The 72,089-nt window shown below is 43.0% G+C and overlaps 4 protein-coding genes across 5 annotated transcripts in view; 1 reads left to right on the top strand and 3 right to left on the bottom strand.

The window, feature by feature from the left end:
• LOC139765011 (probable palmitoyltransferase ZDHHC24) overlaps positions 1–14,340 on the bottom strand; it is a 23,656-nt gene extending 9,316 nt beyond the window's left edge. The window contains exons 1-5 of the mRNA XM_071692071.1: positions 14,136–14,340; positions 12,943–13,056; positions 12,474–12,623; positions 7,631–7,862; positions 1,170–1,405 (exon numbers count right to left, since the gene is read on the bottom strand). Coding sequence (XP_071548172.1) covers positions 1,170–1,405; positions 7,631–7,862; positions 12,474–12,623; positions 12,943–13,050 — 726 coding nt within the window. The 5' untranslated portion in view covers positions 13,051–13,056; positions 14,136–14,340. The remainder of the gene's footprint in view (positions 1–1,169; positions 1,406–7,630; positions 7,863–12,473; positions 12,624–12,942; positions 13,057–14,135) is intronic.
• Positions 14,341–15,185: 845 nt separating this feature from the next.
• On the top strand, positions 15,186–23,980 carry LOC139765010 (glutathione peroxidase 7-like). Its single transcript, XM_071692070.1, has 4 exons — positions 15,186–15,575; positions 16,768–16,852; positions 17,061–17,240; positions 19,927–23,980. Exons 1-4 carry the CDS (start codon positions 15,444–15,446, stop codon positions 20,142–20,144), a joined length of 615 nt encoding a protein of 204 aa, XP_071548171.1. The 5' UTR covers positions 15,186–15,443; the 3' UTR covers positions 20,145–23,980.
• A 7,118-nt stretch (positions 23,981–31,098) lies between these two features.
• On the bottom strand, positions 31,099–38,925 carry LOC139765009 (uncharacterized). The gene is made up of 2 exons (XM_071692068.1): positions 38,388–38,925; positions 31,099–34,595 (listed from the first exon to the last, which is right to left on the bottom strand). The coding sequence occupies exon 2, from the start codon at positions 34,535–34,537 to the stop codon at positions 32,948–32,950; it is 1,590 nt and encodes a 529-aa protein (XP_071548169.1). The 5' UTR covers positions 34,538–34,595; positions 38,388–38,925; the 3' UTR covers positions 31,099–32,947.
• A 208-nt stretch (positions 38,926–39,133) lies between these two features.
• Positions 39,134–57,796, bottom strand: LOC139765008 (probable diacyglycerol O-acyltransferase tgs1). 2 transcript variants are annotated; one of them, XM_071692067.1, is made up of 8 exons: positions 56,459–57,796; positions 55,340–55,474; positions 53,353–53,461; positions 51,532–51,659; positions 49,726–49,879; positions 48,579–48,723; positions 46,220–46,383; positions 45,547–45,756 (listed from the first exon to the last, which is right to left on the bottom strand). In XM_071692067.1, the coding sequence occupies exons 1-8, from the start codon at positions 57,373–57,375 to the stop codon at positions 45,682–45,684; spliced, it is 1,827 nt and encodes a 608-aa protein (XP_071548168.1). In that variant the 5' UTR covers positions 57,376–57,796; the 3' UTR covers positions 45,547–45,681. The 2 variants fall into 2 exon arrangements, with proteins under 2 accessions (XP_071548167.1, XP_071548168.1); XM_071692066.1 differs by lacking the exon at positions 51,532–51,659 and having other exon boundaries at positions 39,134–45,756.
• Between the last annotated feature and the right edge of the window lie 14,293 nt (positions 57,797–72,089).

Below are 72,089 nucleotides of genomic sequence, written 5' to 3'. Positions count from 1 at the left end.
AGAAAACAAGGTCCTCTAAATATAATACTTTTTTCTTCAAATGAAAGTTTGATTTGGTCAGGGAAAAGGTTGTCCCTATCCAATAAGGGATGCCCAGTTCCCCTATGCCTCTACATGTGGCAATGGTTAAGGTGTGAGATTACCAGATTAATATATTAGATGATTCTAACCCACCCACTGTGCTTGGGGGATGATCTACAAGTTGCCCCCAGTGTTTCTAACCCTATGGAAAAAACTCTAGGAAACAGAAAAAATTCCTTTCCCCTCACACTGAACTACAGGAGCTTCTTGTCTACTAAAATGCCAGTCAAGGTTTCAAACATATACAGCTGAAGGCTTGACTGAGTCACTCAACTGTGATTGGTAGAGAATAAGGGCTTGTGCATTCCCTGTGCAGGGCCTATGCCCTAAAAACCTCTAATGTAAAGAAAGGAAAACAACCTATCCAGGTTACAATCAAGAGTAGAAGGGTAGGAGGGGATGGTCATCCCTATAAAAAACGGTAACATGTACCATATGTACAGTGATGAATTTATAACAGTACAATATATTTCAAAATATACACTGTACATATATAGACTATACCCTAAGGAAATCACAGAAGGATGCTTATTTTTGTCAGGATGGAAGCCAGAAGAAAGATGGTAGACGATATGACCCAATCATGTATTCAGACAATTATAAGGCAAACAGTATGACCAGAGGGTTTGCTGGGAGAACAATGGTGTCATCACTGGATGGATGTTGCTCATTTTCAGGGTAAACCTGGTTCATGATGAAGGTTTCAATTACTGAAAGGTGGTTAGCTGGTGGGGTGAGATTAAAGGGGTTAGGGGGTTTCTATCCCTCTGGGATCTTAAAGAATCTTTCACAACTAGCAGCAATGACCAACTCTTAAGTATAAATGTTTAACAGTTCCTGAGGAAGTGCAAACTTTGCCTTCTAAAAAGATACATGCAGCGCCTGCTAGAAAAGACATGAGAGGACAGAAAAATCTAAAGTCCACTAACAGATGGAAAGAAATAGACATCATAATGGACCATCCTTGAGATGCCAATGGCCATGAGGTAGAAATACCTGAGCTAAATTACTTGGCAGTCATAATAAAACAACTGTATAAAGCAGTTTTACAAAGGTGATGAAAAACTACTGACATAAACTACACTTACCTTTATATTAAGATCTCTTCCATAATCATACTTTTGGCCTTTGCGACTATTGTTTTCATGGGTGGTCATATTAGATACAAGAAGTCCTGTGTAGTAATAAATAAGAACAGACATGAAGAGAAAGCCAATGACATTTATGGAAAACAGGAAAGCATACAAGGTGTCCAATGATGGTTCCCACAACAGCCACACACCAGGCAATATGAGACGCACCAGAGCCCACAGGTTGAATCCACCTGCAAAGTAATCAATTAAATTTTTGAAATAAAGCATGTAGTACTGGAAATAGATTTTCAATAAAAATCTGAACAACTCATACGTCTAGCGTTGCCTTCCTTCCTTATGTTAATTATCATACAAGAAAAATGATTAAATTCCTGAATTTTACAAGCTTCAATGTATTTGTTCACACCTACATTTTCGTCTAATTTCCTTCAACAACTGATCTAACTTTGAATTTCTTGTATGTATTTCTCATTACAATTTTGTTTAAACTTTTGACTCTTTTCATCATATGCTAATTACAGTAGTATCAAAATGACATTAATACCTTAAACTCTTTGTCTGTATCTACTTAAATTTTTTTAAAATCACCTATTAAACCCATATAGCTGAAAAGCGACATGTTATTATGGATGGTATGCTTCGGCTATTACTTTATGTTCTGTCAAAGTACCACACATGTAAATCCTTTTTCAAACCAGAAATATTGCCTCCTTATCAAGTGCAAACTTGACTGAGCTTCATCATGTTTTCCTACTGTTAGTACAAAACTTTCTTGTAATCTATTAAGATTTTCAGTACCCACATCCCTCTTATTGTACCCTGAAGAATCTAAAAAAAAAATGAAGTTTCAAAATATACATTCATTTTCTTGATCCACCCTCTACATTGTAAAATAATGAATACAGATGTAATATTCCTAAGTGGTTATAAATATAGTATTTCATCAGAAAGGGGAAGGGTGTTGGCAGGGAGTGATACATGATCCTGCAGGGAGGGGTCAAATTTTACAAGGGCCTTTACACAGTGTTGTGAAGAATCTATCTGTAATAATAGTTTATCATTACAAACTTGCGTTACAAAAGAAAACTAAATCACCTATAAGAATAATATTTTTTCAGTTTTGTTAGGGACGTAATTTATGAAGAACTAGCTTGAAAATTCTGTTCACAACTGATATACAAGCAAGTTAACTTTACCAAGATTCACAACTAAGTCATTTCCAAGATTTATTCACATTAAAATCTATAATTACAAGTCTGATATATTTTGAGATGCAGTATTACCAAAACTTCTGGACACTGGCTTGATGAACAAACAATTTATAAATTGAGTGCCTATCTTTACTAGGCTTTAACATAATTCCATCTAATAAGCACTTAGTATAATTCATTTTGTATCAATACTAATGACCTTTCTTTGAATACAAATATTTGCAGGACCAGAGAAATGGTTTCATTCGGGGATGAACAAAATGTGAACATAAGGAAGAGCGATAAAAAGTGAGAAAAGAGCTCCAAATATAATCAATGTATAGCAAATGATGATAGAAATGAAAGCACTATACACCCTAATGTCTCTTGTCTGGCAACCCTGGGGATAAAGAGTTGCTGAACAACAAATGATGTCACATTATGGGTATTCAAAATGACAAGGGAACTTGATGGCAGATCAAATAAATTATAACTTAACCTTTGGAGTTGCTATTTCCTAGCTTTTCAATAACCTTGCTGGTACTGATCTTGTCACTGTTTGTGGGCATTGCTATGTCAAATACATTTCTGCCTTTCACTGGGTCTGTGGATGGTATGGGAGTGACTTGAGGATGGTTTTCATTTTCCCAATACATATATCGTAAGTTTAAACAATGCAACTGTAGTTTCTTAGGCAAGGATTAGCTTTAGCTACATGATGAATTTACTTAGGAAAAGATAAAAAAATATCATATCAACAAAATTGTTACCCTTATTAGAGAGGTATTAGACATCAAGTAATCATGAAAAAATAGAGAACTCACAAAAGAATGCAGGTCACTGATGCTATGGAAAAAGTGTGTGGTAAAAGCAGGAAATATAAGCAAAGAGAGAGACAACAACAATCAGCAAAATTCAATCAGATTTAACAAAGATATTTGAGTATGAGGTGACATTTACCTAAGTAAGAAAAGTCCAGGGCACTTATCTTAATTCTGTTTGAACTTTTTGTCATTAAAATATTTTTGTTCATACTTTATCACGTCGAAATATGATTTTCTAGATTCAAGCTAATCATGAATGGCTCTTTTGATAACCAAACATAGCTGGCATCATATTACGGTAAAGAAATTCAATAGTAGAGCTGAAAATCTGCAAACATCTGATGCACACTTGATCCACGGTGAGACACCAGAAAAAGATACCATGTACGACCTTATCATAGATGAGTGTTTTCTATTAATTCTTTTCAAGTAATGACATTAACTATCTGTCTATCATAAGGTTTCGTAATGATATTAACTATCTGTCTATCATAAGTTTTCTCCATCATTCTTAAAATAATCAAATGGATCCATTGCCAATTCATCCTATTGTATACAATATTTGGTGTTCCATCTTCATACATGACAGCTACAGACTGAGTGTGAATAAATGTCACCTTTCTTGTCTGTTTCCTGGTGCTACCTCACTGAAGCGAGGGGTAGCGATGGTGTTTCCTATGTGGCAGGGTAGTGACAGGAATGGAAGAAGGCAAGCAAGTATAAATATGTACACGTGTACATATGTATAAATCTGTATATGTGTGTGTATGGGCATTTATGTATATATATGAGTATATGAGTGGATGGGCCATTCTTCGTCTGTTTCCTGGCACTACCTCACTGATGCAGGAAACGGTGATTAGGTATAATAATGGTAATATACAAAGGTATATACATAAACGCCCAAACACGCACATATACATACCTATGCATCTCAACGCATACATACATATACATACACAGACAAATACATATATACACATGTACATATTCATACTTGCTGCCCTCATCCATTCTCAGTGCCACCCCGCCACACATGAAATGGCACCCCCCTCCCCAAGCGTGCGAGGTAGCGCTAGGAAAAGACAACACAGGCCACATTCACTCACACTCAATCTCTAGCTGTCCAGTGTAATGCACCGAAATCACAGCTCCCTTTCCATATCCAGGCCCCACAAAACTTTCCATGGTTTACCCCAAACACTTCACATGCCCTGGTTCAATCCACTGACGGCACGTCGACCCTGGTATACCACATTCTTCCAATTTGCTCTATTCCTTGCATGCCTTTCACCCTCCTGTATGTTCAGGCCCCCATCACTCTAAACCTTTTTCACTCCATCCTTCCACCTCCAGTTCGGTCTTCCACTTCTCATTCTCTCCACCTCTGACACTTATAACCTCTTTGTCAAGCTTTCCTTACTCATTCTCTCCACATGGCCAAACCATTTCAACACACCCTCTTCTGCTCTCTCAGCCACACTCTTTATATTACCAAGCATATCTCTTACCCTTTCATTACTTACTCGATCAAACCACCTCACATCGCATATTGTCCATAAACATTTTATTTCCAACACATCCACCCTCCTCTGCACAACCCTATCTACAGCCCATGCCTCAAACCATATAACATTGTTTGAACCACTATTTCTTCAAATATACCTATCTTTGCTCTACGAGATAACATTCTCACCTTCCACACATTCTTCAACGCTCCCAGAACCTTCGCCTCTCCCCCACCCTGTGACTCACTTCTGCTTCCATCCGCTGCTAAATCCACTCCCAAATATCTAAAACACTTCAATTCCTCCAGTTTTTCTCCATTCAAACTTACCTCCCAATTAACTTATGCCTCAACCCTTTTTTTTTCTTTCATACTATTCGCCATTTCCCGTGATAGTGAGGTAGCATTAAGAACAGAGGACTGGGCCTTTGAGGGAATATCCTCACCTGGCCCCCTTCTCTGTTCCTTCTTTTGGAAAATTAAAAAAAAAAAAAAACGAGAGGGGAGGATTTCCAGCCCCCGCTCCCTTCCCTTTTAGTCGCCTTCTATGACACACAGAGAATACGTGGGAAGTATTCTTTCTCCCCTATCCCCAGGGATAAACCCTACCGAACCTAATACCCTTGCTCTTATTCACATTTACTCTCATCCGAATCAGCCACCAGTGCTGTATCATCAGCGAACAACAACGACTCACTTCCCAAGCCCTCTCATCCAGAACAGACTACATACTTGCCCCTCTCTCCAAAACTCTTGCATTCACCTCCCTAAACAAATTAAACAACCATGGAGACACCAAACACCCCTGCCGCAAACCGACATTCAGTGGAAACCAATCACTTTCCTCCCTTCCCACTCATACATATGCCTTACATCCTTAGTAAAAACTTTTCACTGCTTCTAGCAACTTACCTCCCACACCACATGCTCTTAAAAACCTTCCACAAAGCATCTCTATCAACCCTATGCCTTTTCCAGATCCATACATACAAATCTGTCTGTTTTTCCAAGTATTTCTCACCTACATCTTTCAAAGCAAACACCTGATCCACACAACCTCTACCACTTCTGAAACCACACCGCTCTTCCCTAATCTGATGCTCTGTACATGCCTACCATCTCAATCAATACCGTCCTATGTAATTTCCCAGGAATGGTCAACAAACTTATGCCTCTGTAATTTGAACACTCACCTTTATCCCCTTTGCCTTTGTACAGTGGCGCTATGCATGCATTCTGCCAATCCTCAGGGAGGTATACCACATCATTCCAATCCACTCTATAAGATCTTTGCCCACCTCTCACCCTCCTGTATGTTCAGTCTCCGATAGCTCAAAATCTTTTTATTCCATCCTTCCACCTCCAATTTAGTCTCCCGGTTCTTCACGATTTTGTCTCATGGTCTAAACTAATGTTTTTACAAGGTATGGAAACTATTGGATCATCTGCTAATCTGTCAATCTCTGAAAAGTAATCTGAATATACATTTATTCATAACTGCTGCGGGAACCTTTTCTGAGAGAGTCCTGTAGCCCTAAGGCTACTTTCCTTCCAGTAACAGGGAATGACATACTCCTTTGCTGTGAGAAGTTCTCTGACAAGACTGTACTCCTCATCTTGCAGCCTTCCCAAAGGTGACTTTTCACTTGCAATGTAACTCCATTCATGTGGATTCTGGTAGCACCAATGCAGTTAAATACAATGTGGGTTTACTTGAGACAATAATGCTGGAGATGGGGCAACAATGACATAATTCTTCAAATAAGTTGGCAGTAAATCTGACAAGAGTAACGGAAATTTCAATATTGGAAACAGCATTGGAAGACAAATAAATTACAAGAAACAGTATGATCTATGATGATATCATTCATCAGATGTAGCAATGCTATAGAAATCTGAGTCCATAACAGCAGCATAGCTAGTTGAGTGCAAGCAGTGGAGCTGTATTATTTAAAAAATAGATATAATGTTATGGAGAAGTCAGAGAATGGAGTATGAGGATGTACAGTGTACTAGTAAATAAAATGTACTGTAAAGAGATTGGGTGCTAAAGCAAGGATGAATCTTGATTTGGTATGGATATGTGGAGTGAATGTGAAAAGAAAAAAAAAATGATGGAAAAGAGTCTGCCTGAATGGAGTGAGAAAATATATATAAAGGAGGAGGAAATTGTACGGTGAGAAAAGAGAAGTTTACATGTTAAAGGAGGTGATTCAGTGGAGGAATGTGGAAATGTGAACTGGCTGTGGTTTGAAGAGATTTTTTTATATTGGCTACAATGGAGTACATCAGAGAGTAGTATTGTATGTATAAAACTTATACAAAAAAAGGGCCTTAAATCTGAGAATAGAATATATTGGAACTACTGGAGCATGTATTTTCCGGATTCAGTAGCTCCTCATATATAACATATACTCGAAAAATCCATGCCATGATCAAATGTTATCTTCTTTGACATCAACTATATCACACAGGACTGAGAAAAACAGGTTTCTTATGGTGTATCATCTGATCTTTACTATAAATTCTTGAAAACCAAGGGCAACTGACAAATTTTCAATGCAAATTAAGATACCCAAGGCATATGTTTGACCATCTTAAAATCAAATGTTTATGTGTAAATCTTGGACAATAAAAGAAATATCAAATTACTTGATAGTCCTTAATCACTGGTGTTCTCAGTGATTACAGCACACAACAGAGATTACTGATTTCAATCGCAATTCTGTAATGTTTGTCCTCTTTAAAGGTTTTCTACTTTTCTATGTTTGCACTGTCTTTCTTATTTTCTCCTAAATATTCTGTAAATAGATTTCTTCAGTTCCCATTCTTCCCAATCCTTCCTCTTTTGATTTAACTGTCATAAGAATTCACTTGCATTTCAAGCGTTATGCTATTCATTACACCAAGAAAATATTTTGCATTTCAACTCACCTACATATGGCCAAATGAAGCAGGCATTCAGACAGGAGCAATAGAGTGTTGATCCCCACATCAGGAAAAGGAATATATAAAAATATCTATGGTTTCCAAGTCCAACACAACAACCAGTGAAAACACAATGATGTTCTTTCTTCAAAATACACACATCGCAGGTATTACAGTGGCGAGACCGAGGTGGTGCAGTGCTTTCACATTTAGCACAGACATGCCAACCTGGAGGGATCTGGTAAAATTTCATCAATAAGACTCTGAATCTTAAGCTTGAATGTGTAACAAAAAAATCACAAAGTTAACTACTTTTAATAAATGAGGTACTGTAAATCTATGACAAAACTCAAAATACAAGAACAGCCTAATAAAAGTTAAGGTTATATCAAAAACATACATACATACATACATACATATACACACAAAACACACACACACATATACATATCATATTTCATTGATTACACTTGATTGCCATTTCCTGCATCCATGAAGTAGTGCCAAGAAACAGAACTTTCTGGTGAGTTTTTTATTAAGATATTCTTTATAGTATTCTTAGTGCTGAAGGCTACATTTACATTAAAGGATCTTCTGCACATGCCATCACTGCTTCTCTAAATACATCCCATTCCTCACCCACTCCCTGCACATCATTTGCTCTCCCCCTTTGCTATTCTACCTCAATCCCTCCTAGTATTTCCTCATACAAGTCTCCTTTTCAAGCTCATTTACTCTCACCACTATTTTCTCTCCATTTTCTTTTCTCTTTTGAAAACCTCTACAAATCTTCACAAATGGTGATCGGACATCCCATCTGTTGCCCCTATTAACACAATAACATCCAAAAGTCTCTCTTTTACACACCTATCAATTAACAAGTAATCTAATAGTGCCCTTTGACCATCTCTCCTACTCACGTACGTATACTTATGTATATCTCTCTTTCTATATACCAGGTGTTCCCAATCACCAGTCTTTTTCCAGCACACAAATCCACTTGCTCTTCACTATTTCCATTCACAACACTGAATACCCCATGTACACCAATCATACCCTCAACTGTCACATTACTCACCTTCACATTTAAATCATTCATCACTAATACCCAGTCTCATGCACCAAAGCTGCTGACACACTCACTCAGCTGCTCCCAAAACACTTGCCTCTCATGATCTTTCTTCTCATAACCAGGTGCATAAGCACCAATAATCACCCCTCTCTCTCCATCCACTTTCAGTTTTGCCCATATCAATCTAGAATTTACTTTCTTACACTCTATCACACACTCCAACAACTTCTGCTTCAGGAGTATTGCCACTTCTTCCTTAGCTCTTGACCTTTCACCAAACTCTGACTTTACTCCCAAGACTATTCCAAACCACTCTTCCCCTTTACCCTTGAGCTTCATTACACTCAAAACCAAAACATCCAGGATTCTTTCCTCAAACATTCTACCTATCTCTCCTTTCTTCTCATCTTGGTTACATCCACACACATTTAGACACTCCTTCTTGTGTTTCCCTTTTTAGAAATTGAAATACAAGAAAAAAAAAAAGGCGGGGTGGGGGGTTGCAGCCCCCTGCTCCTGCCCTCTCAGTTGCCTTCTATGACAAGCAGGGAATATGTGGGAAGTATTCTTCCCTCCTTATCCCCAGGGATATATATATATATATATATATATATATATATATATATATATATATATATATATATATATATATATATATATATATATTTTTTTTTTTTCATACTATTTGCTATTTCCCGCGATAGCGAGGTAGCGTTAAGAACAGAGGACTGGGCCTTTGAGGGAATATCCTCACCTGGACCTCTTCTCTGTTCCTTCTTTTGGAAAATTAAAAAAAAAAAAAAAAAACGAGAGGGGAGGATTTCCAGCCCCCCGCTCCCTTCCCTTTTAGTCGCCTTCTACGACACGCAGGGAATACGTGGGAAGTATTCTTTCTCCCCTATCCCCAGGAAATATATATATATATATATATATTTTTTTTTTTTATACTTTGTCGCTGTCTCCCGCGTTTGCGAGGTAGCGCAAGGAAACAGACGAAAGAAATGGCCCAACCCCCCCCATACACATGTATATACATACGTCCACACACGCAAATATACATACCTACACAGCTTTCCATGGTTTACCCCAGACGCTTCACATGCCCTGCTTCAATCCACTGACAGCACGTCAACCCCGGTATACCACATCGCTCCAATTCACTCTATTCCTTGCCCTCCTTTCACCCTCCTGCATGTTCAGGCCCCGATCACACAAAATCTTTTTCACTCCATCTTTCCACCTCCAATTTGGTCTCCCTCTTCTCCTTGTTCCCTCCACCTCCGACACATATATCCTCTTGGTCAATCTTTCCTCACTCATCCTCTCCATGTGCCCAAACCACTTCAAAACACCCTCTTCTGCTCTCTCAACCACGCTCTTTTTATTTCCACACATCTCTCTTACCCTTACGTTACTCACTCGATCAAACCACCTCACACCACACATTGTCCTCAAACATCTCATTTCCAGCACATCCATCCTCCTGCGCACAACTCTATCCATAGCCCACGCCTCACAACCATACAACATTGTTGGAACCACTATTCCTTCAAACATACCCATTTTTGCTTTCTGAGATAATGTTCTCGACTTCCACAGATTCTTCAAGGCCCCCAGGATTTTCGCCCCCTCCCCCACCCTATGATCCACTTCCGCTTCCATGGTTCCATCCGCTGCCAGATCCACTCCCAGATATCTAAAACACTTCACTTCCTCCAGTTTTTCTCCATTCAAACTCACCTCCCAATTGACTTGACCCTCAACCTTACTGTACCTAATAACCTTGCTCTTATTCACATTTACTCTTAACTTTCTTCTTCCACACACTTTTCCAAACTCAGTCACCAGCTTCTGCAGTTTCTCACATGAATCAGCCACCAGCGCTGTATCATCAGCGAACAACAACTGACTCACTTCCCAAGCTCTCTCATCCCCAACAGACTTCATACTTGCCCCTCTTTCCAAAACTCTTGCATTTACCTCCCTAACAACCCCATCCATAAACAAATTAAACAACCATGGAGACATCACACACCCCTGCCGCAAACCTACATTCACTGAGAACCAATCACTTTCCTCTCTTCCTACACGTACACATGCCTTACATCCTCGATAAAAACTTTTCACTGCTTCTAACAACTTTCCTCCCACACCATATATTATTAATACCTTCCACAGAGCATCTCTATCAACTCTATCATATGCCTTCTCCAGATCCATAAATGCTACATACAAATCCATTTGCTTTTCTAAGTATTTCTCACATACATTCTTCAAAGCAAACACCTGATCCACACATCCTCTACCACTTCTGAAACCACACTGCTCTTCCCCAATCTGATGCTCTGTACATGCCTTCACCCTCTCAATCAATACCCTCCCATATAATTTACCAGGAATACTCAACAAACTTATACCTCTGTAATTTGAGCACTCACTCTTATCCCCTTTGCCTTTGTACAATGGCACTATGCACGCATTCCGCCAATCCTCAGGCACCTCACCATGAGTCATACATACATTAAATAACCTTACCAACCAGTCAACAATACAGTCACCCCCTTTTTTAATAATATATATATATATATATATATATATATATATATATATATATATATATATATATATATATATTGGGAGGTGAGTTTGAATGGAGAAAAACTGGAGGAAGTCAAGTGTTTTAGATATCTGGGAGTGGATCTGGCAGCGGATGGAACCATGGAAGCGGAAGTGGATCATAGGGTGGGGGAGGGGGCGAAAATTCTGGGGGCCTTGAAGAATGTGTGGAAGTCGAGAACATTATCTCAGGAAAGCAAAAATGGGTATGTTTGAAGGAATAGTGGTTCCAACAATGTTGTATGGTTGCGAGGCGTGGGCTATGGATAGAGTTGTGCGCAGGAGGATGGATGTGCTGGAAATGAGATGTTTGAGGACAATGTGTGGTGTGAGGTGGTTTGATCGAGTGAGTAACGTAAGGGTAAGAGAGATGTGTGGAAATAAAAAGAGCGTGGTTGAGAGAGCAGAAGAGGGTGTTTTGAAGTGGTTTGGGCACATGGAGAGAATGAGTGAGGAAAGATTGACCAAGAGGATATATGTGTCGGAGGTGGAGGGAACGAGGAGAAGAGGGAGACCAAATTGGAGGTGGAAAGATGGAGTGAAAAAGATTTTGTGTGATCGGGGCCTGAACATGTAGGAGGGTGAAAGGAGGGCAAGGAATAGAGTGAATTGGAGCGATGTGGTATACCGGGGTTGACGTGCTGTCAGTGGATTGAATCAAGGCATGTGAAGCGTCTGGGGTAAACCATGGAAAGCTGTGTAGGTATGTATGTTTGCGTGTGTGGACGTATGTATATACATGTGTATGGGGGGGGTTGGGCCATTTCTTTCGTCTGTTTCCTTGCGCTACCTCGCAAACGCGGGAGACAGCGACAAAGTATAAAAAAAAAAAAAAAAATATATATATATATATATATATATATATATATATATATATATATATATATATATATATTCACTTATTCATTCATCATACTTTGTTGCTGTCTCCCGTGTTAGCGAAGTAGCACAAGGAAACAGATGAAAGAATGGCCCAACCCACCCACATACACGTATATACATAAACGTCCACACATGCATATATACATACCTATACATTTCAACGTATTCATACATTCTGAGGTTCAGTGGCAAAACTACATTTATTTACCAAGGAAAGGAATCTTTTAATATTATTCAAATGAGTTTGCAAGAGCAGCAGTAAATCAATTATTTACAAACCTGTGATGGAAGTAATAATCCTTGTGTTGATGTATCCACAATGATAACTGCCAAAAAATTGCCGATGATATTGATGACAATGTATGTACCAACTATAGTATGTAGTACATTCAAAGTTTGGTTGTATACTGTAGGTGCCACAACATATACCTAGAAAAAGAATATGAATTTACTGCTTTGTATGAAACTTTCCCAATCATACTCCTCATTAGACTACGTGCAAGTCCATATTTTCAACTCAAGTGGAAATATGATACTTAATAATCAATATGATCCCTAAACCATGATCCCTTTATCTTGATTTTAGTATTCTTTGTTCAGCAAAATAATTTTTCTTTATTTCATCTTCCTCCATCTGTCTTATCATCCTCTTTCAGTTCAAGAAAAGGAAACATATATTGTGCATTCTGTAACGACATAGTGTTATCAATAATGAAAAATTCTGAAAATAACTAGATTTGAAACAAACCTCAAACCAGTACACAGCAGGGATGGCAAATGACATAAATACCATGGCACTTAAGTCTGCAAAAGTGCGAGGCATCAGTCTCTTCCTGAATCGTATGCTATACCCCATTTTCACCTATAAAGAAAAAAAAGAATATGTCACACTGATTTCATTTACATATATACGTTCTTAACCAACTAACAAGCAATAAGAATGGCATGAAAATGAGGCCAGTATTTCACATTATTAAGTCTCAACATTACATATTCATATGAGTAACAGTAACACACCATTCTTGAAGACATCAATCCTAAGATGTTTGGATCCAGCATATGTTTCAACTTATATTTTTCATAATCATGAAGTTAACATCTTTCAACATATCTTATATATAACTTTTATGTTACTGTAGCTCTTTCTTATCAAATGTTTATATGAAGGGTTCAGATATGAATTATAGGATCTGAGAAAAACTCTTTTTGGCTAAGATAAACCATACACACCTTAATAATAGTGAGCTTTGGAGACATTAATCTTTTAAGACTTGTCATCCACACAAGCAAAACATCTAAATTAAAGAAAAAGATACTCCCAGTTATCAGTAGTCCATAATATAAAGCACCATATAACTAAAACATGAATTTGAAAGAACCTCTTACATTCAGGAAATTTAAGCCATGAAAGAGGTATTTTGGAGCATTATCTTTTGCAAAAATAAACATAACAGAAGGGAGGGTAATAATGATCGAGAATAACAAGAAGCAAAAGTAAGTGTTACATTGGAAGTATACCAAGACGTTGTTGTCATCCTTCTGTAGTTTGGTTCAATGCTGTGAAAGGAAGTAAACACTAGGTAAACAAACCTTCCAACAAATGACTTCAAACTATATCGCAAACACCGTACATTTAAGTTCCTAATGGAATCGAGGTAAGGATTTTATGGCATAAGTCAACTTCTGTAAGTTTTTGTTACTTTTACTACATGTTTTTCCCATGATAACAATATTACTGTAGAATAAAGTGGGATAAAGAAAATATGGCTCCCGATCTAAATCATTTCTACTAAGTATGGGGAGGTCATTGATATGGGTTTCTTCTCCTTGAGATATTTCTTTGGTGTTCTTGCTATGGAATTTACTTAAGAACCGTCATCTCCCTACAGTTATTACCAAAAATACATTCGCAGCCTTTAATTCTGGTAACTGACTACTTACGATGATAGATAGGCCAGTGTCTATCGTCCTTCTGAGGATTCAACGAAGTATTCTACCTAATTCACGTTGATATGTATATCTAACGATAACCAGAGATATATTATCCAGTGTACTGGTGGTATGCAACAACATTAATGTTTGAACAACCCATCTTGACAGCCAATCAAGTAGCAGACATTACACATCTCTGGAGGGAAACGGCCCCAATATATTTACATTGAATGAGGCCTTAAAAAAATTAAAGATATGATATTTTTCTTTAATCAAAAACCTGCATTAATATAATGGGTATGAAATGATAAGAACCATACTTATCTTTAATACACGACAGTATTTTATATTTATTAGGTTTCGATCCCTATGGATAAACAAAACGTGGATGAATTCAGACCCAAAATTCCGATTCATGTTATGTATGACTACCTTCGTTAACTCTCTATTTAACGTCATCTGGATATAAAATAATTGAAATGTCAAAATGCCAAATTCAAAAGGAAACACGTGTAACTCAGAGAATTACTTAGATTAATACTAAAGATGCTAAGCATGCATTTTGTATCAGGTAATTCTACTCGCGTACTCAAAATGATTTCTGTAAAAACCTATAGTGATCTTTCATTTATATCCAATATATTTCAGGTTTCTATTGGGATGAAATTGTTCTCCTTCATTTTACGTATATTCATGAATTTTCAAGAATACCTATGAAAAATTCTTCATAAAACATGATATATGAAGTGTTAGTACATAGGCTGAACTGATTATTTACATAGATATTTTTATTTACATTAGCCGGAGGAACAGCTGTTTTCTGTCACGTCATCAGTCTGAGAACCATACTACATTAATTTACGCTATTTTCATAAACAATCAGCATTAGATAATTGAGTAAGCTTGATGCTTGTAGTTAGGTAGTTAGTTATGAATTATTTGTACGATGTAACATAAAACTATGAAGTACCAGTGAAACAATTCCTTAGAAAAAGAATACATGGCCATTATGAGGTCCTGTGGCAGGAAGGTTGAAGACGACCCCATCTGGTAGTGCAGTCAACCCTCCCTCGTCCGTATCTCTTGTCAGTCTTAATAGACAGTGTTTATATATTCGTCAAAGTTACCTTGTTCATAATAGACAATAAATTTTTAAAAATTAAAACGAAAAATTCCAGGTTTTGACATTTATATAAACTCAGAATAAATCTTTTAATAAAATGGTAGTAAAAAAGAATCCATATCCAGAGCTCAAGATTCGGACAAGCAGACAGCAGTAAACAAAGTTCGAATCAGTAGAGACAAACAAGAAAAGTCATGTATATGATAGGAACCTTAAGTGTGTTTCTAATTTTGAGTTTGCATTGCTGTAGAGGCCAAGACTTCTACAGTTTTACAGTAAATGACCACCTGGGAAAAGAAGTGTCTTTAGAAGATTATCGTGGGAAGGTAAGACTTATCATGTACATACATACCATATAAAACTTAACAGGACGTTATCAAACCTAAAAATTAAATGAAACAGGTGAAATTAGGTAATTAGCGATCCAGTATGCTACTAACTGTAACAAACCAATTAACTATGATTCTTGTCCATCCATTGATACAAATCAACACATTCGAAGAAAACTGAGGCAAATGTTCATAGTTCAACCATAAATTGAATGCCAGACGCCTTGGCTTTTACTTACACTTCAGCCCTTACCGTCATCTCTGCCCCACCTGGATTTTCGGCTCTTACTGACAGTTCCTCCCTTAATATATCCTAAAACCTCGACCCCTGCTCCTGTTTTCCGTCATACATTAATACCTTTGCTCCTCGTGTCTCTATTACTGTTGAAGATGTATACACAGTTTCATATTGACATTAATTGTGGTATATACTGTGAATATGAAATTGTCTGTCACTGACAGTCTCGGCCCACCCTTACAATGACGATTGATAACTTATTTGATAATTTACTGAGCTTTATTAGTTAGTATATAAATAACCACAGGAATATAAATGCTTATTGAATCATCTTAGTATCATTCTTGGCCCACCCTTATTTCCAACTTCTGATATATTTGCGTTTAATCCTAATAGTTTTACTGCATTAAAAGAAATGCAAAAAATTTAAATGACTGCCAGATGATGTTGATAAATGTTCCTTGGTAATTGATTATAGAAAGAACTTGCATATTATGAAAATAAATATGAGTACTGCTCATATGTCTGTAATTCGCAAGTTCTATCCTGTATCAATTATCAGCAATCCTTGTCCAAAGATAATGATATTGATAATAGGGTGAGCGGTTCATTCACTGATAGACAGTGGCAGGGTGGGCATTTCATTCACTGACACACAGTATCTATGAAACACAGGGAATACATGGGAAGTTAGTTGTCATCCATTTTTCACGCCCATACCATGTTGACAGACATCTATTTTCTCGTAATGATATCTTCACGCTACACATCTTCGTTATTTATCTATTGTGTTATTTCATCAGTCATTATTTATCTCCCATTATTTCATCTATATTGTTGCATATGTATGTTGGAGGGCCTAATCATATATCATTTAAGACACAAAATAGGTCGTCAGTTAATGAAATGAAAGCAGTAAAATCATTGTTAATGCAAAATCAACACTTCCAGGCTACACTTGTGGTTAATGTGGCTAGTCAGTGTGGCTACACAGAGAGTACATACCGAGCTCTCAAGAAACTGCATGATATTCTCAGTAAGTGGAAACAGAACTGTACTTTTCCAATGGTAATACTTCAAGTTTATTTCAACAGGATTGTTGTTTTTATACTTGGCAGTATATGAGACATTTGATCAGCATTGCTATCACAGTAATTTAGAAATTTCCTTGATAAGTATTCTACTTGTTCTTGTATGTTTATGCATGCAAGAGATACTGTTCTATGAACTCTTTTCTTTTTCAGGCTATGGGAATTATTTTTCTGTCCTTGCATTCCCCTGCAATCAGTTTGGTGATCAAGAACCCCTTGATATACCAGAGATCATTGAATTTGTTACCACAGAGTATGATGTAGAGTTTCCAGTTTTCAATAAGATCCCGGTAATTGGGGAACATGCTGATCCAGCCTTCAAGTATCTTATTGGTATGTATTGCATTTTCCTTGTTTTATTGTCATATGTTTACATAGGAGGGAACATCTTTACCAGGTTTCATGTAGTCATTTCAAAGCTTCTGTAGTAGTAATAGCACAATCAGATTCATACCATTTTGGGTTGGATTAAAGAAAATACAGAATAAGATATATTATCTTGATGGTACACTAATTTTGGCTGCTGTCAACAGTAATGAAGAAAACTTTTTTCTATGTAAGCTGAGACAGCATGGACAGCTGAGGCCCTAATCAAAGCCATCCCATTAATGTGATGTATATTTTATATTATTTTTTATTATACTTTGTCACTGTCTCCTGTGTTAGCGAGGTAGTGCAAGGAAACAAGACAAAAGAATGTCCTAACTCACCTACACACACATGTATATACATACACGCACATATACATACCTATACATTTCAACATATACATACATATACATACGCAGACAATACATATAAACACATGTACATATTCATACTTGCTGCCTTCATCCAGTGCCATTGCCACCCCACCACATATGAAATGGCACCCCCTGCATGCGCGAGTTAGTGCTAGGAAAAGACAACAAAGGCCACATTCATTCACTCAGTCTTGAGCTGTCACATGTAATGAACTGAAACCACAGCTTCCTATTCACATCCAGGTCCCACAGACTTTTCATGGTTTACCCCAGACGTTTCACATGCCCTGGTTCAGTCCATTGAAAGCACGTTGATACTGGCATACCACATCGTTCCAATTCACTCTATTCCTTGCATGCCTCTCACCCTCCTGTATTTTCAGGATCCTATTGCTCAAAATCTTTTGCACTCCATCCTTCCACCTCCAATTTGGTCTCCAACTTCTCCTTGTTCCCTTCACCTCTGACACATATTGTCAACCTTTCCTCACTCATTCTCTCCATATGTCCAAACCATTTCATCACACCCTCTTCTGCTCTCTCAACCACACTCTTTTTATCCACACATCTCACTTACCCTTTTATTACTTACTCGATCAAACCACCTCACTCCACATATTGTCCTCAAACATTTCAGTTCCAGCACATCCACCCTCCTCCGTACATCCCTAGCTATAGCCCATGCCTCGCAACCATATAATATTTTTTGAACTACTGTTCCTTCAAATATACCCATTTTTACTCTCCACAATAACATTCTCTTCTTCCATACCTTCATCGCTCCTAAAACCTTCGCCTCCTCCCTCACCCTGTGACTCATTTCCACTTCCATGGTTCCATTTGCTGCTAAGGCCACTCTCAGAATATGAAAACACTCCATCTCCTCCAGTTTTTCTTGGTTCAAACTTACATCCCCAATCAACTTGTCCTTCAACCCTACTGAACACCTTGCTCTTATTCACATTAACTCTCAACTTTCTCCTTTCACACACTTTTCCAAACTCAGTCACCAACTTTTGAAGTTTCTCACACAAATCAGCCACCAGAGCTGTATCATTGGCGAATAACAACTGACTCCCTCACTAGGCCCTCTCATCTCCAAAAGACTGAATACTTGCCCCTCTCTCCAAAACTTTTGCATTTACCTCCCTAAACACCCCGTCCATAAACAAATTAAACAACCATGGGGACATCGCACATCCATCGCAGACTGAACTTCACTGGGAACCAAACCTCTCTTCCTGTTCATACACATGCCTTACATCCTTGGTAAAAACTTTTCACTGCTTCTAGCATCTTACCTCCCACACCATATATTAGACCTTCCACAAAGCATCTCTGTCAACCCTGTCATATGCCTTCTCCAGATCCATAAATGCTACATACTAATCCATCTGTTTTTCTAAGTATTTCCCACACACATTCTTCAAAGCAGACACCTGATCCACACTCCCTCTACCACTTCTGAAACCACACTGCTCTTCTCCAATTTTACAGTCTGTACCTGCTTTCACCCTCTCAGTCAATACCCTCTCATATAATTTCCCAGGAATACTCAACAAACTTATGCCTCTGTAGTTTGAACACTCTTTTTTATCCCCTTTGCCTTGTACAGTGGCACTATGCATGCATTCTGCCAATCCTCAAGCACTTTCAATGCTTGAAAAACATGAATCCACCCTGCACCCTTCAATAAACTTTTGTCAACCACTATCACTCCAACCTTACTCAGTATGGTTGTATTGCTGTATTTTTGCCTCTATGGTTACTATTGTTTTAGATGAAGCTGATGTTTATGATGTGATATCAGTGACCCAAAAGGGTATGATAATGACTGCAAATGCCTCAGTTGTTTCTAGGATTGTTTAGCTCATACTGTAGAAGACATTTGTTGGGAGTGATGAATGTATTGTTAGAATAGAGAATATACTGCTCACACATATATTTGTAATTTACTTTACTGTAATAAATGTGCATGATTACTGATATTCTTCAAAACCTTTGTATAACAACGTCCTTCCTTTTTGATATTAACAATTTTATTCATATCATTTATCTTCTGCCCATGTTTCCCACCATGTAATCTCTGAATACATCATAAAAGTCTTCCTTTTTATTTCTTTTTGTTCATCAATAAATAAATAACTACCCATATGCAAAGCTTTCTTCCTTACATCTCTAATAAGATCTTTGTGCTTTAAGATGTATTATTAGATGCATATTTCTTTCGTCATATTTTTTCATAATATGTTGTAAAATACACAATATTTCAACAGAGGAATCGTCAGTGGTACCAGATTGGAACTTCTACAAGTACCTTGTAGATCATACAGGTCATGTTATTAAAGCATGGGCAACTCGCACATCTATAGAAGAAATTTTTGATGATGTCCAGGCAGCTGTAGAGAAAGCTAAGAAAGCAGCCAAGTCAGATAAGAGTACGGTTGAAGACTCATCTGTTAAAGATTCAGAAGCTAGGAGAGATGAATTGTAAAGCATATGCCTTAACATGTGGTTGCTATAGTTTTAAGTTCTGAAAAAATTAGTCATGCGATGAGTGCTTATTGCTTACCTTGTGGTAACAGTGCTGAATGACTGGGAGTTAAACAATATGAGATAGTCAAGTACAAGCTCAGTGCAGTGTATCATACTTTCATATACCTTCCTGTCCAAGCACAGTTCCTGAATAGGTGCTTAGTATCTTCATCGTGGATATTGCATCTTGGACATGAATGGTCCCATGATACACTGAATCACTCTTTGTAATGTTGGAGAGAGAGATTTGCTTTCCAAAATGCAAATAAGAATGTGTAATTCGTACTTGCTGTCTGGGAAGTGTACTTTCATAAGGGTGCATGCCTGGTGGAGTGGATTTTAAGACTGGGCTGTTGGGGGACTTGGTGGGACCACAGGTCATAAAGTGTGGTGATGTGGGAGTGTCTTTGTCGAGAGAGCGAGGGGCAACTGAGAAGTAAGTGTTCAATGTCTTCATTGTGGTAGCTGCATCATGGGCATGAAGGTTTTTGAGATGTGTTGAATCACTGTTTGTACAGTCATAGGGATATGTGATATCCACAGCATAAGAAAGTGTAACTTGAGTGTGTCTGTGAAGCTGTATGTCTGATGGGGTTGCATTTAACACTTGAGTTGGGAAGGCAATTATTTAGTGTTTTTCAAATAATTTCAAAGTATATGTTGTGCCAGTGTAGCATGTGTTTTGAGGGTGGCGGAATCTGTGATTATAGGTTGCTAAAGTGTGAGGCAGTTGAAGCTTTTATATCTATTTGGGGGTTGAAGATAGGTATGAAGTGGTTTGGATGAGAGAGGTCTGGTGCTGTTGAAAGGAACTGAGTGCCGAGCTGGGTGACATGTTATAGTATTGTGGGGATCTTTGTTTCATTGTGAAGTTGTTGAGTGTTTGTGGTTGTTTGGCAGCCAGGGATTGTTCTGTGTACTCTATTTTGTGTGGTTTGCAGCTTTTACATATTTACATATATATATATATATATTGCAGCTATTTTAGATTTCAGGAATTCAGATTTTCAATTCATACTTTGCATGCAAGGTAAATAGGTCAGTGAATAATATTTTCTTAACATTCATTTCTATACTGGTTTTTATAAGAATATTGCTGGTTTAATAATAATTACCAACAATTCCACTTCCTATTACACATATAACTGAGAGAAAAAGCTGATCTTTAAAGAATATCCCACTCATGTATACATTTAGTTTTATAAGCTGTTTAGAAGATGCAGCCTGTATTTTTTTAAGATTACCATTCCATTATCTATGAGTCAAAGTGAACAGCAGTACATACATATAGTGGTAATGAAATTAATGGCATACAGAATCATCTATTTAAGTGAACACGTACAGTACATTATTATTTGTAAATTATTTCGTACAATGCACAAAATAGTTTGCAAATGCATATGAATCTTTGATATCAAACTGTCTCAAATTTGTCAGTAAATGGAGCAACTGGAAGAGATTCCACTTGCTTAGTGGAAGAAACTGTAGGGAAATGTACTTAGTGGTGAACTTGGGTAGAGGAGAGAATGCTAAGGACCTATTCAGTCACTCCTCCACCAGTAAGGATGATTTTTTACTTGTACACAGTTTTGCTTTAAAAAAGATGAAAAAAATCTGTAGAAATGTTTGTCATATGTCTTCCTTTATACAAAATGAAGCTCAGGTTGTATTAGAGTTTGGTAGGGGCTGCTACACATGGAGAAATATCAAGAATCTTACCATATCTTGCTTTTAAAGTTTCACCTTGTATACACTGTTTTGCTATGAAAAACTAAGTCCTTCACCATGTTTGTTATTGTGTTTTACCTCAAATAATAAAAGTGTACACTAGCATAAGTGCCTCTTAGGAAATTTCATACAAAAACAAAATGATATTAATTCAATTCTGTGCAGGAAGGTTTTTCCTGTTACAGTTATGTTTTATGAGAATTCCTGAGGTCTTTCATTTGGCTTATTAATTTTTCCCCAATGCAGTGCAAACAACTAATGATGCAAGTGTCTGGTAGGGGCTGTTGCATAAGCATATTTGTTACTGGATAAAAATTGTATCAAGCGAGTCTTGTTTCCACGTAATACAAGATATATATGAACATTAGGTAGATGTAGTTGGTTAGAACATTAAGTAGGAGTCTCTGAAAACACTGCCCTAAGAAGTGCCCTCAGTGGCCTGTTAGGGTGAGGCAATAAAGGCAAAGAAGTACCACTGGAGTTTACCAGTTATGGAGACTCTTTTGCCGTGGACACCCCCCTGGGGGGAGTTCCTGAAAAGAAAGTAGGTCAGAGATATAGACAGATACCTGACCAATTATTAAGTAGTTAAGATGAATCTGCTCCTTACCATTCCATTTCTTGATGCATACACTGTGAATCTTGATTTTGAGTTGATAGTATTACTGTACAAAATCATGATTGTTACTATGACTGACTAGTGCAGTTGAATGTTAGGCTTAAAAATGCAAAATATATACTACTACTTGTTGATGACAAACTGGACAGTTTGTTACCTTGATAGGTAGATGGTAATTTCTTTACTTTGTATGTTTTTCATTTATGAGCAGTTATGTTACAATGTTACAATAATTTCAACTCGGTAAACTAGAGAACTACTGCCATTCTCCATAAATATAACTTAAGCACAAAAGATCTTTAATTAAGAATCTCCGATAGGACTATGGTGATGTTTGTGTATTTTACATTCTTTGTTTGGTTTGATTTTAAGGATAGTGGTAAAGTTATGAACAGCAGCACCTGTACATTAGTTATATTTTTAAAAGATTTCATGACAAAAATGTAATTTGGACACAAGGCTATATTGGATTCATCATGTCTATCCGTCCATATGTGTGTTGTCTTTGAGAAATTTTCACCATGTATATGTTTTAACAGACATGAATGTTATAACACTAAGGTCTTGAATGTAATTATTGATGTGTCCATATAATTAAAAATTATTTCCTTTCATCAACTTTGTCAGAAAATTACAAAATAGCAGATCAACAGAGCATGTAAGTAATTTGTGTTTGTGAACCATTGAAAACTGCTTCTGAGGGCATTAGCTAAATTTCTCCAGACTGGATTGATCTTGGTTGAAACTTGATCCATGAGAGCCTTATACCATACATGTATCAGTAATTTTGGATTATTTTGGTTTATCATTGTTGAAAGATACATTTTAAAAGCATTTTGAGCATTCAATTCAACATATCAGTATATATTTTTGTACATTTTATGCTCATGTTACACAATGTGGCTTGCATATTTGCTGCATATTTATTACTTTTGTGTCTGTGTGGCATTCCCATATGTGTTACTTCACTATTGTCATGCTTTTATTCATATGTGAACCTGTAATTTTATCTGTAAACTATATTAAATGCAAATGATCAAAGAAAATATATATTGAACCATTGGTCTTGGGTGTTTCTCCTGTTGTTCCATTCACAAATGTATGCATTCCAGAGTTTGTAATTGTGTAATTTGAAAGGTTATTCAGAAACACAAAGTATGTACATGAAAAGTTTATTCAAACCAAAACACTGCCCAGCTGTTGGTCGTGAAGAAAATATGCAGCAGCAATAAATGCAATGCACCTATGTTTACATGGATCACATCAAATAAATTCTATCACCTATCATTCATTGTTGATGCTTGTTCTTGTGATGTAGGAAGGTGAGAGGCATTTCGTTATTCATAAATTTAATATGTGCAAGTGTTGAGAGTAGCATGTACATCTTTCAGAATATGCAAGTCACGTTTGTAAAATGTGTTACTGTGTAATAAAGTAAGTAATCTTCATACAGCATTTTTATCCAATTAATTCTCATAAGTTTAGAGGGCACTAAAGACCAAGAGAAGATAAATAAAATAAACAATTGTTTATATATAAGAAGATAGCCTGATATTAGCCAGAACAATTGCAGCCCCATGAAATTTTGAGGAAAAATGTAAATGATGTACATAATTAGGAAATTCTAGCTTTAAAAGCAGATGAGTGTCTTCTCTTGCACAGTTTTCATACACATTTCCAGTACACATTCATATTTTGAAGACTATCACAAGACTTACATTTGTTTCAGGATTCTTTACACTCATTTTGATGCAGTTTTGTATTACACGAGAAACTTGTATATTCATACAATAAGAATTGATGTAAGAAATATAAAAACATGTATATATGATGGGAAGATTATCCCTGGGGATAGGGGAGAAAGAATACTTCCCACGTATTCCCTGCGTGTCGTAGAAGGCGACTAAAAGGGGAGGGAGCGGGGGGCTGGAAATCCTCCCCTCTCAATTTTTTTAATTTTCCAAAAGAAGGAGCAGAGAAGGGGGCCAGGTGAGGATATTCCCTCAGTGGCCCAGTTCTCTGTTCTTAACGCTACCTCGCTAACGCGGGAAACGGCGAATAGTTTGAAAAAGAAAAAAAAAAAAAAAATGATGGGAAGATATAACAAAGGAAGAAGCAGGGAGAGTAGCAAAGCTTTCATAGAATGGAAAAGTGGGGGCATAGATGGAGTAGTGAGCAAGATAGTGAAAAAGTTAGGTGAAACTGCTGAGGAGTGGATCTGGAAGCAAGAATGGAAGCATGGGAAAGTGGTCGGGTATTTGTTAATTGCTTAAAGAGAGCAATTATTTGCTTTACAAAGTAAAGGGAAGTAAAAGAAAGAATAATAGGTAAATAAGTCTCCTTTGCATAGTTAACAGGATTTATAAGACAGGGAACCCTCCGTTAGTGTGGAACATGGTAGACTTAGGAAGGAAGAGGTTGTGAAGATCAGATAAAATTTCACCCTTACACAAGTAGTGGAGAATATATCGGGTAAATATACAAAATCCCTGGGGATTTATCCCTCGGGATGGAGGAATAAGAATACTGCCAATATATTCCCAGCATGTCGTAGAGGGTGACTAAGGGGGCGGGAGCAGTTGGCTAGAAATCCTCCCTTCTTGTATTACTTTCCATAAGAAGGAACAGGGCAAGGAGCTAAGTGAGGAACTTCCCCTCTAAAGCTCAGGTACCTACATTGCTATCTATTGATCTATATCTCTGACACCTGTTCCCTCCTGGAACTCCCTCAGAAGGATGGCCACAGGAAATAGTTTCTCCATAGCTAGTGAACTCCAGTGCCACTTTTTAGCCTTTAGTACCTCAACCTTAACAAGGAAATGGCAGAGGGCAACTCTAGTCCAGAATTTGCAGAGGCTCTTACCTAATGTTCCTACTGACTACTACTACATAATGCTTCTGCCTAATGTTCCTACCTCCTACTCCTGCCTAAATGTTCCTACCTCCTACCTGTTACTTCCATCACTGTTCCTACCATTATGTCTAAAGGCAGGGCTAGTGCATAGTGCCCACCTCAGGAAAATCTAAAGTTACATAGAAAGAGCTGTGCAAGTTGTGTTATCTAGTGTTATCTATGACAAAGATAGCTTTTATGTTTGTGGACAGAATATCAGTAGTCCACATGTGGGTGGGGCATAAAGAAAAGACAGCTACCTGGGTCAGAGGATTGCAACATGACATCTAATCAAATGTGGGCTTACTATGCAACCATCACTAACCCTCCCGATACCCAGGTGGGTAGTGCTGGTCATTAGCCTCCCTGGTCGTTGGCTGCCTACCAACTACTTGCAGAAAATGGCAAGCACATATGAAAAATACAAGAGAGTCTATAACTCATTTACAGATTCACAAAAGACATATGATTAAGTACAGGAAGTACTTTATGAAGTCCTGACTTGATTTAGTGCACATGGAAATCTTAAATGCTGAAAGGAATACATGAGTGAGAGTTTTGGTATGAGTGTGGAAGTGCATCAGTTTTGTGTGATTTCACCATGGTTGTTTAAAAATGGTTTTATGGTTAGGAAATTGCATGAAATAAAAGAGTAAGTTTAAGTAAGTGTGATGTGATACTTAGCCACAGAGAAACAAAAATAAAAGTTGCTGCGGTGAGTACCTGGCTCAGGCTGCCATCATCCATTCCTGTCGCTACCCCACCACACAGGAAACAGCATCCCCCCATCCAGCAAGGTAGTGCCAGGAAAAGACAAAAAGGCCACATTCGTTCACACTCACATATATGTGAAGTGTCTGGGGTGAATCAGGGAGGGGTCTGTGGGGCCTGGCTGTGGTTTCGGTGCATTACACATAACAGCTAGAGACTGAGTGTGAACGACTGTAGCCTTTTTTGTCTCTTGTCCTGGCACTACCTCACTGAAGCGAGGAGTAGCAATGCTGTTTCCTGTGGGGCAAGTGGTGCCAGGAATGGATGAAGGCAAACAAGGATGAATATGTACATGTGTATATATGTATATGTCTGTGTGGAAGGCGAGAATGTTATCTCAGAGAGCAAAAATGGGTATGTTTGAAGGAATGGTGGTTCCAACAATGTTATATGGTTGTGAGGCATGGGCTATAGATAGGGTTGTGCGGAGGAGGGTGGATGTGATGGAAATGAAATGTTTGAGGACAATATGTGGTGTGAGGTGGTTTGATCGAGTAAGTAATGAAAGGGTAAGAGAGATGTGTGGTAATAAAAAGAGTGTGGTTGAGAGAGCAGAAGAGGGTGTAATGAAATGGTTTGATCACATGGAGAGAATGAGTGAGGAAAGATTGACAAAGAGGATATATGTGTCAGAGGTGAAGGGAATGAGGAGAAGTGGGAGACCAAATTGGAGGTAGAAGGATGGAGTGAAAAAGATTTTGAGCAATCAGGGTGAAAGGCTGGCAAGGAATACAGTGAATTGGAATGATGTGGTATACCGTGGTCGACTTGCTGTCAATGGATTGAACCAGGGCATGTGAAGCGTCTGGGGTAAACCATGGAAAGTTTTGCGGGGCCTGGATGTGGAAAGGGAGCTTGGTTTCGGTGCATTACACATGACAGCTAGAGACCGAGTAGGAATGAATGTGGCCTCTGTTGTCTTTTCCTAGCACTAACTTGCACGCGCACGGGGGGAGGGGGGTGCCATTTCAGGTGTGGCGAAGTGGCAATGGGAATGGATGAAGGCAGCAAGTACGAATGCGTATATATGTATATGTCTGTGAATGCGTATGTATAAGTATGTATACATTGAAATGTATAGGTATGTATATGTGTGTGTGTGGGCGTTTATGTATATACATGTGTATGTGGGTGGGTTGGGCCAGTCTTTCATCTGTTTCCCTGCACTACCTTGCTAACGCAGGAGAGAGCGACTAAATATAATAATAAATAAATAACATTGATATGCATACATATATGTATGTATTGTACATGTATGGGCGTTTATGTATATATATGAGTATACGATTGGCGGATTGCATGCATAGTGCCACTGTACAAAGGCAAAGGAGATAAAGGTGAGTGTTCAAATTACAGAGGCATAAGTTTGTTGAGTATTCCTGGGAAATTATATAGGAGGGTATTGATTGAGAGGGTAAAGGCATGTACAGAGTATCAGATTGGAGATGAGCAGTGTGGTTTCAGAAGTGGTAGAGGATATGTGGATCAGATGTTTGCTTTGAAGAATGTATGTGAGAAATACTTAGAAAAACAGATGGATTTGTATGTAACATTTATGGATCTGGAGAAGGCATATGATAGGGTGGATAGAAATGTTTTGTGGAAGGTTTTAAGAGTATATGGTGTGGGAGGTAAGTTGCTAGAAGCAGTGAAAAAGTTTTTACCAAGGATGTAAGGCATGTGTATGAGTAGGAAGAAAGGAAAGTGATTGATTCCCAGTGAATGTCTTTTTGTGGCAGGGGTGGGTGATGTCTCCATGGTTGTTTAATTTGTTTATGGATGGGGTTGTTATCCTCTTTGTCAATCTCTCCTTATTCATTCTCTCCATATGATAAACTACTTCAACAAACCCTCTTCTTGCTCTCTCAAACACACTTTTTATTTCCACACATCTCTCTTACCCTTTCATTACTTACTTGATCAAACCACCTCACACCACATATTGTCCTCAAACATCTCATTTCCAACATATCTACCCTCCTCTGTACAACCCTATCAATGGCCAATGCCTCACAACCATATAAAATTGTTGGAACTACCATTCCTTCAAACATACCCATTTTCACCTTCTGAAATAACATTCTCTCCTTCCATACAATCTTCATTGCTCCCAGAACCTTGGCCCAATCCCCCACCCTGTGACTCGCTTCCGCTTCCATGGTTCCATCCACTGCTAAGTCCACTCCCAGATATCTAAAACACTTCACTTCCTTCAATTTTTCTCGTTTTAAACTTAAATCCCAATATACTTGTCCCTCAATCCTACTGAACCTAATTATCTTGCTCTTATTCACATTCACTCTCAACTTTCTCCTTTCACACACTTTTCCAAAATCAGTTATCAACCTCTGTAGTTTCTCACTCGAATCAGCCACCCGAGCTGTATCATCAGGAAACATCAACTGACTCACTTCCTAGGCCCTCTCATCCACAACAGACTGCATACCCACCACTCTCCAAAACTCTAGCACTTACCTCCCTAACCAACCTCCATAAACAAATTAAACAACCATGGGGACATCACACACCCCTGCCACAGACTGACCTTCACTTGGAACCAATCATTCTCCTCTCTTCCTACTCATACACATGCCTTACCTCCTTGATAAAAACTTTTCACTGCTTCCAGTAGCTTTCCTCCCACACCCCATACTCTTAAGACCTTCCACAAAGTATCTCAATTAACCCTTTCATATGCCTTCTCCAGATCCATAAATGCTAACACAAATCCATCTGTTTTTCTAAGTACTTTTCACACATTTTTCAAAGCAAACATCAACACATCCTCTACCACTCCTGAAACCACACTGCTCTTCCCCAATCTGACACTCTGTGCATACCTTCACCCTCTCAATCAGTACCCTCCTGTACAATTTCCTAGGAAAACTCAACAAACTTATGCCTCTGTAGTTTGAACACTTACCTTTATCTCCTTTGCCTTTGTACAATGGCACCATGCATGCGTTCTGCCGATCCTCATGCACTTCACCCTGATCAATACATACACTGAATATCCTTGCCAGCCAATCAAAATCACAGTCATCCCCTTTCTTAATAAATTCTACTGCAATACCATCCAAACCCCCTGCCCTGCCAGATTTCATATTCTGTAAAGCTTTTACTACCTCTTCTCTCTTAACCAAACTATTTTCCCTGACCCTCTCACTTCAAACACCACCTCAACCAAAACACCTTACATCTGCCACTCTATTGTCAAACATGTTTAACAAACCTTCAAAATACTCAATCTGCCTCCTTCTCACTTCATCACTACCTGTTATTACTAACCCCTTTCCCCCTTCACCAGTGCTCCCATTTGTTTTCTTGTCTTACACTTGATATTTACCTCCTTCCAAAATATCTTTTTATTCTCCCTAAAATTTTATGATATTCTCCCACCCCAACTTTCATTTGCCCTCTTTTTCAACCCTTGCACCTTCCTCTTGACCTCCTGCCACTTTCTTTTATACATCTCCCAATCATTTTCACTCCTTCCTTGTAAGTGTTGTCTAAATGCCTCTCTTTTCTTTCACTAACAACTTTACTTCTTCCTCCCAACACCCACTACACTTTCTAATATAGCATTAATGGGATGGCTTTGGTTAGGGCCTCAGCTGCCCATGCCATCTCAGCTAACAATAGCAAAAAAAAAAAAAATTGTATTCAACTAAAACTGTTATCAGCTAAATCAGTGTGGATGTAGGACCCTAGTTTTTGAAAAGAAACAATGGTCAGAGTGTAAAATCCGTCTGTATGGTAAAGAACTAGAAGTTGTGGGTAATTTTAAATATTTAGACATGAAATATCTTAGTCGTAGGTTGTAGCTGGTAGGCAGCCAATGAACAGGGAGGTATATAACTGAGAGGTCTAATGATGGCTGCATAGTGAGCCAGCACTTCAGTGGTTGTTAAGTAGCACCCCTCTGACCCAGGTATGCATCTTGTCTTTCTGCCTCATCCACACATGGACTCCTGGCATTCTGTCCACAAACATACAATCTCTCCTTGTTGTGCATAACACTTGACATTAATTAACTCACACAGTTCATTCTTCATTACTCTAGATTTTCCTGTGATGAGCACTTTATGGTAGCCCTGACTTCTGGCAAAATGGTAGGAGCAATAGATAGATAGAAATACTTGGTAGGAACAAATACGTAAGAGCATTAGGTAGAAGTTGTAGGAAAGAATATTAGGCAGGAGCATTCAGTAAAGTAGTCAGTATGAACATTAGGTAGGGGCCTCTACAAACACTGCATTAGAGTTGCCCTCTGCCTGTGACCTGTTAAGGGTGATGCATTAAGGGCTAAGAAGTGGCACTGGAGTTCACTAGTTATGGAGACTCTACTGCTATGGCCACCCTTTTCAGATAGTTCCAGCTGGGAACAGGAATCAGAGATACAGAAAGACAGATATTTTTGTAAGGATAATACTGGGAATTGTTAGGTGCAGTGGGGTTGAGGGTCAAGTCAATTGGGAGGTGAGTTTGAATGGTGAAAAGCTGGAGGAAGTGAAGTGTTTTGGATATCTGGGAGTGGATCTGTCAGCGGATGGAACCATGGAAGCGGAAGTGGATCATAGGGTGGGGGAGGGGGCGAAAATTTTGGGAGCCTTGAAAAATGTGTGGAAGTCGAGAACATTATCCCGGAAAGCAAAGATGGGTATGTTTGAAGGAATAGTGGTTCCAGCAATGTTGTATGGTTGCGAGGCGTGGGCTATGGATGGAGTTGTGCGCAGGAGGATGGATGTGCTGGAAATGAGATGTTTGAGGACAATGTGTGGTGTGAGGTGGTTTGATCGAGTAAGTAACGTAAGGGTAAGAGAGATGTGTGGAAATAAAAAGAGCGTGGTTGAGAGAGCAGAAGAGGGTGTTTTGAAATGGTTTGGGCACATGGAGAGAATGAGTGAGGAAAGATTGACCAAGAGGATATATGTGTCGGAGGTGGAGGGAACGAGGAGAAGAGGGAGACCAAATTGGAGGTGGAAAGATGGAGTGAAAAGGATTTTGTGTGATCGGGGCCTGAACATGCCGGAGGGTGAAAGGAGGGCAAGGAATAGAGTGAATTGGAGCGATGTGGTATACATGGGTTGACGTGCTGTCAGTGGATTGAATCAAGGCATGTGAAGCGTCCGGGGGAAACCATGGAAAGCTGTGTAGGTATGTATATTTCCGTGTGTGGACGTGTGTATGTACATGTGTATGGGGGGGGTTGGGCCATTTCTTTCGTCTGTTTCCTTGTGCTACCTCGCAAACGCGGGAGACAGCGACAAAGTATAAAAAAAAAAAAAAAAAAAAAAAAAATACTGGGAATGTCGAAGTTATGCAAGATACAAAAATTTGTAGGTGTATCAAAAGCTCAGGTGAAGAAAGAAAAATTAATTGCAGTGTATAAGAGGCTCACTGCCTATGGCCATAAAACCCAAGTGTATATAGATCAGAACAGTTAAAAAAATAAATGAGCAGCAGAGATGGATAATCTGTGCAGTATAGTCAGAATTAGGATGATGGAGCAAGAATATGAGAAGGTTAAAAGGAGAGAAATTGAAAGAAAAGCTCATGGAGGAAAGTCTTGTAGGATGTCAGAATTATGGCAAATGATATTGCAGTGCAGTAAAATGTACAAAGAGGACAAGTAAACCATAAAAGAGATGGATATATTGAGAAAAGTGATTAGTGATAGGAATAATATAAAAGAAGATGTTAGAGGAATGATCAGGAGCCAGATGCAGTTGAAGCATTTTGTTGATGTAAGTGGCAGAATTGGCTCTCAGGTCATGAGCCAGTTTAGTGTCAAAAGTGAAAAAGTAGAGTTTTTATAAGCATGGAAGTCCACATTTCACTTTGGCACACTGAATTCAGACTGATGAGAGTATGAGGAAGGAGAAGGATGCAAGGAAACGTAAATAAAAGCCATGTTATTAGGTTTAACACCAGAGAAAGATAGGTTAGTTGGGGGTGTGAGTTTGAATGGAGAAAAACTGAAGGAAGTGAAATGTTTTAGATATCTGGAAGCACTAAGGAATATGTGGAAAGAGAGGTCACTATCTGGGAAGGCAAAGATTGGCATGTTTGAAGGTACAGTGGTACCAACAGTGTTGTATGGATACAAGGCATGGGTTATGGATGAAAATGTATGGAAGAACGTGAATGCATTGGAAATTATATGTCTGAGGACTATATGTGAATGCATTGGAAATTATATGTCTGAGGACTATATGTAGTGTGATGAGGACTGAATGAGTAAGAAATGATAGAGGATATAGTATGAGAGAGGTGTGGTAATAAGAAGAGTATGGCTGAGACATGTGAAGAGAATGTGCTGAAATATTTTGGATTTATGGAAAGAATGAGTGATGAGAGATTGACAAATAGTATATATGTGTCAGAAGTGGAAGGGAGAAGGAGACCAGACTGGAGATGGAAAGGAGTGACAAAGGATTTGAGTGTTTGGGGCCTGAACATGCACAAGGGCAGAAGGCATGCACAGGATAGAGTGAACTGGATATGTGGTATAAAGTGGGCAACATGCTGTCAATGGACTAAACCAGGGTGTATGAAGTGGTCAAGGGAAACCACAGAATGGTCTGAGGGGCCTGGCTGTGGATAGGGTGTTGTAGTATTGATGTACCACACACAATAGCTAGAGAATGGATGTGAGCAAATGATGTGACTTTTCCAACTGTTCCTGGTGCTAGCTTGCTAATGACAGAAAGTGAACAAGTACAACAAAAATATTTTGATAAACATTCACTTAAACATGCAAGCCAGTTCCCTTAATAACTAATTTCACTCTGAATATTAGTTCTTTTTTGTATTTACTTAATACATTATCCTTCATGGTGTACAAAAGAAATTTGCTCTTGCATTGACTATATATTTCTCTTGGACAACGCTTCTTATAATGGTTCATCTGCACTATCGAAGTGTTCATAACTTTGTTTGTTTTCATGCTGGAATACAAAGGCTCAAGTGTGTAGTGATTGAACACAGTTCGAGAGTATTTGGTGGATACAAAGCTTTTAACAGAATGCCCTATGATACTAAAATTGGCACTGCGAACTGTATGATGTAACATGTAGAAATATTTAGGTACTTCTGGATCCAAAGTGGAGTTAAATACATCTAAGAAATACACATTTTGTGCTGAGAATGATGCATATTTTTTCAAAGCCTTTGGACTCTTTCTTTGGAATTCTAAGAGCATCTCAAACCATGTGTAAGAGTTTATAGGTATGATTATTTCATCTATGTCTAGAGGTATAACATAATCATACAAATATATATTTCTATACAAACAGTCATTATATGGTACAAGTTCATTCCTTCTCTTTTGCCACAATGCTTTTTTTAAATATAATGAACGTAATTTTGGTTCATTAGGCTGGTCTCCTGGTAAACTAAGAGATACAACCCTCACTTTACCATACCTTGCATAATAATCTAAAACTTTCCCTACATTCTGGTGAATGGTGTATTTATATATAAACACTTGATCCACACCAAGAATATAAAGAAGTTCTAACCATTCTATCAATTTTATGGAGATATCTTCCTCAAAATCCATTCCTTTTACACAAACTGCGTATCTTTTACTTGCTCCTCCATTCTGCCATTCAAGAAGACCTTCTCTGTGAACAGGTAACTTTGTACTCACACTGCCACATGGCTGTGAAGACACTGAAACAAAATCTGGGAACAAGTTTTTCCTGTGCATTTTTAATGGTACTGGGCATGAAAAAAGGTAGGTATGATAGGTTTCTGGATCTGGGTTTTGATTCCAATGTTGCCCCCATATTTCTGAAGTGTCTGCTTTTACAATTACTGGTTCTTGTTGCTGTGTATACCATATCCTACAAAAATATGACTCTTGTATTTTGCCAACAGCCATTCCTATGATTCTGATATAATGATACTGATTTTGAAAATATATATATCTTGCATCATAAAAAGAGCTATACAAGTAAACTCTATTGTTGTCTACTTTCTGCCAAGCAAAATTATTCCACTGAATATTGACTACTGTAGTATTTGATAGTGAGCAATTGTGAATCTCCGATGTCAAAAATTGAGATTCAATTGATGATCCAATTACTGTAGGATACTCATCAATTTGTTTAAATCTGGATCCTTTAAATCCCTCTGGTGTGGGTGCAACAGAAATGCTTGAAATGAGAAGTACAGTATAGAAAAGTATTGTAACAGCTGTTAAGGCTACTATCAGTACCATCCCAGCTAACAAGATCCGTAATTTTGTACTGAAATATGAGGGGTGTCTATCATCTGATATTGTATCTGTGTGCTGGGACATGGTAACATCCAATCTTCTTTGTATTCTTGACATGGCTGTATAATCTCTAAGAGGTGAAGATGTAATGCAAACAATTGCATGAAGTGCCAAGCTGGAAGAAATTAAGAACATTAATTTCAACACTAAAGCCTGTGGGTATTACAAGTTGAATGTGCAAGAAACGAGCCCATTTCTGAAATTTTTTTTCTTAACATTGATACAGGGTAACATTTGGAAGCTACACAACTAAACTTTAAATACTAAATGACAGATTTGGACAAGAAAAAGAATCCATCAACATCTACACAAAATAATGCACTTTAGAAAATCACTGGCTACCTAACAGCTATCAACACTCAACACCTTCACAATGAAACAAAGATCCTCCTAATACAATTCCACCTCAACATGCACAATATTCAGTGCTATGCAACAACACTAGAGCCCTTACACCCTAGCCACCAACCCCCAGTAATTCAATAAAACACTTATCTCTCTCTCACACTTCAGTAACTTCTACTCAAAGATCCCCTCACAATACATAAACGGTGAAATAACCAAACAAGAACTAAACAAACCAATCTCCCAACTATGTTTTAAACTCCAACCACCAGACACACCCACCAGAAACCACACTCCCCAGACAAAGATGAGCCACACTCTCCTGCTTATGCCCTGCACATCACCCAACACCATGAACACTGTATCAACATACCCTAAAATCTTCAAGCCCATGATACAACACGCATAAAGAAGATACCAAAAACTCACTACTCAGTTACTCTCCATTTTCTGCATATAAACACGTCTCAACACTTTATGATCAGTGGTCCCACCCACTTGATGTGCCTAGCTGCCTGAGTGCTGCAGGAGACTCATAAGGACAGAAGAAACTCCTGGGGCAGGAAGGTAAGGTAAGATACCTAAGCACAAGAGAAATATGAAAACATAATTAGAAAGACAAGTGTAACTTCATCCTTAAGTATACTTTGCTGGTGATCCAACTGCATCGATTTGAGTACAGTAGTGCCATATGCATATATCCAGTTTAAATCAAATAATATATGTATGCACTTACCTACTACCTGGTAATGTTTCTAATGTCACATGATAACAGTTGTGAGACTGACTTTCCATGATGAAAATCAAAATACATATTTTCAGTAAGAAAATTCTCAGAAAGGCAATTTATTGAATTCAATTTCCCCTATATATGAGATAAACTTCATCAAAAGGAAATAACACAATAATACAGTAAAACATTATCTTATTATACTAAACTAAAAAAAAGATGAATATAGATTGATAACACCGATCCTAATTGCCAAATGAGTACTCAAAGTCAGAAATAAGAAAATATTTATTATAACTCAAATGACATTTCTGTGACTAGCCACATGAGTATCCACTATCTAACAAAATACAGAAATGCAAGACTTATTAGTACACTGAGAAGGAATATATGGACCATTCAAAGATAACATCAGTCATCTAAGGTATTTCAAATTCTATGTTACTATAATATTTCTATCTATTATCATTTCTCAGTTCCCATTATCTGGTACATACAGCATCTACAATTTCACTCATAAATATTCTCAATTTGTGTCTAGCATGTTAAAATGAAACATGAACTTCCATGCTCATAAAAAACTTCTTACTCTTCTCTTTACACACCAAAATGATTTGTCAACTGAGCCCAAAGTCTCCCATCTTATCCCTTTCATACACTTAAAGATTCAAATGCATCCAGTCCCCTTATCGCAAGTCCTAATCAATCCTCTAACTAAATCTATCCAACTCTTCTGTGTTTATCTCCTCCTGTATTACAACATATCAGCTATATGTTTTACAAGACCACAGCACCCTAAGACTTTTGTCCATGTCCTTTTTACCACATAAACATCTCATATTTTCATTTTATCTATCCTCCTAATTCCAGCTGTGCTATACAAATTATACATTTCCACTGTTCTAATTCTGACCTATCCTAATCTATATACATTTGGGTTATACATCTGTACATTAGTGTTGAGACAAGTAGGCCAAATCCTCCATGTTTGCTTAGTTTCATACCCTATGCTTAAATCTTTTCCATTCATGAGAGTTTTTGGTGCATCTCAATTATTCTTCCTTGTATGACTTTCAACAGTAGCTTTCCCACTGAAAGTTGAGAATGAATTAAGTCTTAAACTCATTCACAACTTTCCGTTTTTCATCACACAACCTGTCTTCCTTTCTCTCCTGTTTTACTTTTATTCATATTCACTTTCAGCAACCTTCCTTACAAACAGTGCTCGTATATCACCGAAATGGCACACCATTCTATCCAACTGTTCCTCTTATCATAAAAAAAGGAACATGAAGTGACCCTGTCATAACACTGAACATCATTATAAAAAAATCAAAAAAGAAAAAATCCATCTCATATCCTTGTGATTTTACATCTATCTTTGAAAGGGTTAAAGTCATCAAAATCTGTTATAGTACCAACATTCATAAACATTGCTATGATATACATACTTCAATATACAACTTAAGGCAAGTAAATCTTAATATCAAAGTTATAAGGTGGAGTGTACAAAAAAGTCACACATTTAGGAAGTAATCCTAATAAAATGCTAACAAAATATTTGGAGAACTTTTACTTTCCTTCCATCAACCAGTTCTTTATCTAATACAACTTACTTCTAAATCCATGTCAATTTATCATATTCTAAGATAAGGGTGGGCTTGTATCTCTACTGAACCAAATCTAAATAACCTAATTATGTACTGAAAAGCACTGAGGACAAAGCTTCAGTTGATCCCCCACATCATCATCGGATAAAATCAAAATATTCTTTCCAAAACCATTAACTCTGAGAGCATACCAAGATGATATATCATACCCCGCATTGTGACCCAATAACAAAATTTGAAACATCTTTCAAATAGGAGGATTTCCAATGCACACAGCATACATATGGTTTAGAGTTATATGATTAACATTAGACTCTACTGATTACAAAACTTTTTGAAATTACAAAGCTTTTTGAAATGCTTCATCCCCACTGTGTACACTCTAATCCAACTTACCAGGAAAAAATACACATTGTAAATCTTTAATGTCTCTTAATAAGAGATAAAATATACATTTTTTTAAATACCTGTCAAGCTAAAAATATGATCACTTACAGGTCATGAAGGTGGCCCCTAAGTGGAAAGACTAGATAAACTGACAACCAGGTGTCTGAAGCAAGCTTTAGCACCAGTTATTTGGGGTATGCCTATGCAAAAGAAATAATTTTTCTGTGATATGCCCAAGCAAAAGAAACCATTTTCCTGTGACGAGACCATTTACTAGCACATCAGCTGTCTGAGGCAGTCCTCTCCATTAGCAACCAATGATCAGAGGTAGACCTAACTGAGAGTAGATGTCGAGGGTAGGCCTTTTCACCATCAACCAACTAGAGGTACGCCTATCCACCAACAACCAATTGCCTGAAGTAGAACTATCCACCAACGACTAGCTGTCTGGTGTACGCCTATCCAACCAGAGTAAGTCTACCCACGAGCCACCAGTTACCCCGGGAAGGCCTATCTATCAGCAAATAGTTGTCTGGGATGTTTATCACAACCAGTTGTCCTGGACACGCCTATCGACCAGAATCGAGCAGTCCGCGACAGGACTATCCACCAGCAGCCAACTGCATCGTCAGTTTATAACAGCATCCAAAGTTTGAGCATTCTGTGGCAGAAATCACCAAATTGCAGGTGTATCCCCTGTTATATAAATGGTTACCGTCTACTGCACAGTAGAGATACCGTCGACAGACAGGATCATATTGCTAAAATCTACTCCTACCTGTTTCATTAAAGACTTTACCAATATCAATAAAAGGAGAGTATGTCCCACACTTACCGAGAAGGGAATCTATGAGGTAGCAGTGGTGTGATCCATGAGGTGTCTGGACAATCCTGTATCAGCCAGGGGAATCTCAACACACCGGCAGGGGAAAGTAAACACCCCACATTTCATTACCGCGTTCTAACATGTCTGTTCCTGACTTCAGCTTCTCCATGGATTAGGAATAGCGAAGAACTGTATCATTGGTGCATATTGAATAACCAAAAATATATATAGTTCCTTATATTTACTTGATGTAAATTCTAAGAAGATTAACACACTTCAGGGAAGTGATATTTATAATAGTGTTTCCATCACAACTTCCGAAGAAAGGAAGAACAATTTTGTTCATTATCTAATTATTGTTTCATGGGTTCCATGATCTTTTGTTATTCTGTTGAGTAACAGGAGTAATGCTTACTGATACAAAAACTGGGATGGTTCAATGTAGTTGCTATCGTGATATGAAGTTTCATATACTTGTATATTTGTAAATGAGAATGACTGTGTTGACCCGCCTAGGGTATGAGTTATAGCCTACAGTAATTTGTATATGAGAATGACAATGTGTAGACCAGCCCAGAGGACATTGTCGGCTCAATGAACACTACGGGAACCCAGTAAAGATGGGACTATAGTGCTTTATCACTGTTTTTTCTATTTCTTTGTATATGGAGCCATTCATAGAGTAGAAAAGCTACGCCAAGTTTCTTAATGGCATTTGTCGAACTTCTTCCACAGAGTGGGTACAGAAACACGTGTGACACAGCAATGCTATATTAACAAGTACAGGAAAGTACAGCCCTTGATAGAGCTGCTGTTGATGGTACATGAACAGAGTAAAGCAGGAATCCCGTGGCGCTGGTGTAGGTGGATGACCGGTGAGGTGTTGACTGAACTCTCGTGGTAGAGCAGGAGCAGGATAGGAGATGAGGCGTTGCCTGGTCTCCTGATTGTGCTGCAGGAGGGAGAAGGCGTTGCCGAGGTCCCGTGGTTGTGCTGCAGGAGGGAGAAGGCGTTGCCGAAGTCCGTGATACTGCTGCTGCTGCTGCGGATGCAGGCGATAATGAGATCCCATGGAATTCCAGCTGGAGGAGTAGAAAAATGCCGAAGACACATTGGGTGCTGCCGCTTCAGGAGACGGTGCCAGAGCCCCGTCAGCGGTCGGAGAACCACAAGTCACTTGGTGTGTGCAGCTGAAGCACGAATGTCTTGACGTAACCCCAGGGCGATAATGCTTGGCTTGTAATGATGGCGAATAATGCCTTATTACCAAAGTGGACAGAAGGTTCGATGCGTCACCGAGGTATGACGTAAGGTTGTCGTTGTGACTTTCCAGAGTGGAGGTGAAATTGAGCGAAGCATCGATGTTGTCCAAGCCATCTGGGATGTGACTGATGTCTTCGGGCCAAAGGCGTGTGGGAATATTGTCCATCACGTCAGATTGCTGTCAAATCGAGACTTCCCTTGTAGACCTTGGCTGAGGGCGGGAGGGGTTCGGAGGGCCACTAGGAAAAGCATTGATATATATATATATATATATATATATATATATATATATATATATATATATATATATATATATATATATATATATATATATATACATATTGTTTTTCGTAACCTAGTTGCTTTGTACCATAATGCATGCAAAGAATTCTTATACACTGTTAACCATAAAGTAATTTCGTCTAGGCCATGTAAGTGATACATCCTCTATCTACTCACGATGATAACTGAGAAAAAGAGCTCTAAAAGACTATACAAACTTTCAATCAAACACAGAAAAATGCTTGATGGTGTCTCTAATGACAACGGTGGCTTGTGGAGGGAGGAGGAAATGGCATCTCTGCCGTGGGCGCCGGTATAGGCCTTAACACTGCAGTTAAGTCTTATATAACCAGTTGGTAGGTTGTCTCGGTCTATCTGGTTGACTATATGGCTGTCTCTGGTTGTTTGGCTAGCTCTGTCTAGTTGGCTGGCTGGCTGGCTGGCTGGCTGGCTGTTTGGTTGGTATAAGATCAGCAGCTGCGTAAGCTAACGTCCAAAGACCGACTCTAAGAAGACTCGAGACCCTGGGGTTTTATCTAATTCCTCAACTTCTTCCATATATTTGACATATAATAAAGACAGATTATAGCAAAACTGTGACATTAAAGAAACAACACTTTTACACCACACGTTTTGCAGGCAATTAACTTTACTGGATGTGGCTAAAGAGCAACTGTAATTTGTAATGTTTTTCTTTATTCACCTATCCATTTTTCTTTCCTATTTCTCTATCTATCTCCGCGGTTGGGAGGAAAATCCATGTCACGATTTTTGAGAGATATATGTTCTAGGATTTCGTATTACAGCTCAAGATCTGTAAACATGCCTGCGAATTCCACTCCTAACTTTTTTTTCGCTGGGTCTCGTAATGTCTAATGAAACGGGCTTTATGCAACCCGATGGAGTGGTCGTGACTTGAGGAATTATAGGTTCTCCTCTGGAACTATTATACCCTTTCCCTCAAGCTGAGGCGTTGAAGTAACCTCTTAAATCTGTATACATGTACTATTTCGTTACTCCAATGTTATTGCCCATTTTCACTTAAATACATTAGTTTCTGCTTTTCATTCTCTCTTAAAAAAAGTTGTAATCATAGAAAACAGAATCCCTGTGTATAGCTTAAGGACTAACTTAACTATCATTGTCAATCTCGGGTAAGGCGTCTGGGTAGGACAGCATTAACATGGCCACTGCCATGCAGCGCCCGCCACGTACGATGATATGGAAAAAAAATTGATAAACAGAAGAAAATGCTCACAGCGGCAATATGTTTACCTTCAATGGCGTCATGTCTTCTTACAAAGTCGGCCAAACTCCTGAATACACCAGCGAATTCCGAGGATACCTGGAATAACTGACCAACTTCCAAAACTGAAGCAATCATTCACTCCCAGATAGACTGATGGTTGACTACGAGACACATTATCAACTGTGGTAAACAAGCTTCCTCTGGTTATCACACTGGCAAAATATTTAAGCATCTGGTCCTTTACGTCACCGACAGGTCTTCCTTCGGAAGACCCAAGTGAGTGAAACGATACGCCAGGCTCCCCCATAAAACACATTGGGGACTATAGGATGACCTGGAGGTCCCAGATATTTTGCCTCAGTCAGCGGGATCCCTCTCTGTGCACCCCCCATGATCTTTCAGTGAGTGGCAGCGCAAAAGTATCACAGAGGTGACAAAGGATCATCGTCAGACGCCAGAGGATCGGATTGCATTATCGAATTTAGGTTTATATGCCAAGCACTGGAGCTTCTAAGGCTATTCAGCGCTCTGGATGGATGATCATGGAGGAGGAGAAGTGTTCTGGATCGTGTGAGGTATTCTTGGCATTGTCACCCCACAAAACAACTATTTTAAAAGACTTAAGTTGATCATGTGGAAATCAGGTGTTGTCTCGTCACCATTGTTGACTTCCTACAGGAAGACAGACATTGTTCGGAACGAAACTTCAGCACTGTGTCTGCACCGTGTCTGTACTCGCCATTATCACACTTGTACAAAGAATTTTTCGAATATTCACAAAAGTTTTTTTTTTTCTAAATATTTCAATTCTTCACTGGAAAGCTACGAGATATTGTCGTCTGATTTCTACGAATCGGAATTCAGTATCGAAATATGGACTTATCATTTTCACAATCGTATAATTTTGTTTTTTTTCTCTTTTTAGTGTTTGTCCCAGCCATAAGCTGAAGTCGTTTGAGATAGTTTAGTTCATCTATTTTACCTTAGTCTACGTTTCCCCCTTGATGATATACTTCCCAAAATATTGTGTTATCTTTAAATAAGTTAAAGAAAATCTACAGCAGGATTCCCTCTCAAAATTGAAGCGAGAGTCGACATTTTACCCAAGTCGATGATATCAACTTCTTGGCGGCATCGCGAGGCAACAAGAGGCATGATGGTGAGGGAGGAGAGAATGTGGACTGCCTCCCTCTCTCTCTCTCTCTGCTGCCGGCTGCTGCCTCTATTCTGCTGAACGACTAGCAGGTCGTGGCGTGGACACTGGAGATCAGTTCTCAATGCAATCAGAATTCCAAATGATGCAATTTGTTTCCCTCTAGTTCAACGAGTCAAATGTTATTATCTATAAGGTGGAGGAAGGGCCCGCCAGGGGTTGATGCTGGCAGGCCCACTGCTCCCCTGCCAGCTCACAACACTTCGGGCCGCCCGAGGTGTTGGAACGGCAGGTGTGCAACTCTGTTCATGACGTCAGAGTCGCTCAAGGAATGATGGAAAATATGACCTGTACAGAAACGGGTACAGGATTTCCACGTACTTATCACAGTGTCTTCTGCTTTCTATTATCTCATCTACTTTTCTTGCTTCCTGACTTACTTTGCCACGACAGTTTCCACAGTGTCTGTACGCCTCGTGGACACAGAAGGCCCAACCACATACTTGCCTTGAGTTAAATCAACGCGTCGCCATTGCTAATTGGACAACTACCGTACCTACACTGAGATCAGGAATACATATTCACAAACTCTCTGTATCCCAGCGATGGTTAGCTTTGGCTCCATACACGACACAGTCTCTTGTCTCTACCACACGCTCTTCATTCTATTATCAGATTCGTCTAAACGTCCTTCCTGTTCACTACTCAGTTCAACTCTCCCTCGTATCGTCCATCTATCTACTCTCTTTTTCAGGGACTTTATCTGTTGCAGGCTGGTGTCTGCAAGGGACGATTGCATCTCGGGAGACAGTCGCAGTGTAGTGGCACAGCAGTGTCACTGCCTTTTTGGATTTGCCCCCTGGTCCACTCCGGAGCACCTGGGGGGGGGGGCTGTGGGTACAGCAGGTGCAACAGTCTGGTGCCCGAGCTACATACTACGAGTCTCCAAGCTTCGTATTTCGTCTAGTGGGCACTGGAGGCCTCACAGTGTTCCATTACCTCAAATGTTTCCTCATCACTCGGTAAACATCTGTAAGATGGTCAATTGTCTCGGGTGTTACTGCAGCTGTTTTTTCTTTTATCACGCTTGGCCATCTTTATCGTGTGGTGGGTAATGGAGGCACCGACTCATACACGTCAGCCATTTTCATCCTCACATTAGCGTCTGTTTCCAGGATGAAGTTACTCCAAACTGCGAGTCTGTATATGTCCTAGTTATTCATCGCCGCTTTCTGTACCGAAGGAGGAGACATTTCTTCCCCTTTCTAAGAGGTTTTCTTCCACTCACATTTCCTAGCTGAAATCTTCAGGCTTCAGTCTGCCACAGATCACGCTATCCCTTGCTTTAAAACCCAGTTGCCACGTCTGTCATCGACCTACTCACACAAGTCCATATATCAGCTTTGCGTCGTCAAAAGGCGTCACATTTTCTACCTGATAAACATTAGCCATAAATTGCTCTTTTTCTCTCTGTCTTTAGAGTTTGATAATGGCGTCTGCGTTGACCGTTCGTCTCGTAACAAATCCTGAAAGTATGCAGGATTTACGCATCTGTTCGTTGCTCGAAGCAAATACTCCCGACTTTACTTTCGCATTTGATGCACGTCTTCTACGCCTTTAGTCCCTGACGATCGCTTGAGGTTCTTTACCCTTCCTTCTTCCCGTATTACCCAACCAGATCCTGGAGCACTTCATACTAACGTAGAGTTCTATGAATCCTCCTCATCACTCGGATCCCACCACTACATCCTGTATTAAAGACATGACAGAAACCTTTATCCCAAGGTTGGAATGTCTGGTCCCCCAACTCTGCTCTTTTGTGTACGACAGACGCACTCGAACAGAAGTCAAGAATTGGGATGTTTTCCCTCCTATTACTTAAGTATTAAGAGGGCTGTGTTTTTTTTATGATCTCACAATCACTGAACAGGAGGTGGACTGCGCTTATAACATCTACTACGTAGAGACTCAAGATATATCAACGATTTCTCTCAAAAGCTGCCATTACTTCAGTCATCAGCGGCCGTCACCAGCAACATCATGAACATTTGCTAACAATATAACCTTGTCTGGGAGGAGCAAGTGTCGAGAGAGTAGTGGAGATATGTCTGTCGAGGGTGATGTTGAACACTGGTTTATGGAGGGTGTACTGAAGATGTGTTTGGTGATGGAGGGAATGAGAGTGAATCATAGTATCTGTCGAGAGAGACATTCTACATTTACATGCTACTGTTGACGTATTCTAGTTCACCAAAGATACCCCTCTACATCTTCCTGCTTTCAAGCTTAGACCACACAAACGTCCTTCTTTCTCGTGTGTGTGTGTGTGTGTGTGTGTGTGTCACTACGAGCGTGTTGCAGCCATCCTTTGCATTTTCCTTTATTACCCTCCTCAGTGGACGGACCGATGCAGTACTGTTTGGTGAGAAGCTTTTGTCCAGTCACAGCCAGCCATCCTCTTCCTCTCATGGCTAAGTTTCACACACAATCCTAAGACCAACGAGAAACCAGACCTCGTGTACGTCCGGGTTCAAGAGAGGTCCGGGTTCCCCAGAAGGCCACGATCCTATCAGGGCGAAGTGCCACACAGGGCCGAGGTCTAGGTCTCGCTAGGTTCGACACAAAGCACAAGGATCCATGCTGGGCTAGTGTCCATGCTAGGTCTGGTTCCATGTGGGGTAAGGCTTCACACACGGGCAAGCTGAACCTTACCGGGCCAGCCTTCACACAGGGCCAGACACCAAGCAGGCCCAGCAGGTCCCGCTCAGAGCTAGGGTCCATGCAGATGCAAACGCCGCCTTGGCTAGGACCTACGTAGGGCCAAACTCCATTTCGAGCTAGGCTCCATGTAAGGTCAGGCTCCATACAGGGCCAGGATCCACCTTGAGCTAAGTTCCACGTCAGGAGAGGTGTCATGAAGGGCCGGGCCTCTGCTGGTGCAGTCTTCCTGCATGGACAGTCTTCATGGTGGGCCATGGTTCCTGCCAGGCCAGGTTCCCTCCAGGGCCAAGACCCGCGAGGAGTTAGAAGACTCCAGGCAGGGCCACGCTCCAGGTACTGCCAGACTCCAGACAGACCCACGCTCCAGGCAGGGTCACGCTCCATGCAACGCCACGATCCGAGTGGGGCCACGCCCCAGGCTAGACCAAGCTCCGAAGATGGCCATGGTCCACACCAAGCCCGGCCCTGACTAGGGACGGTCACCACGCAGGGCCACGCCTCAGGGAGGGCCACATCCCACGTAGTGCCAAGGTCCGGGTGGTGCCACTTCTCCTGTAGCGCTGGTCGCCTTGCCCTACCAGACTGGAGGCTGGAGGAGGCCCCGTGGGGGTAGCAGTGTCTGGTAGTGGGGGGCGTCACTGTTGGTCCAGGACCAACTGCTGGTGTAGGTGATGGAGCTCTCGTTCCATGTCCTCCAGCAGCGTCTGAGCCTGCAAGGGAGAGACACACACACACACACCAGGCAGGCGTGAGGTGTACTGAACTTAGAAAATAGAAAGTAAACAAAGAAACTAGAAACTAGACAATGTTATACACTGCGTAATAAGACCTCGACAAGTCAGACATCAGGGGACTGCCTTGAAAATTTAAGTTAAGCAGGGGTTTGAGGTGACCACTGTCAACCAACTTGTTCGACTGAATTCATCTCTACGTAACATGATATTCCTACATTACAACGTCTGTTTGAAATGCTACCTACTGATCCCATCCTGTGAGGTGCTGAAATGTATTTTGCACGTAATTGGGATAACGAATTTCATCAATCGTAACTAAAGTTTCGATTGAGAGAGAGAGAGAGAGAGAGAGAGAGAGAGAGTCTGACCAACACCCAGCTAGGCTGACGCCTGATCCCTGGTACAGCAGAACACTTTCTAAGGATCAGGTGGGACTTACCTCCTCTCGGGAGTGGACCAGGGCGGCGTCCACGTTCAGACCGATCCTGACCATGCCCATGTAGCTGGCGAAGGAGACGCCCACACCCACCGGGGACCGATTGGGCACCCAGAAGAGCAGGTCTTCCACCTTGTCGCCCCAGACTGTTATCTCCTTCTGGGGACCTGACGGAGGGAGTCGCTGGGTCAGGTTAAAGTACTCTGAGGAAAGGATGGGGGGGAGAGGGAGCAAGGGATGAGGAGATGGGAGGGAAGGGGAGGTGGGGAGATATAAGGGAAATGGAAGAGTGGGGTCAGGGAGGGTGGGGAAAGATGTGAGGGGAAGGATAGAAGGTAGGGAAGGCTGAGGGAACTCAGGGGTGGACCTGACCTGCCTAGGGTCACGGTGATAGCTTGTTCATGTGTAGCCGGGTGTAGACCAACATATACATGTACAATCCGACGTATGTACAAATAAATGCATGAAAATATGTACATTTGTACGTCTTTTGCCGTGATAGTCGTAGAAGTTATGCGAATATATAGTATATATATATATATATATATATATATATATATATATATATATATATATATTTTTTTTTTTTTTTTTTTTTTGCTTTGTCGCTGTCTCCCGCGTTTGCGAGGTAGCGCAAGGAAACAGACGAAAGAAATGGCCCAACCCACCCCCATACACATGCCTTGATTCAATCCACTGACAGCACGTCAACCCCGGTATACCACATCGCTCCAGTTCACTCTATTCCTTGCCCGCCTTTCACCCTCCTGCATGTTCAGGCCCCGATCACTCAAAATCTTTTTCACTCCATCTTTCCACCTCCAATTTGGTCTCCCACTTCTCCTCGTTCCCTCCACCTCCGACACATATATCCTCTTGGTCAATCTTTCCTCACTCATTCTCTCCATGTGACCAAACCATTTCAAAACACCCTCTTCTGCTCCCTCAACCACGCTCTTTTTATTTCCACACATCTCTCTCACCCTTACATTACTTACTCGATCAAACCACCTCACACCACACATTGTCCTCAAACATCTCATTTCCAGCACATCCATCCTCCTGCGCACAACTCTATCCATAGCCCACGCCTCGCAACCATACAACATTGTTGGAACCACTATTCCTTTAAACATACCCATTTTTGCTTTCCGAGATAATGTTCTCGACTTCCACACATTGTTCAAGGCTCCCAGGATTATCGCCCCCTCCCCCACCCTATGATTCACTTCCGCCATGGTTCCATCCGCTGCCAGATCCACTCCCAGATATCTAAAACACTTTACTTCCTCCAGTTTTTCTCCATTCAAACTTACCTCCCAATTGACTTGACCCTCAACCCTACTGTACCTAATAACCTTGCTCTTATTCACATTTACTCTTAACTTTCTTCTTTCACACACTTTACCAAACTCAGGTAAACACAGCATAAAACCTATCTTCACATTTTCAAAGTCATACAATATGACATAAGGACGAAAGGATCCGAGAGCATACCAACTTTTCAAAGGTAACAAGTGATCATTCTGATACCTGTCGTTCACTAATGTAAAGTTAGTTTATGTGCCGTGTATACATAGAGATATGTAATACAAATGTTATCTATTATGTCAACTGTGGAAGTTATAATGTTTCGAGTTTGAGAGTGACAAACATTTGTTTATGTCTGAGTTTGTGTACAGGTGAGATGGTGGTGAATATTGGGAGTATTTCCTATGCTATACAAATATTAGATCATAAGAATAAGGGTGTAGTATACATTCCACATTATGTACATAAGATCATCCAAAGTTTTCTTGTCATTTGTATACAACTTGATTATCTCTTTTCTAAGCATAGGATTAATGACGACTAACTACCAAGTCCTTCAGTGCATGGGCATGATTGTTTAAGGGTAGTAACAAATAATTAAGGTTCTGAGGTGTTCTTACGATTCTTTAAGGGTAGTAGCAAATAGTTATGGTTCTGAGGTGTTCTTCCTGGCTAGTCACTTCATCTGTTGCCTCTTGACGCATCCAGTGCGAAGAGTTGAAGGATATCAATGGCCTCCTTTAAGACGAGGGTGTAGTCCCTGGGGTGGAAAGTCTGTCCCTTTGGGTATGATGACGTGACCTTCGAGCTGATCTTTAAGGGTCAAGGTTAAGGTGCCAGACCATCATGCCCCAGGGTCTTAGGGCGTCGTGATCAAAGGTTGTATGGACGTGCTCAAGAAATTGATTTATTGAGGTTATGTCTGGGAGTAGGAGGTGGAGGAAGTCCCTATACAAGAACGCTGGTAGAGAGAGAGAGAGAGAGAGAGAGAGAGAGAGAGAGAGAGAGAGAGAGAGAGAGAGAGAGAGAGAGAGAGAGTGTGGTCACTGACCTGGCACGTTGCTGGCGGCGACAGTGACGCCCCTGCCGGAGAGGAGGAGTTCGGCCACGGGCGCCGGCAGGACCTGGCTCACGGCCCTCACCACCCAGAAGACGGCTCCGAGGGTTGGGTCTCGCTTCATCCCCTCCAGGACGCTCTGTCGGCAGACAACACCACACCATCGCTGACACAGGCTGACCTGACCCTCGACCCCCATCACCCACATGATGGCACGCCTCATGTACTCACCTCATGAGTCCCCCAGTCATGGAGGCTCATGGAGATGGTGACAGAATACGTATGGTAGTGCCATATGTAAAGTCATATACACACTCCCCCCAAAAATGTATCGATTCCCCGGGGTTGTAGTTTCTCACCCTATACAACTGGACGAATGAGATTAACTCTCGACTTTGCTGTCATCCTGATGTCATTTACAACTGAAAAAAAGTTGTCAGTGACGCTGTGTTTTCATCTCGGTTGGTCAATTGTAGATTATTAACAACTTCGGGCCCGGGTGACCGATACTTTTTTGGGAGACTGTACATTGCCCTCATGTCACACAAACATATCCTCTGATTACATCTAGTCTGAAATACACACACACACACACACACACACACACACACACACACACACACACACACACACACACTCACACATACGGGAAAAGCCACCGAAACTCTATTCATTCACTGAACATAATGCAGAAATTTGTCTATTCACACCAACATCATCTCCATCACCACGAACACCATCATCGCACACAACACTTCAACATCCTCACCACCACAGCCCACCACGCCATCAACCACATCAAAAATGACCCATGACCTACCTCACACACTTCCAGTCTACCCCTCGCCATGACCCCGCTCTTGACTCCACCTTACTATCCTTAACAAACATTATACCCCAAATAACCTGACCTTATCCCCAACTAACTTTACACCACACCTACCGTCTTCAGATAACAGCACATGGTAGTAGTATTACACAGTAAAGTCTGAGAGACATACAGACATACCTGAAGACACCGACAGAGACTTAAAACACCAGCATCCTCATGTCATCATGACGCTACACCAGGTTCGTGCGAATGTAAGATTCACTCACATACTGAAGGACATGAGAGGCAGGGCGTGGTAGCCTGCCTTACCTTGGTGGCTGTGAGCCTGGCGGAGGGCGTGAGTGTGCGGGCTGAGGGCAGCTTGAGCGTGGCCACGGAGAAGCGGTTGGTGAGGACGAGGGGCGCCTGCAGGTTGTGGAAGCTGACGGGCACCACCGCTGTCACCTGACCCACCTCCTCCGACCTGGTCACACGGGACAGGGGAGAAAACACGGCACTTAGATCCGAGTTCGAAGCCCGCCAACTCCCGGGACTACGCGTTACCAGTCGAAACACTCGGTCACCTTCGTAACCGCCTCTCTCTCTCTCTCTCTCTCTCTCTCTCTCTCTCTCTCTTGCTCCCTCCTCCAGCTCCTCTGTCTCTTTCTGCAACTTGGGAGAAGAGGAGGAGTAGGAGGAGGAGGAGGAGGGGACGGGGGTTGAGATGAGAGAGAGAGAGAGAGAGAGAGAGAGAGAGAGAGAGTCTGGGAGAGGGAAAGATAGTTTTTCCCCCCGTCCTTAATATTACGACAGGTTCCATATTCACACTGGGTTGCCCAGCAAATGTACAGAAATGTGTGTGTGTGTGTGTGTGTGTGTAATCACCTATTTGTATTGTACGGGTTGGGGGAAGGGGGGTGAGGGTGAGTTTTTCCCCGTCTTGAACGTCATCCACTGTTGTATGATATTATCAACTTGCGTGTACCGTCCACATTCACCATCCGCAGACATATTCAGGCAGGAGTGTAATTGTACTGGTAAGTCATTCATCTAAACTAAGAAGAGCAATGGTCGCAGGGTAGAACCCTGTAGCACGCCACTGGTGACCCATATCAGGAGTGAACCAGAACATGTGTGCTTTGTTCCACTCTATGAAGATAATCTGTGCACTGATCTAGTCTCTCTCTCTCTCTCTCTCTCTCTCTCTCTCTCTCTCTCTCTCTCTCTCTCCTCTTTTTTCCCCTGCTTGAAGACCCAGCTTCTTTACCATCCTGGTGAGTGGCACAGTGTCAAATGCTTTCTGGCAGTCCAGTTATAGACAATCCATCCAGCCTTCTCTTTTGTCTAAAACGGAGCTCACTCTCTCGTAGAAATCTAAGAGGTTCGCCACACAAGACTTGACTTCCTTTCCCCTGACACTCAGTTCACTGTTTTATCATACAAAACGAATCTTAGGCATATAAAGCAAGTGCATTATGAGGAGTCTATCAAAAAATAGATATTCTGGCGTTGGGTGGCAGACTCATCAGCAAACAGAGTTGCCATTTGAAAGTAAAAACACTTTTTCATTTCCAGTTTGCTTGGCTCACTGGTTCTACCACGGCCAGTACCTCCTGGGAAAGGAATATATTCATCACGGTAACTCAGTTATATGACGGTAAGTGTTGACAAAGATGATGTTCTCCTGGGAACTTCGTTGTATCAGGTGCAGGTTAGTGTGTTTCGTTATGTGTGTTCCTGTCTAGTGTGTCTCTATTTCAAGTGTTGGCTGAGAGGTCATTGAATGCCTAACTCAGGGCTGTACATATACGCAAGGATGTGTATCTAACCTAGCGTATACTAGGTACCCAATTCATTAATCATTTGCGGTGGGAGGATGAACAGCTGGGTGAACTGAGGACCAACTGCCGCCTCCCAGGATTCGAACCCGGGCGGGACTGTGGGTGAAATCATAGTCAACAACGCTAAAGGCTACAATATAGAAGTCCATAAAGACCATTGTGGGTATGTCAATATGTCCCAGCAAGTATAGTATGTAATGTTTACAATGAGGACGACCTCTGTAAGGTATGAATTGTAGTGGTAAATGTTCCCCTTCAGGAGTGGCGAGGCGCGCGGACCCCAGTGGTAAAGTACCTGCGGGCGAAGTGCTTGGCGAGGGCGGCGGCGAGGCAGGACATGAGGACGTCGTTGACGGTGGCGTGGGCGGCGAGCTTCACCTGCTTGAGGGCGGCCAACGGCAGCTCCCTGGACCACGTCATCACCTGTTAGCAGAACACAAGAGCTCAGAGGGATGGGCCAGTGTGGCTCGCGGGACGACCTCGCCATGGCTGTATGATATCTAGTTGCAATGTGGCTAAAGATGTTGCTACGTGCACACACTTCCCGTTCACCTAGACAGACCTCCGTGTACATTTATCTTAAAGTCCCTCATATCATCTCTCTCGTTTTCTTTTGCGCATCTTTCTGCTCAGTTTCTTTACGTGTATGACATACTGTGTTAATTTATTCTACGTTCATCAACAATACATTTCGGTCTGACTAGTCTGCCGTAGACATCTATACACCGAGAGATTTTGAGGACCTTTCCTGGTTGGTCTAGATATCTTGAAATCCATTCACAACGGGTCGTAACAGGTTCTACGTGCCAAACTTCCCTCACATGACTCTCCTATCTGTCTAATCTCTTCCTTCTCTTTCCTTAATAAATATCTATTCACTGACTGTTGTTCCATTATCTATGGAGTCCTCCTCCAGACGTCTGCTTTTGCTCGTATCCTCTTTCTTCAACAACTAGCCTGGTCATTCCTTACAGAAATTCCCAGTGGGCGAGCGGAAGGGTTCCATTCCATTCTCACTCAGGGCGCAACATAGTCATATCAACACAAGGAAATGTGCAGACTTTCCTTTAAGTTGTTGGGGATATAACAATGTCCGCTGGGGCCATTGCTCAGTCCTATAGAATGTTCAAAGTTCCCCTCTAGGTAACTGCCTCCCATAACAATGAACCAGACAAAGTCGCATCTAGACACAGTGGAGAATACGCTCGTTATCATTTCCAATCTTAGTTTTGATGTGGTAGCCTCTCCGCTCTGTGTTAACGCCTCTCAAGTCAATTTGTGAAAGACCCAAACATTCATAATTTCTCACAAGCAAAACATCATTCAGTGGACTCAGCTCCGCGAGGACACTTAGTCCATCTTCTACCTAGACTAACACCCAGGGTCTGACCAGGTAACACAGTGTTGCATTATGATCAATTTTTGTAAATTTGAGAATGTCTATAGAAGCTCTGGTCTCCAAAGTTAATTATCGACCTGTTCGCTAGTGCCAAAGCTTTACCCTTCTCACAATGAAGACGGTCTGTGTGGTCAAAGGTTATAATCAACCTATTATCACCCCCATCTGTTATCATCTGTCTCATCAGCGACCCGACCCTCACTTCCAGCACTTCTGCCTCTTATATACTTTCTTCGGGGTTCTAGTCTTTCCTTAATTCACTGCATCATGTATGGTCGGCCCCTCCTATGAACACTCACACTGTATATACCCCAGACGCTGCCCCTACCAATTCTCACACACGCCCTTAAGACACCACATACACGAAGGTAATTGTATCATATGCAGACATGGGGCAGTGTTATGAGGTAGGGCTAGGGGATAGTGTCAAGCGACAGTGCCAGGGACAGTACCCAGGGATAATGCTAGGGGACAGTGTCAAGTAAAAGTCCTATGGGACAGTGTCAAGGGATACTGTTAAGGTATAGTGTCAAGGGACAGTGTTAGGGGACAGTGTCAAGGGATAGTCCTATGGGACAGTGTCAAGGGATAACGTGATGTGAAAGTGTCATGTGGACAGTGTCAGAGGAACAATATCAGAGACCCACAAGTGGGACTTCCTCCTTCAGCCTCAGGAGCAGAGTGAGTGAGTGAGTGAGCGAGTACTGAGAGGCTGACCTTTCTGCCGGAGAGCAGTTGTCCGTGGAGGGCGTTGTGGTCGAAGTTAGCCACCACCTGCAGGAGGCCCAGGGGAAGCACCAGGGCCGACCACACCATCATGGCCAGCCTGAAGAAGAACGGTCGTTTACAGGACTGTGGTCACAGTGAAACGAAAAGATCAAAATGTAACAAAATATAAAGATCTTTTTGAACTTCAAAATACTACAAGATCGAGTATCATGAAATACAATAACACAGTATATATATATAATGTCTAGATAAGAACACAAACAAAGAAAACAGCAATACAAAATGATTATGAATGAGCCAATAAATTCATGTTAAAAAATGGAAATGTTCAAGTCTCATACAATGATACGTATCCACAAGACAGTGACGTATACACTGGTATAGGAAATGGACCACAGAACGAACACATACCGAGAACAACCAGGTTATGAAGAACACCAAGAGAACTGAACACCTTGAGATGCTCTGGGAGGAATGACCCGGTTGACCTGTGTCGGGGCTTGATAACAAACACCTTTCACTGATCCTACTGTGTGTCTGTCGTGCCATTTGCACTTACCATGCCATTCCCATCCTGTGGTGCTGCTCCCACTGTGCCCAGCGACATTCAGGGAACATCCAAAGAGTTACTATCTTCTCCAACGCGCCAGCAGTATGCCTGGCACTGCTGGATGTAGGTGGCAATCCTTGACACATCGACAGATTGGATCCAAGTTCCTACACCAACTTATCATTATTACTCGTTGCAGGAATCGTTTCTCAACTGTTTAAGGTCCAACGACTCACTCCCAGGACATACTGAGGCATCATACTGCCTCAAGAGTTACTCGTCTGAGGCATCTGCTGCCTCAGGAGTTGCTCGTCCGAGGCATCTACTGCCTCAAGAGTTGCTCTTCTCCCCGCTCAAAATAGGCGACCCGACTGCTTCAATCCAAACACACGAAGTTAATCTGCTGTTTCCGAAAAAGATGCTTCGCGAGTACATGACCACACAGCCCACCACGTCAGAATCAGGATAATAGACTAGAAAAGGAAGGATCTTACTATTTCATATTCAATTGCCTCCCACCATTAGCGAGGTATCATTAGGAGCAAACGAACAAATGTCTCATTTGGACAAATTCCATCTCTAGCTGGTGTGTATAATGTACCGAGACCACAGCTCACCATCCGCAGTCGAGCCCCACAGACTGATTCGTGGTCCACCTGGATCACGCCACATGACTAGGTTTAGCCCAGAGACGTCGCGTCTTATGAGAGGACACGGGAAGGACAGATGACAGAAGACCTTAAGTTTTTAGATGAAGTTATCTGCTGGAGGACTATATCATTATCTACAAGTCCTTATTATATTAGTGATAGAGACGAAACAATACTGCGAAGAGCAGCTCTCTACCTATCGCTCCCTTCATCAAAAACAACCAGTGTCAGAAAGCGAAGGAGCACCGTGTATTATATGTAGGGTATACCATCAAAGGCATTTTGTAGGAAAGTGTGGATTGGAAATTATGCCTAAGATATTGCAGCGGCAGTGGCCTCTGGGGTAGGGGGGTTGAGATGTGAAGTGGTAAAGGAATTAGTCGACTATTTACGAAATCTAAACATGTATATCATTTTCTTAATGACTTTATATTTAGTGATAATTGTGGGTTCTGTGAGATGAGTGTAGCAATGATTTAGAGGCGTTGACACTCCTCGTCATAGCAAATAATGTAATTCATTCCAGTGTTCTGTAACTCTGCTGCAGAAAAGAAGCTTTACTTGCTAATATTAGCATTACATCGTCCGTTTCAATTTCCCGCCATTATTTCTGGGTGTTGAATGTTCATCAACGTGTAATCTGTTTTATGTTATCAGAGTTGTTCAGTATTCTGAAACCCTCCACTACATCCCTTCAAAGACCACCAAAAGCATTCCATCCCCCCCTTCAAACCTCTCCCCCAGCCCCCATCAAACGCCACTCTAAAAGACTCACTTGACGAAGAAGTTGACGGGGCGGAGACCCACTGGAGGGAAGGAGATGGGCGTGTCCACCAGCGCCTCCACACACAGACGCATCATCGTGACGCCGTCACCGATGGCGTGGTGCAGCCGTACCACCAGATTGTACCTGCCGTCACACTACCGTTACTCGCTGAAGCTCGCGTAACGCGTCACACGACCACATACACTATCACAATCACCACACACACACACACACACACACACACACACACACACACAGAAACCTTTTCTTCTGTGGCATCATTTTACAGACACTTTTGTAACCATCTGGTCTTCTGAAATGTGATATTATTCACATGAGGAATCACATAGTCACATGATTCGTGTTCCACCTACAGTCACATGAGTCCAGTCACATGATGGCAGAGTCATATAAGATTATGAAAGCCTTAAGTAACATTCACTTACATGATTCCTGTATCAAATGGAATCACATGAACTCTAAGTCCGATGAAATCATGTGATCTCTCAGGTAGAGACAATCACATGACTTCTGAGTCATGTGATCCTATGATTTTCATGTACAATTATGTGATTCCTGAGGTGCAGACAGTCACATAATCTTTGAGTCTCATGATTCTTGAGTCACATGAATCTTGAAGTCAAATATTCCCCAGCCATACACAGTTATATGATATTCTCTTCTATTGTCACAAGATTTTTGAGTCACATAACATTTGATGTCCATAATTCCTGAGTCACATGCTATGTGATTTACATATTTTTGAATCACATGAATAAGTCAAATGATCTTTCAATAGCATAATAGTTGATCTACAAGACTCCCGAGTTACATAGTCCCTTCGTCACAAAATATTTAGTTTGAACGATTCTTGAATTAAATAATCTTTGAATCACATCTCAGAATCACCTGATATTCTGTATCTAAACCCAGAAAATAAAGTATAGCAGTCTGACGATTTGTAGTGTGAAGTTTGATACATAGAAGAAATGTGAGGAAGAGAAAGTGGGAAAGAAAAGATGTATGAAGACTAATTGGTCTTGTGACGTCAACAGTATAGTTCTACTTTGTCGTGTGACGTCATCAGTGTGGCTCTATTTGTCTTGTGACGTCAACAATATGGCTGACCTGTTATCATGGCGGACGAGGAGAAGGATTTCCCATGGTGGACGATCGGCCGAGAGAGCGGTCGTGCCTTCCTCACTCAGGAACTGGTGCACTAGGGCGTCCGCCTCCCCCTGCCGAGCTGTCGACTCGGTGTTCGAGGTCGTGTTGTTCAGCATGTTCACCGTCACGTGTTCAGGGCAGGTGTTCTCCAGGCTGGTCCCGGAGTGGAGGGCGCCAAGGTCGATGACTCGCACGTGATTCTGGATGTCGAAGTCCTTGTCGTCTCTCCACGAGTAATAGCCATATCTCTGAGAGAACACCTGGCGGAATTTCTTGTACCTGTAGTCGCCCTGGTCGTCCCTCACGTCTAGGATTTTGGTCTCGATGTGTCGATAGATCTTGTCGAGGTTCGGGACACCGTAGAGCAAGAGAGATATCGTTATAAAAGGTCGACTCTCCTTCGATTCGACGCCCCAGATGCTGTCCATACCCTGTGCCTTGGTGACGTCCGACCCGAACTTGAGACTATACACGACCTTGATGAGGCAAGAGGTCAACCAGAAGAGAAAGAGAACGGGAAGCACCAGCGGTAGAGACACTAACATCAAAGTCAGTCCCACAATCGTCTTTAAGAGATAAGTGAAAATGGTTTTCAAAACTTTGAGGTGCTTCATCATGGCGGGCGTCATTAGAGGATGAAAGAGTTTTTCTGATGTGAGGACACCTTCCCGCAGCGCCAGGAGGACGATGACCCCGAGAGGCGCATCCTGAAGCAGTAGTCTGAAGGAGACGTCCGTGGAGGAGGAGAGGTGGTCCAGCCAATCTCCCTCTGGGGTTATGGGTGGGTAGAGCGACGCGGTGATGTTGGCGGGCTGGGAGGTGTTGGTGACCATCCAGAAGTAGACTTGTTCCTCCAGAGGGTGGACCATGCCCGCCATGGCTGCCAGCAAGTGGTGAGTGGAGAGGATGGGGGGTTACGCCCAGCCCTAGCTACGGGGAGCTGTCGCCCTCAGCGAAGGTGCGACGTAGCAAGTGCAACTTGAGCTAATCCTCTTTATGTTGTTTGTATCCGTCCTGACGCTGCAGTAGCAACTGCCTCCGCACTTATTTTCTATGTACACAATGACACTAAACTATCTTTAAAGAGAGTTAAATTGTCTTTATAAAAAAAACTGTACCGTCTATTTACTATATACACAACTTAGGCTAAAGTTCCCTCTCGTAGAAGGTAAAGCAGTTCTTACAGACGTTTATGAGCGTATTTCCTTAAGATTAGATGTGGACAAAGTAAAGAGTTCTTGTCGCTATTGCAGTGGATTAGTTTCTGGTTAAGGAAGGGTGTGATTGAAGATGATCTGTTATCTGCAAAGAGATAAAAGGAACAATATTAGTAGCCTCACAGCTTAGGACCAGAACCTACTACTCCACACCAGTATAATGTTCCCTTTATAACTACTCTTACGTACCGCCAGACACCATGATACCTTATACATTTCTTCTTAGACATTTTCGCCAATTCATCAACTAAAATGTATCATAGATTGGCACAAAATACAACCCAGAACCAGAGGGGAAAACTCTGCGTGCAGGAATCCGTATAAGTTCTGCAATAGTCTGACATTTCTCTCTCGTCTGTCAACCAGAAGACTTTGGCTTCCAACACAAGAGTTGACATGGCCATCTAGGTCAAGTTGAGGGACTGTATATATTGTTTGTTATCCTTCATGTCTTTTTCAACCCTCCCATTTACTTCAGACCAGCTAGGCTTAGGTCACCTTTCAAAGAAAGCTAAATCACCCTCGCCTTCCTTTCCTCAAACGCAGACCCAGTAGATCTGATGATACTAAATTTAACATAACTTAATATTGACCAAACAATGGTGATAACGTTCTAACGATATAACCACATGATTAACTGTTGAATCACCCGTTCATCATACCACCAGTGAGTGTGGGAAGGACTCGCTTGTCTGATTTACCCTACCACATCCATTGATGGGCCCCAGCTCCCGCGTATCGATGAACGAATACAAAGATCAACAAAACCAATTTCGCCTTTGTTTTGGGAAGAGGGGGTTTAGTTATAATGTAAAGCTCAGCAAACTCATTAGATTTACCAGTGAACTTCGCCAGTATCGAGGAGGTCACAATGAGAAACGAGGATTCATATCTAAATGAAAGAACGTGTGATGAGTCGAGTTAGTGGCTGCCGGGAGTCGACCGCCACGCGTCTCGTGGAGGATTTACAGAAGTCTTCCTCGCTCTCCCTCCGACATACGATGCATAAGAGAGGTGGAGCAAGAGAAGGCAAGAATGGTGAATACGGTTACTGAAGATGATAATCTTTCACCTTTATTGAACGCTAGACTTACGTGGCATGAAGCTTTGAGGAGCAAGATCTAAGGCTCTAGGTGGTGTGTGAGGAGCAGGATCTAAGGCTCCAGGTGGTGTGAGGAACAAGATCTAAGGCTCCATGTGATGCGTGAGGAGCAAGATCTAAGGCTCCATGTGATGCGTGAGGAGCAAGATCTAAGGCTCCAGGTGGTGTGTGAGGAGCAAGATCTAAGGCTCCAGGTGGTGTGTGAGGAGCAAGATCTAAGGCTCCAGGTGATGTGTGAGGAGCAAGATCTAAGGCTCAGGTGATGCGTGAGGAGCAAGATCAGCACCTTGAGTCTTCCTCACGACACGTTCTGCATCACACTTGACCCATGACGTCTGTCTAACCCCGGATCAACAGCGACTGCTGAAGCAGGGAGAGATAAGCCGTAAGCTTACAGATGAGCTGTAAGCTTAAAGATTAACTGCAAGCTTGGATGAGAGGCTCCACTAACACGCTTACTGGGCTTCTCTTACCATAATCCTCTTCCTCTTACCCCCAGGTAGCCCCGGGTAGAGTCGTGTATCAGGAAGTAACGCCTATTCTTCCAGACGCCCGGGAGATGTACGTCATCTCCCAGGAATTCGGGGAGATACAAGTCGTCTCCCAGGCACCGGGGAGAAATATGTCCTCTCCCAGATACTAGGGAGATACAAGTCGTCTTTCAGACACGGTAGAGAGACACTTGCGCTCCCCCAGGCACCAGGGAACAACAGTTACGTTTTCACAAGCACCAGGGAGCCACAAGTACTCTCACAGGTACCAGGGATCCACAGATGCTCTTTCAAACACAAGGGAGCTACAGGTTCTCTCACAGGCGCCGGGGACCCACAGGTACTCTCAAAATCACAAGGATGGCACAGGTGCTCTCACAATCACCAGGAAGCCACACACACACACACACACACACACACACACACTAAAAGATATAGAAACATGGACGAGAGAGAGAGAGAGAGAGAGAGAGAGAGAGAGAGAGAGAGAGAGAGAGAGAGAGAGAGAGAGAGAGAATATATATATATATATATATATACAGTTAGAGGGCAAACGACTGGAAACACCAAATGAGGCAAGAGGACGGGAACCACCCACACGGTGGAGAGGTCAGAAATACTGGATGATGGAAATGCACAAGTGAAAGTAAAGTATACAAATGAAGATGAAGTAGTTGTAAGTAATGATGAACTGGATCGCAAGGATCTGATAAGGGAGAGAACACAAGTTAATGTCAGAATTGTGCAGAGAAAACTTAATTAGAGATTAGACCAGAATAATACACGAGAAGGAGGAAAAGAGAAGACGAGATATGACTAGAAGGATACATGATAGCGAGGAGGTAAAGAGAAGACGAGGAAGGGCAATGATTGGTCCTCTTAATTAGACACAGCTTAAGTTTCAAGAAGCAATAGAAGAATAGACGATAGGAAGAGCGACTAAGGGAAAGAAGTGTATAGCGGTGGTGTTGATACATGATCTCACGAAGAATCGTAATGAAACGCAATCAGGAAGGAGTGATAACAGTAAAGGAACCATCATAATGGCATACGAGGCAGCAGAACTGGCGCGTCTCACACATGATAGGATATGAGTAACAGGAGATTTCATATAGAGACAGTACTGGGAAACTGGATTCTCGTGAAGATAGAGGGGGATGTAGACAGAAAGTTCCTATACTCCTTACAGGAAAATCTACCTTATCAACACGATGGCGAACGAATGAGGATGAGAGGAACTCATAGACATAATTGATATATCTTATCTCCAAACACAACAGAATGAAGAGCGAGGATACCATAAATGATATAACCGGAAGGAAATCACTGCGTAATGCTGGAGTTTCACTATGTGGTAAATGAGGACGTAGATAGAGCAGCGATAAAAGTTGATTCAAAGAGGATATAAAGGAGTGGAATCTCTAGAGACTTTAACAATTTCCATGGGAAGGTATTTGGAAATGGGTGTTCAGGATCCAGGACATTGTGGTGGAAGGTTCTGTGAACTATATGGTGGATAAATGGGTGCCTTTACCCTCAAGGAAAGAGAGAAGGTTAATGGAGGAGGAGATGTGGACCAAGAAGATGTGGTTCAATAAAAGATATCAAAAAGCGAAGGAGATGCTGAAGGTGGTACCCCAGCCAGTCAACATTCATAAGGTATAAAGAGAGGGAGGAACAAATACAGCAAGACAAGTAAAGGAGGAACAAAGAAACTTTGAATAGAATACATTGGAAAAAGACGGACATAATCGAAAGGTTTCTAGAAATTTATCAGGGATAAATTGTTCCTTAAAAAGCAGCTAGTGAGGATCAGGGATTGGGAGGGAGGAGTTGTAAAGGATAATAGCAGAATACACAAGGAATTGAATGGTGAGTGCAAAATTGCTTTTACAGTGGAGGACAATACAGCCCCAAAAGTCAACACCTGATGTGGGATGAGGAAAAGGTCTTGGAGAGCAGTGAAATACCTAGAATTGTCATAAACTGAATAGTTCATGGTTCTGATGGTTTTTCAGTGTATGCTAATGATGTATGAGGATACACTTGACAGGCCACAGAGGAAGGTAAAGTACCAAGGGAGCTACAGCGAGCAAATACCATATGCATCTTTAAGAATGGAGTCTGTGAGGACGTATTTAACTACAGACTAGTTTCCCTATTGAGTGTGGTGTACATAATGTCATAGAAAATACAATCAGAATGCAAATGGATTACATCTTGTAGACGAGAAATTAGCTACGCGAGAAACAATATGATTTCGGAGAAAGGAGGCCATGTGCGACGAACCGCTTGCACTTCAACGTGAGAGTTGAACTGTGATAGACAAAAGAGGAGTCTGGGTGGGTTGTCTGTGCCTGGAGCATTAGAACGCATTGGTCACTACCAAACAGGATGTTGGTGAACAAGCTGGGTCCTCAGGGAGGGGCAAGACTCCTTCGATAGACAGAAGATTGACTTAGTGGGAAAGAACAAATGACTCATGTCAGAGGAGCCTTCTCAACATTGGTGAAGGTCACTAGCGGCGTGCTGCAGGGCCATGTTCTAAGGCCATAGTTCTTCTTGATCTTTGCGAATGAATGCCTGGAAGGATTGGACTCATGTCACAAGCACCAGGGAGCCATAACTGCTCTCACAAACACCAGAGAGACTGACTTACCCTCCCAAGGGCAAGGGAGGTGAACATTTTCGTACAATCTCCACAGAAATATCTATAAGCGCCAAGGACGAACATACTCTTACATGAACTAGGGAGCTACATGTAATCTCACACACAGCAAGGAGCCACTGATACTCTCACAAGCACCAGGGAACCACAGCTACTCTCACAAGCACCAGGGAACCACAGCTACTCTCACAAGCACCAGGGAACCACAGATACTCTCACAAGCACCAGGGAACCACAGCTACTCTCACAAGCACCAGGGAACCACAGCTACTCTCACAAGCACCAGGGAACCACAGCTACTCTCACAAGCACCAGGGAACCACAGCTACTCTCACAAGCACCAGGGAACCACAGCTACTCTCACAAGCACCAGGGAACCACAGCTACTCTCACAAGCACCAGGGAACCACAGCTACTCTCACAAGCACCAGGGAACCACAGCTACTCTCACAAGCACCAGGGAACCACAGCTACTCTCACAAGCACCAGGGAACCACAGCTACTCTCACAAGCACCAGGGAACCACAGCTACTCTCACAAGCACCAGGGAACCACAGCTACTCTCACAAGCACCAGGGAACCACAGCTACTCTCACAAGCACCAGGGAACCACAGCTACTCTCACAAGCACCAGGGAACCACAGCTACTCTCACAAGCACCAGGGAACCACAGCTACTCTCACAAGCACCAGGGAACCACAGCTACTCTCACAAGCACCAGGGAACCACAGCTACTCTCACAAGCACCAGGGAACCACAGCTACTCTCACAAGCACCAGGGAACCACAGCTACTCTCACAAGCACCAGGGAACCACAGCTACTCTCACAAGCACCAGGGAACCACAGCTACTCTCACAAGCACCAGGGAACCACAGCTACTCTCACAAGCACCAGGGAACCACAGCTACTCTCACAAGCACCAGGGAACCACAGCTACTCTCACAAGCACCAGGGAACCACAGCTACTCTCACAAGCACCAGGGAACCACAGCTACTCTCACAAGCACCAGGGAACCACAGCTACTCTCACAAGCACCAGGGAACCACAGCTACTCTCACAAGCACCAGGGAACCACAGCTACTCTCACAAGCACCAGGGAACCACAGCTACTCTCACAAGCACCAGGGAACCACAGCTACTCTCACAAGCACCAGGGAACCACAGCTACTCTCACAAGCACCAGGGAACCACAGCTACTCTCACAAGCACCAGGGAACCACAGCTACTCTCACAAGCACCAGGGAACCACAGCTACTCTCACAAGCACCAGGGAACCACAGCTACTCTCACAAGCACCAGGGAACCACAGCTACTCTCACAAGCACCAGGGAACCACAGCTACTCTCACAAGCACCAGGGAACCACAGCTACTCTCACAAGCACCAGGGAACCACAGCTACTCTCACAAGCACCAGGGAACCACAGCTACTCTCACAAGCACCAGGGAACCACAGCTACTCTCACAAGCACCAGGGAACCACAGCTACTCTCACAAGCACCAGGGAACCACAGCTACTCTCACAAGCACCAGGGAACCACAGCTACTCTCACAAGCACCAGGGAACCACAGCTACTCTCACAAGCACCAGGGAACCACAGCTACTCTCACAAGCACCAGGGAACCACAGCTACTCTCACAAGCACCAGGGAACCACAGCTACTCTCACAAGCACCAGGGAACCACAGCTACTCTCACAAGCACCAGGGAACCACAGCTACTCTCACAAGCACCAGGGAACCACAGCTACTCTCACAAGCACCAGGGAACCACAGCTACTCTCACAAGCACCAGGGAACCACAGCTACTCTCACAAGCACCAGGGAACCACAGCTACTCTCACAAGCACCAGGGAACCACAGCTACTCTCACAAGCACCAGGGAACCACAGCTACTCTCACAAGCACCAGGGAACCACAGCTACTCTCACAAGCACCAGGGAACCACAGCTACTCTCACAAGCACCAGGGAACCACAGCTACTCTCACAAGCACCAGGGAACCACAGCTACTCTCACAAGCACCAGGGAACCACAGCTACTCTCACAAGCACCAGGGAACCACAGCTACTCTCACAAGCACCAGGGAACCACAGCTACTCTCACAAGCACCAGGGAACCACAGCTACTCTCACAAGCACCAGGGAACCACAGCTACTCTCACAAGCACCAGGGAACCACAGCTACTCTCACAAGCACCAGGGAACCACAGCTACTCTCACAAGCACCAGGGAACCACAGCTACTCTCACAAGCACCAGGGAACCACAGCTACTCTCACAAGCACCAGGGAACCACAGCTACTCTCACAAGCACCAGGGAACCACAGCTACTCTCACAAGCACCAGGGAACCACAGCTACTCTCACAAGCACCAGGGAACCACAGCTACTCTCACAAGCACCAGGGAACCACAGCTACTCTCACAAGCACCAGGGAACCACAGCTACTCTCACAAGCACCAGGGAACCACAGCTACTCTCACAAGCACCAGGGAACCACAGCTACTCTCACAAGCACCAGGGAACCACAGCTACTCTCACAAGCACCAGGGAACCACAGCTACTCTCACAAGCACCAGGGAACCACAGCTACTCTCACAAGCACCAGGGAACCACAGCTACTCTCACAAGCACCAGGGAACCACAGCTACTCTCACAAGCACCAGGGAACCACAGCTACTCTCACAAGCACCAGGGAACCACAGCTACTCTCACAAGCACCAGGGAACCACAGCTACTCTCACAAGCACCAGGGAACCACAGCTACTCTCACAAGCACCAGGGAACCACAGCTACTCTCACAAGCACCAGGGAACCACAGCTACTCTCACAAGCACCAGGGAACCACAGCTACTCTCACAAGCACCAGGGAACCACAGCTACTCTCACAAGCACCAGGGAACCACAGCTACTCTCACAAGCACCAGGGAACCACAGCTACTCTCACAAGCACCAGGGAACCACAGCTACTCTCACAAGCACCAGGGAACCACAGCTACTCTCACAAGCACCAGGGAACCACAGCTACTCTCACAAGCACCAGGGAACCACAGCTACTCTCACAAGCACCAGGGAACCACAGCTACTCTCACAAGCACCAGGGAACCACAGCTACTCTCACAAGCACCAGGGAACCACAGCTACTCTCACAAGCACCAGGGAACCACAGCTACTCTCACAAGCACCAGGGAACCACAGCTACTCTCACAAGCACCAGGGAACCACAGCTACTCTCACAAGCACCAGGGAACCACAGCTACTCTCACAAGCACCAGGGAACCACAGCTACTCTCACAAGCACCAGGGAACCACAGCTACTCTCACAAGCACCAGGGAACCACAGCTACTCTCACAAGCACCAGGGAACCACAGCTACTCTCACAAGCACCAGGGAACCACAGCTACTCTCACAAGCACCAGGGAACCACAGCTACTCTCACAAGCACCAGGGAACCACAGCTACTCTCACAAGCACCAGGGAACCACAGCTACTCTCACAAGCACCAGGGAACCACAGCTACTCTCACAAGCACCAGGGAACCACAGCTACTCTCACAAGCACCAGGGAACCACAGCTACTCTCACAAGCACCAGGGAACCACAGCTACTCTCACAAGCACCAGGGAACCACAGCTACTCTCACAAGCACCAGGGAACCACAGCTACTCTCACAAGCACCAGGGAACCACAGCTACTCTCACAAGCACCAGGGAACCACAGCTACTCTCACAAGCACCAGGGAACCACAGCTACTCTCACAAGCACCAGGGAACCACAGCTACTCTCACAAGCACCAGGGAACCACAGCTACTCTCACAAGCACCAGGGAACCACAGCTACTCTCACAAGCACCAGGGAACCACAGCTACTCTCACAAGCACCAGGGAACCACAGCTACTCTCACAAGCACCAGGGAACCACAGCTACTCTCACAAGCACCAGGGAACCACAGCTACTCTCACAAGCACCAGGGAACCACAGCTACTCTCACAAGCACCAGGGAACCACAGCTACTCTCACAAGCACCAGGGAACCACAGCTACTCTCACAAGCACCAGGGAACCACAGCTACTCTCACAAGCACCAGGGAACCACAGCTACTCTCACAAGCACCAGGGAACCACAGCTACTCTCACAAGCACCAGGGAACCACAGCTACTCTCACAAGCACCAGGGAACCACAGCTACTCTCACAAGCACCAGGGAACCACAGCTACTCTCACAAGCACCAGGGAACCACAGCTACTCTCACAAGCACCAGGGAACCACAGCTACTCTCACAAGCACCAGGGAACCACAGCTACTCTCACAAGCACCAGGGAACCACAGCTACTCTCACAAGCACCAGGGAACCACAGCTACTCTCACAAGCACCAGGGAACCACAGCTACTCTCACAAGCACCAGGGAACCACAGCTACTCTCACAAGCACCAGGGAACCACAGCTACTCTCACAAGCACCAGGGAACCACAGCTACTCTCACAAGCACCAGGGAACCACAGCTACTCTCACAAGCACCAGGGAACCACAGCTACTCTCACAAGCACCAGGGAACCACAGCTACTCTCACAAGCACCAGGGAACCACAGCTACTCTCACAAGCACCAGGGAACCACAGCTACTCTCACAAGCACCAGGGAACCACAGCTACTCTCACAAGCACCAGGGAACCACAGCTACTCTCACAAGCACCAGGGAACCACAGCTACTCTCACAAGCACCAGGGAACCACAGCTACTCTCACAAGCACCAGGGAACCACAGCTACTCTCACAAGCACCAGGGAACCACAGCTACTCTCACAAGCACCAGGGAACCACAGCTACTCTCACAAGCACCAGGGAACCACAGCTACTCTCACAAGCACCAGGGAACCACAGCTACTCTCACAAGCACCAGGGAACCACAGCTACTCTCACAAGCACCAGGGAACCACAGCTACTCTCACAAGCACCAGGGAACCACAGCTACTCTCACAAGCACCAGGGAACCACAGCTACTCTCACAAGCACCAGGGAACCACAGCTACTCTCACAAGCACCAGGGAACCACAGCTACTCTCACAAGCACCAGGGAACCACAGCTACTCTCACAAGCACCAGGGAACCACAGCTACTCTCACAAGCACCAGGGAACCACAGCTACTCTCACAAGCACCAGGGAACCACAGCTACTCTCACAAGCACCAGGGAACCACAGCTACTCTCACAAGCACCAGGGAACCACAGCTACTCTCACAAGCACCAGGGAACCACAGCTACTCTCACAAGCACCAGGGAACCACAGCTACTCTCACAAGCACCAGGGAACCACAGCTACTCTCACAAGCACCAGGGAACCACAGCTACTCTCACAAGCACCAGGGAACCACAGCTACTCTCACAAGCACCAGGGAACCACAGCTACTCTCACAAGCACCAGGGAACCACAGCTACTCTCACAAGCACCAGGGAACCACAGCTACTCTCACAAGCACCAGGGAACCACAGCTACTCTCACAAGCACCAGGGAACCACAGCTACTCTCACAAGCACCAGGGAACCACAGCTACTCTCACAAGCACCAGGGAACCACAGCTACTCTCACAAGCACCAGGGAACCACAGCTACTCTCACAAGCACCAGGGAACCACAGCTACTCTCACAAGCACCAGGGAACCACAGCTACTCTCACAAGCACCAGGGAACCACAGCTACTCTCACAAGCACCAGGGAACCACAGCTACTCTCACAAGCACCAGGGAACCACAGCTACTCTCACAAGCACCAGGGAACCACAGCTACTCTCACAAGCACCAGGGAACCACAGCTACTCTCACAAGCACCAGGGAACCACAGCTACTCTCACAAGCACCAGGGAACCACAGCTACTCTCACAAGCACCAGGGAACCACAGCTACTCTCACAAGCACCAGGGAACCACAGCTACTCTCACAAGCACCAGGGAACCACAGCTACTCTCACAAGCACCAGGGAACCACAGCTACTCTCACAAGCACCAGGGAACCACAGCTACTCTCACAAGCACCAGGGAACCACAGCTACTCTCACAAGCACCAGGGAACCACAGCTACTCTCACAAGCACCAGGGAACCACAGCTACTCTCACAAGCACCAGGGAACCACAGCTACTCTCACAAGCACCAGGGAACCACAGCTACTCTCACAAGCACCAGGGAACCACAGCTACTCTCACAAGCACCAGGGAACCACAGCTACTCTCACAAGCACCAGGGAACCACAGCTACTCTCACAAGCACCAGGGAACCACAGCTACTCTCACAAGCACCAGGGAACCACAGCTACTCTCACAAGCACCAGGGAACCACAGCTACTCTCACAAGCACCAGGGAACCACAGCTACTCTCACAAGCACCAGGGAACCACAGCTACTCTCACAAGCACCAGGGAACCACAGCTACTCTCACAAGCACCAGGGAACCACAGCTACTCTCACAAGCACCAGGGAACCACAGCTACTCTCACAAGCACCAGGGAACCACAGCTACTCTCACAAGCACCAGGGAACCACAGCTACTCTCACAAGCACCAGGGAACCACAGCTACTCTCACAAGCACCAGGGAACCACAGCTACTCTCACAAGCACCAGGGAACCACAGCTACTCTCACAAGCACCAGGGAACCACAGCTACTCTCACAAGCACCAGGGAACCACAGCTACTCTCACAAGCACCAGGGAACCACAGCTACTCTCACAAGCACCAGGGAACCACAGCTACTCTCACAAGCACCAGGGAACCACAGCTACTCTCACAAGCACCAGGGAACCACAGCTACTCTCACAAGCACCAGGGAACCACAGCTACTCTCACAAGCACCAGGGAACCACAGCTACTCTCACAAGCACCAGGGAACCACAGCTACTCTCACAAGCACCAGGGAACCACAGCTACTCTCACAAGCACCAGGGAACCACAGCTACTCTCACAAGCACCAGGGAACCACAGCTACTCTCACAAGCACCAGGGAACCACAGCTACTCTCACAAGCACCAGGGAACCACAGCTACTCTCACAAGCACCAGGGAACCACAGCTACTCTCACAAGCACCAGGGAACCACAGCTACTCTCACAAGCACCAGGGAACCACAGCTACTCTCACAAGCACCAGGGAACCACAGCTACTCTCACAAGCACCAGGGAACCACAGCTACTCTCACAAGCACCAGGGAACCACAGCTACTCTCACAAGCACCAGGGAACCACAGCTACTCTCACAAGCACCAGGGAACCACAGCTACTCTCACAAGCACCAGGGAACCACAGCTACTCTCACAAGCACCAGGGAACCACAGCTACTCTCACAAGCACCAGGGAACCACAGCTACTCTCACAAGCACCAGGGAACCACAGCTACTCTCACAAGCACCAGGGAACCACAGCTACTCTCACAAGCACCAGGGAACCACAGCTACTCTCACAAGCACCAGGGAACCACAGCTACTCTCACAAGCACCAGGGAACCACAGCTACTCTCACAAGCACCAGGGAACCACAGCTACTCTCACAAGCACCAGGGAACCACAGCTACTCTCACAAGCACCAGGGAACCACAGCTACTCTCACAAGCACCAGGGAACCACAGCTACTCTCACAAGCACCAGGGAACCACAGCTACTCTCACAAGCACCAGGGAACCACAGCTACTCTCACAAGCACCAGGGAACCACAGCTACTCTCACAAGCACCAGGGAACCACAGCTACTCTCACAAGCACCAGGGAACCACAGCTACTCTCACAAGCACCAGGGAACCACAGCTACTCTCACAAGCACCAGGGAACCACAGCTACTCTCACAAGCACCAGGGAACCACAGCTACTCTCACAAGCACCAGGGAACCACAGCTACTCTCACAAGCACCAGGGAACCACAGCTACTCTCACAAGCACCAGGGAACCACAGCTACTCTCACAAGCACCAGGGAACCACAGCTACTCTCACAAGCACCAGGGAACCACAGCTACTCTCACAAGCACCAGGGAACCACAGCTACTCTCACAAGCACCAGGGAACCACAGCTACTCTCACAAGCACCAGGGAACCACAGCTACTCTCACAAGCACCAGGGAACCACAGCTACTCTCACAAGCACCAGGGAACCACAGCTACTCTCACAAGCACCAGGGAACCACAGCTACTCTCACAAGCACCAGGGAACCACAGCTACTCTCACAAGCACCAGGGAACCACAGCTACTCTCACAAGCACCAGGGAACCACAGCTACTCTCACAAGCACCAGGGAACCACAGCTACTCTCACAAGCACCAGGGAACCACAGCTACTCTCACAAGCACCAGGGAACCACAGCTACTCTCACAAGCACCAGGGAACCACAGCTACTCTCACAAGCACCAGGGAACCACAGCTACTCTCACAAGCACCAGGGAACCACAGCTACTCTCACAAGCACCAGGGAACCACAGCTACTCTCACAAGCACCAGGGAACCACAGCTACTCTCACAAGCACCAGGGAACCACAGCTACTCTCACAAGCACCAGGGAACCACAGCTACTCTCACAAGCACCAGGGAACCACAGCTACTCTCACAAGCACCAGGGAACCACAGCTACTCTCACAAGCACCAGGGAACCACAGCTACTCTCACAAGCACCAGGGAACCACAGCTACTCTCACAAGCACCAGGGAACCACAGCTACTCTCACAAGCACCAGGGAACCACAGCTACTCTCACAAGCACCAGGGCACTACCCTACATGCCAACCTGACTGCTACCCCTTCGTGGCTGCTCATTCTATCATTGTAAATTTGCTCTGGCTCATTGTAATGCTTCGGAGGATCATAAGGCATAAACACATCTATGTATATTTCTCTCCTACAGTTACGCCTCCTATGATGTATTGTTTAACTTGACCATCTTCCAGTGTCTTCTGAAAACTTAAGGTTGTCTCTTCTTAAAATAACCCATCCTCCTCCGTCTTTGTATCTCCTCTTTCCCCTCCTTGCTCTCGTGTATCTTTCTCTGGACAGAACAAGTGAGGTTTAAACTTCTAGTAAGCTTTGTCTCCATGACTCCAGCGGCTTCAGGAGCCTCAAGGTCAGTGTGAAGGCCAGACCACCTCGCTTAGACCTTGGGGTCTGTGTGGTTTGTGTATCTATGTAACGTAATTTGATCCTATGAATTCACTACTGAGTCTATATGCCTCTGTATGCATTACTTTCTGTGTTTTACGTGACCTTCAGGTAACGTTCCTGACCTCTCTCTCTCTCTCTCTCTCTCTCTCTCTCTCTCTCTCTCTCTCTCTCTCTCTCTCTCTCTCTCTCTCTCTCTCTCTCTCTTCCCGGGGCCTGTCGGGTCTGAGAATTCCTCCTTTTCCCTGAATTTCTTGTACTACTTAACTTCCTCATGTTGGTCAATGTCTTGGCATGATCTAAAGACCTGAGGGAGGCGTCCCTGGACTATCCTCTGCTGCCCTGAGGGAGGCGTCCCTGGACTGTCCTCTGCTGCCCTAAGGGAGGCGTCCCTGGACCGTCCTCTGCTGTCCTGAGGGGGACGTCCCTGGACTGTCCTCTGCTGCCCTGAGGGAGGCGTCCCTGGACTGTCCTCTGCTGTTCTGAGGGAGGCGTCCCTGGACTGTCCTCTGCTACCCTGAGGGAGGCGTCCCTGGACTGTCCTCTGCTGCCCTAAGGGAGGCGTTCCTGGACCGTCCTCTGCTGTCCTGAGGGAGGCGTCCCTGGACTGTCCTCTGCTGCCCTAAGGGAGGCGTCCCTGGACCGTCCTCTGCTGTCCTGAGGGAGGCGTCCCTGGACTGTCCTCTGCTGTTCTGAGGGAGGCGTCCCTGGACTGTCCTCTGCTACCCTGAGGGAGGCGTCCCTGGACTGTCCTCTGCTGCCCTAAGGGAGGCGTCCCTGGACCGTCCTCTGCTGTCCTGAGGGAGGAGTCCCTGGACTATCCTCTGCTGCCATGAGGGAGGCGTCCCTGGACTGTCCTCTGCTGTTCTGAGGGAGGCGTCCCTGGACTGTCCTCTGCTGCCCTGAGGGAGGCGTCCCTGGACTGTCCTCTGCTACCCTGAGGGAGGCGTCCCTGGACTGTCCTCTGCTGCCCTGAGGGAGGCGTCCCTGGACCGTCCTC

Source organism: Panulirus ornatus, chromosome 52, assembly GCF_036320965.1.
Source record: "Panulirus ornatus isolate Po-2019 chromosome 52, ASM3632096v1, whole genome shotgun sequence".
NCBI lineage: Eukaryota > Metazoa > Arthropoda > Malacostraca > Decapoda > Palinuridae > Panulirus > Panulirus ornatus.
The sequence above is the reverse complement of the archived record's forward strand: the minus strand, read 5'-3'. Positions and strand labels throughout refer to the sequence as shown.

What these genes read in the sequence shown, in the direction of transcription:
- LOC139765008 (XM_071692066.1), bottom strand. Translation starts at nt 57,375, where the DNA reads ATGGCGGGCATGGTCCACCCTCTGGAGGAACAAGTCTACTTCTGGATG. An exon ending in AACTGCTCTCCGGCAGAAAG is followed by an intron (nt 49,880 to 53,352) that starts GTCAGCCTCTCA and finishes CCGTGTGACCAG; the next exon opens with GTCGGAGGAGGTGGGTCAGG. An exon ending in TGGTCCACTCCCGAGAGGAG is followed by an intron (nt 45,757 to 46,219) that starts GTAAGTCCCACC and finishes TCTCCCTTGCAG; the next exon opens with GCTCAGACGCTGCTGGAGGA.
- LOC139765010 (XM_071692070.1), top strand. Translation starts at nt 15,444, where the DNA reads ATGTATATGATAGGAACCTTAAGTGTGTTTCTAATTTTGAGTTTGCAT. An exon ending in TAGAAGATTATCGTGGGAAG is followed by an intron (nt 15,576 to 16,767) that starts GTAAGACTTATC and finishes CAACACTTCCAG; the next exon opens with GCTACACTTGTGGTTAATGT. An exon ending in AGCCTTCAAGTATCTTATTG is followed by an intron (nt 17,241 to 19,926) that starts GTATGTATTGCA and finishes ATATTTCAACAG; the next exon opens with AGGAATCGTCAGTGGTACCA.
- LOC139765009 (XM_071692068.1), bottom strand. Translation starts at nt 34,537, where the DNA reads ATGTCAAGAATACAAAGAAGATTGGATGTTACCATGTCCCAGCACACA.